Source organism: Lactuca serriola, chromosome 2, assembly GCF_051521515.1.
Source record: "Lactuca serriola cultivar US96UC23 chromosome 2, Lser_US96UC23_V15, whole genome shotgun sequence".
NCBI lineage: Eukaryota > Viridiplantae > Streptophyta > Magnoliopsida > Asterales > Asteraceae > Lactuca > Lactuca serriola.
This window is the reverse complement of record NC_136409.1, coordinates 232,005,319-232,077,407: the sequence shown is the minus strand read 5'-3', so window position 1 is coordinate 232,077,407 and position 72,089 is coordinate 232,005,319. Positions and strand designations below refer to the sequence as shown.

Genomic DNA, 72,089 nt, shown 5'->3' with positions numbered 1-72,089 from the left:
AAGCACTAATTCCATAGTTGCTATAGTCTACTCATCGGGTACTAAATCCATAGCTACCAGTGTTCATCTAATAAGTACTAAGTCCATAGCTACCAATTCCTAACAGGTACTAAATCCATAGCTACCAATTCCTAACAGGTACTAAATCCATAGCTACCGGTGTTTGTCCAATAGGCACTAAGTCTATAGCTGCCAATGTATACTCTCATCATCTTATATCTCTCATCATTCATCTACCCATGTCATACCCAACATATTTGTATATATAAAATACGTATACAGTTTAAATCATTTAAAACATGTATAAAACGTTCAACCAGCATAGACAACAAGTATTCAGATAATATGCACACATAGCACGTAGTTTATATAAAATACTTCATATCTATGTGTAAGATGAAAGGGACTATGCACTCACCTGAAAGGTGATGACTCAGCACTCGGACAGCGCTTCGATACTCTCAAAACGATTTTCCTTCGATAAAACATAGTACCAATACCACTAGGGTTTAGTCTAATGATAACCGCAACAAATTAATTAGTCTGACTATTATTAAGCGTTATTAACACTCAATATAAATCATAATAATAGCCCAAATAATTATTTTAAGGACCTAATAACATTCCTATAATTATTTGAAAGCTATATTAAAAATTGCGTAAGGGCAGCACACTTACAGCGAATTTTATCGAAAACCGGAACTTATTTGGAGCAGCGTTTCGAAACCGAAAGACACTTTTTCTCGGGACTCCGGGAGCCTCGGGGCTTCCCTCGGGTGCTAGGGAGGTTCCCTAGGGTTTAGGAGTGTTTAGAACACTTAGAGAGTGAAGAAAGGTGTGGAAAATGCGGAACCCTCGTCCTCCTTTTATACCCAGCAAGGCCTCGGATTACGCTGGGCGTAGTCTCGGATAGGATTGCCAGCTTCGCACAGCTGGCTCGCACCTTCTTTGGATGGTTAAGACACGAGGGTACGCGGGGCGTACTCACCTCGGACGCGGGGCGTAAAGCGAGGGTGACGCGTCGGTCATCGGATGCGAGACCGTGGGGAGCAAGGGAAGGCTAGGATCGTGCCACGTCATCACCAGCTTCGCAAATTGCACTCTCAACTTCTAAAAATCATAAATTTCACATACGAGCTCCGTTTTCGACGTTCTTTATATCCACGCGAAGGTGGGAACGTACTCTACAACTTTCGTTTAGACTTCGTCGACAAATTTTGAATCGATTTTAAATTTTATATTTTTACAGGCCGGGACAGGATTGGTCCGTTAAATCCTCATAACTTCTTCATCCGACGTCCGTTTTTGCCCATCTTTTTCTCGTTACTCTACTCTTAACGAGATTTTCAATTCTCGTTCAGGTCGTGTCGGCTAAAAACCGCTCGATCTAATATTCGAATTTCGGGCTGTACACTGCTAGTCCGAAACTTCGAAAAATCATAACTTCTTCATACGAAGTTAGATTTGGGCGTTCTTTTTATCGATGTTCTTAGTTTAACATATTCTACGACTTTTGTTTATAACTCTAAGGCTAAATCTCACTCTATCATAAATTCACTATTTACGCTTCCCGGTGCTGTGCCGGTTCCGTCGCGAAACTTCGTCGGGTCATAACTTCTTCGTTATAACTCGGATTTCGGCATTCTTTATATGTATGGAAACCTTGTGACATATACTACAACTTGGTTCAAATTATTTATTCTAAATAATCTTTTGTCGAAAAGTCATTTTCGACCCCTATTGCCTCTAAATTGACTAGCCCGGATCTACGGGCGTTACAGCATCCCAACAATCCTCCCGTCGAACCCAATTCCACTATTGGCCTCCCCTTCAATGATTGTTCATCAAATCCATTCTTTTTTCATACCACCGATACTCTCGGGACATGCTCGCCTAACCTCAGGAAGACTTTTGATACAAGGCTTCAGGATTAACTTCGTTGGATCGGGAATTACACCACTTATGCCGACCACATCATCTGATCTACGACTGTAGATCTAATACCATTTTTTAGGATCGCTACTATCCCAACTATAACGTCCCAAAAATTATGAAGTGAAAATTTCATTTTTAATTCAAACAAACATTAATTAACTTTAAGTCAAACATGCATTATCCTTTCTCTAAATATTCAAAGGTACTTTATGAGAAAATAGTTATGAGAGTATAATCCCAAAATTATCATAATGTGAAAACCTGGGTGGATGCGCTGCGATCACGCCGGGCCCTTCCCTTTTGAATTAGAAGTAACTGAAACCATAACCATAAACACAAAGCTTAGAAAGTTCCCCAAGATACCACATACCACCTAGCCCTCACGTTGGGCCTAGCTTGCATATTGGGCCAAAACCACCATAATGGGCCTAGCCCTGCCAAATCAATGGGCCTAGCCTGATCATACAAATACAAAAGTCATGAAGACAGTTAGCAATTACATAACATACAATAGGCCTATCCCTTCCTAATCCATATGTCTAGCCCAACATACAAATAGGCCTAGCCCAACATACTAATGAGCCCAACCCAACATACTAATGGGCCTATCCCTACAAACCATGCAAAAGTAACATATACAACTAGCATAACATATCCTAGTGGGCCGACATTGGTGCCTTCAACCCACGAGTACAGTGAGGAGACTCACCTCTACTGATGATAACTGAAACAACACTCGATCCGCGACGAATACTGCTACTCACGCTAAACCAAAACCAAAACAAACCCAATTAATAAATAAGGTTTAACCCAAACCCATGGTCTATTCCATTCGTTATTAAGATAAGGGCAAAAGACCATTTTTCCCTTTTTATACAAGCCCAACTAGACTAAGCCCAAGACCCCTAATAGCCCAAGGCCCAAAATTGACCTATTGGGTTCTGTACCGAACGCCTGGCGTGCCTCCTTACGACACCTGGCGTCCAAACGATGTGTATTCACATGATTGCCTGGCGTTTGCTCACTGTTCACCAACTTCCAAACCAATGACTTAATGGCTTAAGATATCAAGTTCAAACTTCAGATCCATAGCTAATAGAACGTCTAAAGCTGTAATGTTGCAAACTTTATGGCCATGCATGGTTACAATGAGCCTAAAATCTAAAACTCCAACTCCTTAACCCATAAGACACCTCAAAAATTGCATGGAGTGAAAAGAAGGTCCAAGATCACACTTTTATCACTTAATCTATGATAAAACGTCCAAAAAGACAACTCCTTTCATCTAATGTAGCTCCTACCCAAAAGACCAAGAAAATGGGGCTAATAAGCACAAACTTCTAACATAAACAAGATCTAGAGATACGATGATCAAGTTTAGAACTTTATACCACAAAATGATGCTCCAAGATGTCAAGAGTCCAGATCCACAAGCTAGAGAGCAACCACAATACTCCAAAGACCTTCCTTCTCTTATCAAGAACACTAAATGATACCAAAAAGATGAACCAATGCTTCAAACTCTCTTACACACTTAGGGTTATCGAAATGAGGATGGTAGCTGGAGTGGTGAAGGGTTTTAAGGCCATAATGTTCTTTAAATAGGGTGGAAACCCTAAAAAGTTAGGGTTTGGTCTATGCATTTGAACGCCTAGCATTCTATGCCAAACGGCTGGCGTTTGGACCAAAGATCCAAAAATTAATACAACAAAGGTCTAAACTGAAAAGTACTTTGAATCGGGTGTTACAACTCTCACCCACTTAAATTAGATTTCGTCCTCGAAATATTCCTTACCATCCCAGGTACGCCAGACAGCTTGAACAAACCAACCACAACCCCGATGTGGACCGAGTAAGCAACCTCGGGCATACAACAATCTTCCAAAAATGCAACCGACCCAGCCTTAGCAGAGCTCCCAAATCCTGACGATGAACGGATCCTTACTCAACTTAAATTAACTCCTGAAGAATAACCATTTCTACTATGCCTGATATCTGAAATCTTAAAACTTGTCTGACTCCTCGATAGATAGCCCAAACTGAACCACTACTAATTCAACTCCATTTTGTATTCCAAGTTGATCATCCAACTTCTGATTACCTTGTTGTTTCCACTGGTAAACAGAATCACCGACCATTTGCTATTGTTGGAAACTTTTCGCTTGATAAACAGGATTAGATAATCCTTTGAGTAAAAGAATCATCCTGAAGTTAACGATTCCATGAGCATAATGAGCAATAAGAGGCAATCTGGGAGTTAAACCTTCTAGCGCTAAACAAGTTACTGATTCCTTAACTGCTGAACCAATACGCTACTGCTATATTTCTGAAACCCCATAAGTTTACATGCCTACACACAGGTAGAACCATTCCAAAGCATAATCAAAAAGGGCCTTTTCTACCATTAGAACCGAAAACATCCTTTTTTACCCTGAACCCTTTAGCTGATACCCTTGACATACAGATTCCTTAATTCATATCTTGTTGAAATAAAGATCTTACACATATATACTAAGGATTCCCAACGCGAGTCTCAACTAAAAGCCAACTCGGTACATAACTCATAACCTGAGATCCAAGGACTGCGCTTGCATTTCCCCCTAAATCTTCTGATTCACGACAACCATTCACTAAACTAGGATATAAAAATCACCAAACCACTGCTGAGACTTCTAGTCTCGCACATGGTCCAACCACCAGGTTCCTGAGAGTCCAACTGATAAGGCTACCCTAGCCTATGCATCACTCTATGCCACTCATTGACCACATAATCATCCCACTAAAACCATGATCCAATACTTTGACCCAAACCGATCTCTACCAGGTCTCACCTGCATCGCCATAATCATACACGCCTCGCCCACGAGTCTTACCCAGTCTATACCAACAAACGAGCCATGCCCACGGGTCTCACCCCATCGAGAGATACACAAGCCTAATATCGCCTCGGACCCCAATGGTCCTCCTCCTATTACAGAGAGACGCTCTCCGACAATACTGCCTGCCTTGCCCAAGGCACGAACCGAACCTCCTTTATACCAACGACCACCTCAATGATGGTCTATCTCAATCTGGCGAATAATACGATCCCATCGCAGACTTACAACAATTCCCACAACTGCCTGATATCTTGGTGAATGATATGGCCACCCCGCAGTCTTATAACACTTCCATACTATCTGCCAACCTAGTGGATGCTACAACCGCCCCGCGGTCTTATGACAAGTATATTCTGCCATGGTCACCACCCATGGTCTTACCACACCTCTACCATACCGGCCAAAATCAACCTGAGTCGAACCCGCATCCAACTATATCCCAACCAGGTGTTCGGGTCATGCTTTGAACCCCCAAAGCCTTCATCAAACAAGAATATGCAGCGAGGCTCTAACATAACCCTCAACCTGGATCCATCCACATGCCTGCTATACATCACAAAGACGACACCAACCAGCTGTTGGAAGTTCCCTGAACTCCCAACTTACAAAACTTCAATCCATACGGCCAATTGAGTCTTCTTCCATCCCGAATGGGTGTGTGACTCACCCTAGTTTCACAATTGATTCAACTCCCGAAATTCTGAACGATTCTCCCTTGCTTGGATTCGTCGAAGCTCTCCCAACCCACAAAATTTGATGAATTCCCAATCCATCTTACCTTTTTATAACTCGAACCGTCGACGACATGAGCTTACCAATAGTAGCCAATATCTATGATCACATAACTCTTGAAATCTAGATAAATACTCTGTGAAATCTCAGCAAGTCTAATAACCCCAATCAATTCCCATGATACATCACAAAATCCATAAGTCCTTTATGTTGGTGACAAAGACTATGACCCTTGCTCTGAGCTAGCGAATCTTCACTTCAATTTCCCATCGTCAGAAGAATCTCCAAATTCTAACCATATTCAACCCTTGCGCTTATAAAATTCCCCTGGCACTTCCATTGACCAACAAACTCATGCGACTGCCATCACCATCTTCTTGCTATCGCTCCTTCACTAGCAATAGTAGTGGTTGGACCCAAAGGTCCTCCCATAGATGACTGCTGATCCTAACCGAACAAAATCTATCACGACTAAACTCTGACTTCATTTGAGAACTAACCAGCTAATCTGACCATATACCTTCCAAATGATTCCCCTGAATTGACCCCATCAAAGATCCAAAACAAACCGAATCCCGCTCAGCGAGATACGATCAACTAATGACTCTTGGCATGCAAAATGACATATAACAATTCTTGATGATATAACTCAAGCAATAATAGAGAACTAAACCAAAGATAATACTTATCCATACCAAAACAAGATTCCAAGGAAATATAAATACTGATAATAATAAAAAAAGCAAAAGATAACATACCCGCCATAGCATCTGATGAAACCCTAGCCTTTCCTGACTGACACTGCAATGCTCGGCTCCTCGCTGCCGAGGCTCCTGCCTTACCCTCACAACCGTCAGCGATCCTCAAAGTAACTGGATCAGGTGCACTCACTGCTCCAACCCTTAACATCGGACAGTCGACCTTCTTGTGGCCCACCTAGTTGCAGTGAAAACACATCGGAGACAATCCACGAGGGCAATCCCTACTAAAATGACCCATCTTACCACAACTGAAACATCCTCGACTTGTCTCCCGATATCCTCCCTCATGGGTCCTCCCACAATTGGCACAACGGTCCCGAATCTGATGGTCTCCCAAACGTGAATCCTGAGTCCCGGGTCTCTTCACCTGGCCCAATGAAATCTGAATTTGTTCTCACTTCCTCTTCCCGAGGTGCTCTAAATCAATCTCACGCTCTCCGGCTCTAGCAATCATATCATTCAGAGTATCACACCATGACAAATGCACAAACTCCCTGATGTCATCCCTCAACATGTCATGATACCTTACCTTCTTCATCTCCTCGTCCGTAACATACTACAGAATTAACAAAGCTCTCTCCTAGAACTTGGCAGTGATCACTTCCACAGTCTCAGTCGTCTGGCGAAGGTCCTGAAACTCCCTCGCCAACCGTTGCACCTCAATAGCTGGTTCAAACTCGACTCTAAATCGGGTCACAAACTCATCCTAAGTCATCGTCTCCAGGGCTTTGCCTCCCAAAGCGAAGTCTACCTCCTCCCACCAGTCTCGGGCTCCGTCCTTCAGAAGACAAGAGGCAAATTTGACCTTCAACCCCTCGAGGCAGAAACTCGTCCTGAAAGTGTTAGCCATATCTGCTAACCATCTCCTACTGGCAATGATGTGCTTCCCCCTAAAGAACTCAGGAGCTCTACATGCATATAACTCACAGACATAAAAAGTGCGAGCTCCAACAATAGCCATAAACTCAGTACGGAATTCGCCCAAACACTCATCCAAATCTCCAACGAGATGAAATCCGGCATCTGCTCATCAATCGGCACAGTACTTGCACCTGAGCCTGAACCCGAACCCGAACCCAAACCTCCTTCCCGAGTGCTCATCACCATACTAAAAAACAATATGCAAATGATCAAAACATACCCAAGACTCTTCATCCCACATGCTTCCTAGATTCTCCGAAGCTCTCCCCGATTCGAGTATGGATCCTGTGCTTTCAGTAGTACGAGCTGAATACTACCTTCCTCGCCTATCCATACTCTCCTCAAGAATGATCCCGAATCCTCTAAGTTACCTTCTTAAATTGATACACAAAGTACTCACTAAGCAGCGTAACTAAACCCACTGAAGCACTTCCTAGGTTTTCCTAGGTTTCTGGCCTCACCCTTCATGAATACAATCACATGCAACAAAGCTTAGATAATCCTTTGATTAATAGGCTCATCCCTACAACGGTTAGACTTAAACAAGATGTGCACAATAGGGTCAAATCCATCACTCTGAGATTATTCAACCTTTGTCACATGTGACTTAATATATTCACTTAATAGCTAACTCACATCACTTAAGAGTTCCACAAAGCACAAAACAAGCAACATTTGTGTAGTAGCACTCCAATCCATAGAATAACCAAAGAACATTCAAACTCACATACTACAACTCATGCTAGGAACTTCCACTCTCACTGTCGGTTGCCTTATGCATGCAAATTATACAAAATACAGGATCAAGTATTTTAACGTCCCAATTTCACAACAAAATTTTTCATTTTAATTAAGGTAAAATTCCCAATTTATCAATCCATTATTTATGAAAACCATTTATTTAATATTACATTTATTAACGTCAGAGTATTATAAGAAATGCAAAATCTTCAAAGTTTTTGATGAGTGTGTACAGTCCCGCCTTTGCCTTCCCGCAATCACTAATGATACCTAAAATAATAAACAATTGGGTAAACATAAAGCTTAGTGAGTTCACCCAAAATACCACCACATAAACATAATAATAAATGACATGTATATAGAGCCTTCAGCCTGACTTGAACGTCGCACCGGTCTACAGACTATTTGGATCGCTCACAGAATCTTGAGCATGACTGGAACGCCTCACGGGGCCTTCAACCTTTCTGGACCGTTCTTTGGTCCTTCGGCCTGACCGGTACGCCTCTTAGGCCTGCAGTCTATCCGGGACGCCCTGGGTCTTTTGGAATTCAGTCTACACTTGTCTACCTCAACTCGAACCGCTCCTCTCGAGTCTCCGTGCTTATGGCTTACAGCAAGTCTGCACCGGGTATCTTGGCCTACCGCACAAAGCATGACCACCTCAACCCAAACCAAACACAATATGTCGACATATAAACAATCAGGATCAAGTAGACACATAATATAGGTAACAACAATCATACAACTCACTACCGCCTACTGGTCCTCTCACAACATACAACCTTGATACCAGCTAACTTCCCTAGAATGCGTAACCATAAGTAACCAGAGGTGAGATAGCCACCCGAACAGATGATCCTACTCTAGAGCCACAACCAAACAATGAACATACAGGAGAGCCTAAACCAAGAGTTCTCAGGCTATCCTACATGACCACAAACAGTCCCTAAGGGCATTCCATAGATGATAACCAGCAAGAACATATACATACAGTCCTATAGATTATTACAGCAAGGCAACATAGTTAATATAACCATCCAATAACCAGATAGATAGATCTAACATATCACTACAACATAGCAGCATAGTCGATACCATAACACATATCTAACATATCACTACAACATAGCATCATACTTGATACCAGAACACATATCTAATAGATCACTAAGGCATCCCTCTACTACCAGATAATCAAAACTAGTGGGCCGACATTGGTGCCTACGACCCATGGGTACAACGAGGCGAAACTCACCTCGATATGCATGCAGATAACCATTGTAGCAACAAAGAACTCTACCAGCTTCAACTCACTTCCAATCACCTACAGGAAGATACTTGGGTCAATACCTGATCACATGTCATAGTGACTTGCAACAGTGACCACCTCACATGAAATGACGATTAGGGTTAAGTAAGAGCACATAACCATTAAGGACTTAATCACTTAAGGATATGATTGATTACAGTTTGACATAGTCATTCTCGTGTGAAATAATAATCCACTCAACAACCCAAATACGTGCCCAATCATTGTCCAAAGAGTGCTCCCCGATTATAGGGTTTTTCACATACATTTATAACTAGGGTTAGTGTTCCACACTTAACCCCTTAAGGACTTAATCCATAAATCCCACTATTGCATTAAGTTAATTGTAGGGGAATTATTAAGTATTATTTAAGTTTAATTAATAGTTTTAATGCGGGTACCAACCAACTCCAAAATTAGGGTTTCATGACATTAGGATTTTCTAAACCCTAATTAGGATTTCCAACCCAAGTACTAGCCAACTAGGTTCCAGGTTAGGCTTTTAGATTAATAAGTGTTTAATAAGCTGGACACCACCCACTACCACCTGGACGGTGGTGGTCAACGGTGGCTCACGGTGGTAGTGGTTATGATTTTGGACCAAACCTATCAAAAGTATCCTAAATATCCTTTCAATCACACACATATGCACATAGCTGCCCAAGGTGGCAGCCACCACCTCACGGTGGTGGTGGGTTATCTTCCATTTTCGACCAAGCAATGCCCATACAACATCATACTCATAAAATATGCTCACACACACTACATTATACACACACGTCCACCTCACACGATGGCTGGTGGTGGCAGAAGGTCATGAACAGGCAGCAACCACCATGGTTGGCTGCCATGGTGGTCCTATATGATTTCCGGCCAACCCAAAAAGCACACACGACACACAAACTTGTAGTACACACACACTCACACGAGCACGAGCACGACAAGCTTCTTCGTGGTGGCAAAAACCGAACCGAAAAAGCCGCAACAAACCTCAATCGAGAAACCAAAACCGATAAAAAAACCGAGAGTGTAGATTTTATTTTAACAAAAATCGAAGCTATTGTTGCGTTGCTGTTTTTATTTGGAAACATGTCCATCAAAACCGAACCGCATCGCTATGTATAAACAATACATATTATTTATAAGACTAATAAGTATTAATATATATTTATATTATTTTTTGAATTTGACATACTTTAGGTTTAACCATCAAGGGATTTCAAAACTTTCAAAAGATGTCACCCAACTCCAGCGACGACGACGAACTTAGGTAGTCAAACTGACGACAATTAGCAGGGATGTTTGTGGCTTTTTGCATTACGTTTGTCATCATGGAATCACCAAGTAGGAATTTTCTATTTAAGCTCCCCGCCGTAAGAAACAAATACAAATAGCCGAATACAATTCTCAAGACCAAACAATCTTATTTAAACATTGTCGTATTTTTAAGTTATGCAAAATAACTTGGATTCTTATTATATATTTTTTATGAGCTTTTTTTTTTATTATTATTACTAGGTGTGAGACCCATGTATTACATGAGTTTATTTAAAAAAAATTAAATATAAAATTTTAACAATTTGAAAACTTTAAATTTATAAGAAAAATAAGAAATTTTTTGAATTATTAAAATTAATGAGACTTTAATGCATTAGATATATTACATATATAAACCATTTTCTAATAAATACCTTACATATATATTACCTTATATATTAAATGTGGATTTTAATTTAATAAAATAAAAAATACAATAAAATGACAAGTGGAAAATAGAAAAATTTAAAATTTCTAGAAAATGCCATGTGTCCAAATGAATGAGAAGAGGACATGTGGCAAAGTCATTTTCATTTATTAAGGTAGATTTTTTTTAATCTTTTATAAGTTTGTCACTTTTGTGTTTGTGTCTTTATGTAACGACTACGTGTGTTGGCTCCACCTTGCAAGCCGGTAAGTGGAACTTGAATAATAAAATGAGTTTGAGATTTTAGATAGCAAATACGTAAGCAAACACAAAATCATGGTTTCTAAAAGTGAGTAAACAACACCACACAATCATACATCATCACATGATCATCACAGTTAAACATAAATCTGTACTAGTAAACAAAAAAAAACCGCAATATATTTTTGATTCGGTTTAAAACCTACACCAAACCAACACCAACCAAAACCAAAACCAGATTCAAAAATCGCAAAACCGAGCCATTGAAAAACTGCACTCAACGGTTTCTAAAATGAAAAAACCGCACCTTGTTGTTTGCGGTTTGGTTTGGCCCTAAAGCCGCACCAAACCGCACTATGCTCACCCCTACCATTATCAGATCCAAGCATTCATCGTATCATTGTAAGAAGTTTGGTTTACATGACTGTCACTAGACCGGATATTGCTCATACATTTCATGTTGTTAGCCAGTTTGTCACTGCTCTTACTACTGTTCATTGGGGAGTTGTTCTTTGTATTTTGAGATATCTACGTGGTATTCAGTTCCACACTCTTGTGTTTCCATCTACATCCTCTCTTGAAATGTGTGCCAATAGTGATGCAAATTGGGATAGTGATATGATCATAAGTCCACTACTGAGTACTGTGTTTTTCTTGGAGATTCATTGATATCATGGAAAAACAAGAAAACAAGATGTTGTCTCTCTATCTTCTACAGAATCTGAGTATCGAGCCATGGTTATCGCTACTTGTGAGATTGTTTGGTTGAGATGGCTTCTTGTAGTTATGGGAGTTCACATCTCTCAGCCTACCCCTTTGTATTGTGACAACGAGAGTGTGATAATGATTGCCATGAATTTAGTGTTTCATGAGCGCACAAAGCACATTGAGATTGATTGTCATTTCACATGACATCATCTCCAAAAGGGCACTATCTATCTTCCTTATGTTTCCTCCACTTTGCAAATTGCTTATATTCTTACGAAGCCATTAACTGCTCCTCAATTTCATTTTCTGTCTGACAAACTCTCAATGCTTATTGTTGTTGCATTGTGAGTTTGAGGGAGGATGTTAGCCTGAGATTTATTTTGTATTGGGTCTTATGTTGCCCCATTAGCTAGAAAACCCTAATTAGCTAGTCTATATATGTTGTCTTTTCCTTTCTTGTGTATTGTACTTCTTATTTGATAATAATATAAAACCTTATCCGTTTTATGTCTTGATAGTCTACATTCATTGCCACATGGTGTGGAAAATAGGAAAACTACTCACTTGAGTATAAGACAAAGTCAAAGACAGAAAAACACTAAAGCATAACATAAGTGGTCACGTGGACGGGCTAACCATGTGCATAAGTGACTACATGAAAGCTGGTGTTGAATGTCAATAAAGGACCCATTGATCCATGAACTTATATGAAACAAACTCTTAAACATATGTAAAATTAGGAGTAGTTTAGGAGTAGATTAGATTTGTCATTTCAATATATATATATATATATATATATATATATATATATATATATATATATATATATATATATATATATATATATATATGAAACAAGCTCTTGGTCCGGTAACTTGTGAGTTAATGTGGATTTTAAAATTGTTCTTTGATTTAGGTGTAAGAAAGTTTAATGAACAAGTAAACTTAATGGGATGATCATATATCATTAACGTTCATATTGCTTTTAAAGGAATCGTGTAATTTTACTTGTAGTTTTTAATATATAGTTCACATATTGACATGTTCGCTTTAATATGAATAATGATGTGTTCCATTTGATCATTATTTTCGACCTGAACACTAATTAAATTTGAGATTAAAGCTTTTATTTTTCAGCTCCAATCTTGATAATTAATTGAATAAATAAGCCTGAATTTGATAGCGTTTTGTGGAATTTAGATAGTAACTTTTTAATATCTTAACCGAAATGAAAGTACATTGCTATAATTGGTAGTTTTTTCAAACTAAAATGCCTTAATAAGAAGACATTCAAAAGTACATGGCTGTAACACAAAGATGCCAAACAAAACAATGAAAGCAGGTGGCATCATTGGCGTCACTTAAAATAGTGATATTTTTGTTGCTTGCAATTAGTGCATTTCCAATCTGTAAGCCATGCTATGAGTACGAAATGAGAGATGGAAATTAAACATGCCCTTAAGGCTATATGGAGGTGTAGCATGGGCTAAAGCATTGCCACATCATATTTTTATGGACACTTAAGTATAGTATGATGATATAGAGAGGTGATGTGTTTAGAAGGTAAACAACTTTTTTTTCTTAAATCAAATAAATGTTTATTTAACTATTTTAATAAAATAAACTTTAAAAGGGTACAAGTTTCTAAGTTGGAGTTACAAGCATTTGAAGCTTAAATAGTCAAATGGTCAAATGGGGACCACCTGTGTTACTCTTCCGCTTCTCTTTCATCTCGTCAAGCAGTTAGCGAGCATAAAAGAAGCGATGGGCTTAGCGCCTGGGTAAGGAACGGTGTCGAGGACATAGCGAGGGAGTTGGCAAGCCACTCCCTGCAACCTAATACAAGACTCTATACAAAAGACACAAATGTTAGCTTTTGATAGAATAACGTTAAATATATGTTTTTGTTTTGTTTTTGTGATAATCACCGAATGTTTTAAGGAGCCCTGAGTCAGCAGTAGCGGATGTAGGCCTTGAGGAGTGGGGCACATGCCCCCAATGTCTAAAATATTTTACATATAAATATTTCAATTATTTCAAATGTTACTTGTAAAACCCTTTATGATTTTGAAAAAAAATCAAAAGTGCCCCCAACAAAAAAAATGCTAGAATTGCCACTATGAGTAAATACCATGGGTTAGGGTTAGTCTGAGTGTTCAAAACAACCTGTTTATTTGTTAACTTTACCCACATTAATATCACATGTTTCATTTCTTTACTTTGAAAAAGTACCTAGTTATAGCGTTGCACTTTTAATTTTTGAGGCATCCGTGTTATGATCGTGTACTATAATTGGGTATTCGAAGGATTTGATTGAATGCTATGTGTTGCAAAACAAGATTTTTCTATTTTTCAATGTCAAACAACAAAATATTCGTCATGGATCTTTAAAAATTGTGATCTATATTTGTAATTCTTTAACTTGGTTTTGGCTTATAGAAATCAAGACAAATCCCAAAAGAACGATATGCATGGAAAGCTTGAACATTTTTTTACTTGAGCACCTAATCATTTTAACATTCATAATTTTTTTAAATGAAACAACATTATACTAAGATAATGAACCTAAACAAACTATATATCAGTGAACAAGAAAGAAAATGTAACGCCCCATTTTCTGGTATGTAATTCAAATAAGTATTTTCATTTCTTAAGGGGTACTCGACGAGTCTGTAGCCCGACTCGTCGAGTAGAGACGGGATGATCACGCAAATTGGGTTGGCTACTCGACGAGTCCATATGTTGGGACTCGGCGAGTCCGCCTGGATGAAACCCTAATTTTAAGGGTTTGCACCCTATTTAAACACATTTATGCGCCCCAACCTCGCCTCCATCACCTTCAGAGCATTTCTTATCAAACCCTATCCTCCTTAAAGAGTGTGTGAGTGATTGTTGCCTTATGAAGGAACTTTTGGTGCATTTTGGAGCAAGTAGAAGAAGGAGAAGGTTGAAGAGTTCAAGGAAGAAGAAGTAGATCCGAAACACACTCCTTTGTGGTCATCTTTTCTGATAATAAAGTCTCCATCTTGATTATTGTCCTTATAGATCTAGTTTGTCCCCAAATGGTTGATATTAAGCTCAAAAACCCCAAATCCTTGGTGATAAAGCCTTATGACCGAGTTATACTTCAGATCTAGACCCTTATTGCATTCTAGAAGTGTAAAGTTTTAGTTGTGGTCGTGATTGAGGTCCCTCTTGAGCTTGGAACCCCATTAAGATCTTAGATTTGGCATTTGAAGCCTTTAAAGCCATGCATGCACGTAAAGTTTGCAACTTTACGTGATAAGCATGCCCTAGAAGCTTGGATCTGTGATTTGGAACCGTTGCATGGCTCAAATTAGGTCTGTATGGAAAAAGGACTGAATGGACTCGGCGATTCTCAAGGTTGACTCGGCGAGTCATATGAAGATAGCCATGGACTCGACGAGTTGGATGAGAAACTCGGCGATTCCGATGAAGATTGCCTTAGACTCGACGGGCTGTTCATACAACTCGGCGAGTCAGATGAGTTTTCCCGATTAAAGTAGAGTTTGAGGGAAATAGCTTCATTCCTTCTTAGTTACGCGTGAAGTTAGAAACTTTACGTGTTCAGATGGTCCCAGGAGCTTAGATCTGCGAGTTAGATGCTCTGGATTATATTAGAATCGATTGTATGGAATCTGCACGTTAGGACTCAGCGAGTTGTTCTTCGGACTCGACAAGTCGAGTCACGAGTCGCCCGTGTTTCTTCGATTTGTGAGTTCAGGGTGAATCAGTGAGTGGGAAAGGGACTCGGTGAGTTAAAGTCATAGTTAGTAATGGAGGGACTCGGCGAGTTCGGTCAACTGGAAGTTGACTTTGACCAGGGGTAGAATAGTCATTTTACCGTGAGGGCATTTATAAGTACCTGATCTAGTGTTTTTGGGATTTGTAACCGGACAGTTCCGAGAGGTCAACCACTTTCGAAGTTAGCATCTCAGTAGCCAGCAGTACGAGGTGAGTTTCCTTCAAGTAGGAACGGGTCTACGGCCACAATGTCGGCCCGTTTAGTTAGCAGTAGTACCGGACTTTGGTCCGATGCAGTAGTTCAGTATGCTTGATGTCTTTGTGATTCAAGCATGTCTTTGTGCTATGTGTTCCGGACTTCGGTCCGATGCAGTATGCAGTATATGTGCTTATGCTAGTCGATATGTTTATGCTATGTTATGCTCAGTCAGTTTCCGGACTTCGGTTCGATGCAGGGGACACGGTCCCGGTCAGTTTCGGATTTCGGTCCGATGCAGTTAGTTCCGGACTTTGGTCGGATGCAGGGGACACGGTCCCAGTTAGTTCCGGACTTCGGTCCGATGCAGAGGGCAAGACCCTGGTTAGTTTCGGACTTCGGTCCGATGCAGTGGGCAAGGCCCAATAGTTGTTTATGTGTTGTTGTATGGTATGTGGTAGTTTTTTTTTTTTTTTGGGGGGGGGGGGGGGGTCACTAAGCTTCGTGCTTACAATTTTCTGTTTTGGTTTCAGGTACTTCCGCTAACAAAGGGAAGAGCTCGGGATGACGACATCGCACACACCACAGCTTCAGTTTTTATCCTGGGAGTTTCTTTCAGATGCTATGACATGTTGATACAATTCTTTTGTCATGACACATCTATTATAACTTTTTTGAGATTTGTGACGTACGGTTTCATTATATATTATGGATGATTGTTAGCTTTTAGTACTATTTAAACAAAAAAATTTGGGTCGTATTTTGGGTCGTTTTAGAAAAGAAGATGGACAATTAAACCAAGACCTCACCATTTTAAATGAAGTGTTTAAATCAAGTGGGACCCTAGGGGACATCTGAATTTTGGGACAAATCTATAATTTTGATGTTGTTATTTTTGTAAAATACATTTTTATGTGTTATCATTAAACAAAATGAGTCATCTATTATTTATGTACACAATGTAACATTTGGTTGCAATCTTGAAATCATTTTAATTATGAAAAAAATCAAAGAAAATCAATAAATCAAACTCTAATCATAAATTCTAAAATTTATCAAAAATTTAACGAAAGTATTTATATCCGAAGAAAAATAAAAATTTGCTTCTAATATAAATTCTAACAAAAGTTTTTATTTTTATAAACCCACTGAAAAATAAAGAACAAACCAAACCCTAACAAACCAAATAACGGTGTCGGTGGATCCCCCATGTTGCTCATCTCTCTTGCCGAAAATTATCGTTTTACTATCTTGAATCTTGATATCTCGATGAGTCATTGGCCATCGCTTCATCCTCCTCGAGTTGACTCATTAACTGACTACTGACTATTGGTTAAGGTTAATATCTCTTATCTCTTTTAATTTCCCAAACGTGCTTGATTGCTTTGGTTAAGGTTAGTATCTCTTATCTCTTTTAATTTCGCAACCGTGCTTGATTGCTTTCTCTAGGAAAACCTAAGTGTATTTAAAGGTAACTTTTGGATATTAATCCTTGGGAATTTTACAGCCCTTGTGTTTCATATTCTCTTATCTTAATATTGATAGGCAAATTCTTGTGAAAAAGAACCGAAGTTCTTTTGGAGTTGTTTAACCTATTTATATATTATTTGTGATATGTTTCAAGAGAGATTAAACGTTTTGGTTTGATTTCGATTGAGAACAAGTATCATGAGAATATTGATTATGAAATTACAATAGATGAATTCGCTACTAAAAATGCTAGAATGTCGATGTTTATAAAATAGTAATGTGCAGACTTTTATTTTTCATTTTTTATTTTTTGAAAAGTTGTTTGTAACGGTTTGAGTTTATTACTGATGAGTGAAAACATGATATTCATATATTTGTGAGCAATTTTAAGTTTTGAATTTAGAGGTAGCAAATTTACTTAATAATATTAATTCATAAGATTTTTTTTTTATGTGGCATCACTTTGATTTTCGGGCCTGTTTAAATCTCAAATGTTAATGGTAAAAAGTTTGAGTTATCTAAAAAGAACAAATTAAGTTGTCCAGCCGATGAAACCTCCCACAAATTTAAACAAAGCAAGTCTCCATCTGTTGTTAAGCGCCAGAATTCCCAAAATTCCCAAAAACCGAGTCGCACAACCGCTTGTAGCACCATAAACCCACATCTCCTCATCGTGGTCTTCATCTTCCTGAGCGTTTCCTGCATTTTCTAGTTGGACTTGATTACTGTTGCAGTTGATCAGCAGTGGCTTACCACAGAGCTCGTTATTGCCTGCATATATGGATGGATCATTGAATGTCTGGAGCTGACTTCCTGTTGGAATTCCCCCTGATAACTTGTTGTGTGACAAATTCAGATGACTAAGAAACGTCAATAATGACATACTCTGTGGGATCATCCCTGAAAGTTGGTTTCCAGAAAGATCAAGAGACATTAACGAATGCATATCACCTATTCTATCTGGAATGTGACCTGTGAGGTGGTTGTTGGACAGGTTAAGTCCCAGCAATCCCGCAAGAAGTACAAAGTTTCCGGGTATTTCCCCAACTAGTTTATTGCTGGAAAGGTCCATGTTGATGACGTATGTCATTGTTGTTGTATACTCGAGGGGAACTCCTTTCATTCCCTGGATCAAACTCTGCTCGAACTCTCTGTAAAAATAAATACTGTAACCACCTGATTTGATCATTCCACTAAAGTTCTGGAAGCAGCCAGGTATCTTTCCTGTTAAGTTATTATGTCCAAGATCCAGAATTTGGAGTGTTGTGCATTTACACAACTCTACAGGAATTTGACCCGAGAAATTGTTCTTATGTAGTCTGAGAATTGACAGAGACGTGATCTTTTCACCAATCCATTTCGGTATGCTTCCAGAGAACCGGTTTTCACCCAAATCCAACACATTTAAACTTGTGCAATTTGCTAGAGTTTCCGGAAGTTCACCATGGAAGCTATTATTGTTTAGATGTAGCCAATACAGAGAAGAACCAAGATTGCTTAGAGAGCTCGGAATGACACCAGATAGCCGGTTGGAACTTAATATTATGACCATCAGTTGCGAAAGGTTTCCCAAGCAATCTGGAATGGACCCGGAAAGTGTATTTCTCGAAAGATCGAGAATAAATAAATCCGTAGCGTTACACACCGAATCCGGAATCGATCCGTTGAAGAGGTTGTTCTTAAGAAGCAACACTCCTAATTGTTCACCTTCATAATTTGCGAACCTTAAATCGAACGGAGCAGGACTTGAGGACTCAGTTGTTTGGTTGAATGGAAGATTTGTCAATGGACCATGGAGAAAGTTGTGGGAGAGATCGAGTATGAGAAAGATCGGGAGCTCGTGAAGCCAATCCGGAAGAGGTCCGAAAATGCTAGTTTTGGAAAGGATGAGAATTCGAATACTCCTTTGAGATTGAATCCACGGTGGAAACTCTGATTCGATTTTGCAAGATCCGAGCATAAGGTTTCTTATTTGGAAAGGAGGCTTCCAATTGGGAGGAATCTTGAAGGTCAACCCGTGGTTTGAGGTTGCAGCGAAATGTTTTAACATCGATGTGTTTGTGAAATGGGCTTCTGTGACAACACCAGATAAAGAATTGTTTGATATATCCAGAAACACGAGTTTAGAAAGTTGTCTGAAGGTATCCGGAAGAGGTCCTTGTAATAAGTTTGAGGATAAATCAAGAGACCGTAGTTCTGAGAGGTTTCCAATCCATGATGGAATCGATAACATCGAATTGGAGTTAAGATACAAAATTTCTAGTCTCGATAACTGTCTCATGGAAAATGGAATCAAACCTGTTAAGTTGTTAGAGGAAAGATCCAATTCCTGCAAACTCTTTAAGTCTCCTAGAGATTTTGGGATCCTTCCTGTCAACTGGTTGTGATCAAGATACAAGCTTGTCAAGGCTGTAAGCCTTTCTAGTGATGTCGGGATTTCACCACTACACTTGTTCCTGCTTAGATATAGTTTTTCCAGAGCAAATTGGGAGCATTCGGTTGATGGCCCTATAAGTTCCCCTTCCATATAATTGTCTGAGAGATCCAACACTTTTATCCTGCAGAGTCTCCACATCCCAGTATCTTGTATACGTTGAAATCTATTGCCCCCAAGATAGAGTTCGAGAATGCCATTCATGACAGGAATTGAAGCATTGAGGAGGTTGTATGAAAGATCAAGGACCCGTAAAGAGGTCAAGTTTTGTAAAAACAGAGGGAACTCGCCTTCGAACAAATTTGCACTAAGATCAAGTGTTTGAATGGTGGAGAGCGTGATATTTGAATTGAGATGGGTGTGACTGAAATGGGAATTAGAGAGTTGGCATCCCGACAAGCGTAAAGATTGTAAAGAAAGAACCATATGCAGCAGTACCTTGTCTAAATTTGGAGCTTCATCAATGCTCAGTCTGCTGAGATCAAGATGCTCGAGTGCCAAAAGACTCCAAAACCATGTGAAATCATCAATGACCAAGCCCCTTTCACTGAGACCAAGTTCGCGCAAATTCCACAGATTTCCGATCCAATGAGGAACGATGCCAGAAAAGCCCGTGTCAGAAAGATTCAGATATCTGAGTTGTGTCATGGATCCGATGAACTCAGGAATCGGGCTGCTACGAAATTTGATCCCACTCAAGTCCAAATAACTCAAATGAGTCAACTCAGCCAAAGACGAATCCAACTCGTTTCCCTCATCTTGCCACTGGTTGCTGCGAAAATCGATTCGGAGATCAACCCTGGTGATATGCCCGGTTGCATTGTCGCAGCCCACGTGTTCCCAGTGGCAACAATTGTTTCCATCCCATGATGATACTCGACCAGAATCCAAAGGGTCCAATGCAAGGCTGTGTTTGAATCGGAGAAGAGCTCGCCTTTCGTTTTCCAAGCAACTATTGGCTCCGGAAAAGAGGGTTGTGGTAGCACAAACGAAAAAGAGAGAAATCCCACCAACCCATAGCTTCCCCATGATTATGCTCATTCTGATTCTAATCTATTCAAGAAGACTCCATCGATGATAACCTCAAGAATTACATGGAATCCATGAAAGTCAAAATCTTCTTAGTTAGAAACTTAGAATCATCTTAGGAAAACCCTCTTTAAGTGTGTCACTCACATAGGTCCAAAATTCCAAATAACATAACGACTACAACGTGATTGAAAAAGTGCTTCGTAATTTGAAATGCAAGTTTTTCTAAATTTTTTATTTTGATTATTTTACCAACCCCAAATATTTTAAGTTATCACCTTTCGTTTTATATTTTTATTATAGAGAGCACTTTTTGTAACTTTGTCTTATATTTTTGTTTTACATATGGATTATTTTTGTGATTTTATTTGATTATATTTGAATATTTTTATACGCTGTCAATTTCTGTATTTTTTTTTTCAAACACTAGCCGTTTACCCGCGCTAAGCGACGGGCACAAATAGTTTTTTCAGAAATCAGTTTCTAGAGGCGATTAGCTCTTTTGTGCAAATAGTTTACTACATAAAACAATTATCAATAAAATTTATTACAAATACGAAATGAGTAGGAAAAAAATGAATTGCTAGGATTGTTTACAAATGTGTACAAACATATGATTAATGAATGTTTTTCTTATGAGTAGTGTCCTTTGCTGATTAGTTGCATAGTTGCCATGTTTTTTTTTATTTTAATTTTTTTTATCTTAGAACAATCTACACATGTATACATTACTTTAATCCTAAAGTCACATCTTTTTACTTGAACCCCTCTCAACTATATGTCAACTTCTAATATCGTTAGGCCAAATGCACTTTAAAGGGGGTACCGTCGCGGCAAGCTTAGTTTCATTTCAATCAACTTTCGTATTTCTAAGAACAATAATGTATTAATAAATATTTACCATTTAAATAAAAATATACAACCATTAAGTTCAAAAAGAAATACACAAATTTCAGTTATGGTCTTGCAAGTTGTTTTATTATTTTTGGATCAATAGTTTTTGAAAAGGTAAGTTGTTAGATTGGATCAATGCTATAAAAAAAATATATATCAACATTATTTGTTTTATTTATATGGTTATTTATTTATAATCTATTAATAAGTATCATATGTATCAAATTAAAATTTTGAAACCAAACAACTTATAATTGATGATTGCAATTGTGAGCCCGTGTTTCAAAAGTTAATTAATTTCCATATTAATCTAAAAAGAAATGTAATAAATAACATAACGAAATTATTAATAATATAGGTATATTTGAAACTTTTGGTACTTTTGAAAAACTTTTATCAGTTTAAATGAAACTAAAAAAATTATTTTATCCAAAAATCACTCAAACAATTAAATTTGAAACTCACAAAACGTTGGTAATATAGATGTAGAGAGTTATAGAGCGAAAAATTCATTTGAAAACATTAGCAAGCAGATACACAATAGAATCAAATGATTATGTCTAGTTATATATATTTTTTTTTTGAACTATGACAAACTATAATAAAACAAATAAAAGCCAACTTCCAACAAGTTACAAAGAGTATCAAACAAAAAGCTTTACAAGAGAAAAAAAAAACAACACTTAAGGTCAATTATGACATCACCATGCGAAATTACCAACATCAAATGAAACTCATAGCATCAGTAAGCATCATGAGAGAAAAAACACCAATATAGCAGCGAACTTTATTCTTTCCATCAAGCAAAGTTCCTCCATGTCTACAAAAAAGAACCATAGGTAGCACCGGAAAAAAAAAAATTCAAGGTTACAACTGGTTAATTCAATCAGCAATCAAGATTAAAAAAAACTTTTAAACTCCACTTTACTCCATGTGGCTGATGATTTTTTTTTTGGTTTAGGTAAAAAAGTATATATTTTTTTTTCATTTTAGTCCATATTTTAAGATTTCATTTCGGTTTAGGAAATATACGAATTAGGACTCCAAGCTTTGCAAGATGCTGATGGCGTCAAATAGCAACCAACTTTTATACCTTTGTGAATCATAGATCCATTATTTGTCTTCAACCTGAAAAACCGCTAATGGCTATATGAAGATGCAATCAACATTATGTACACACAATACAAATGCATGACCAACTCAATCGACTTGTATGACCACCTAGCGGATACAAATAACATACATACACACAGTAACAACCCCCCCCCCCCCCACACACACACACAATTATAGTTGATATATTTTTACCATTTGTCAGATTTTTATTACCTAAATACCAAAATTTGCAATCCTATTCCAAAAAAATCAAAATATCGTACACCGAAAAATTACCTGAATACATTTCAAATTATGAAATTTAACTTAATTTGCTGATGGCATTGGCTATCAAAGAGTGATTAATGGCAAGAAAAGATAGTGTTCTACCTGATCAACTGATTTATCTTGTCTAATGTTTCCAATTGCTTTTTATCAACAACAAACTTTTCTTTTTGTGGAAACTATTGGTTGCAATGCTTGGCAAATGGTTTAGCTTCCTTTCAAAGTCTAGCAAAATCAATATTATTTTGCATTTATTAAACAAAATCAAGTGGGGTTGTGGGTTAAATACAAACATCTTAAGAAAAATGAATAATAATCACATCTTCATCAATCTAGTTATGAAGGAGGGAAAACTCATTTTCTAACCTTTAGCTTCAGGAGGAGGGAAAAGTTTTTGAATATGTATAAGAAATCACCAGAAACTGTTCTTACAACTGTTAGTCAACCACAGAGTTACCATTCTTGCAGAAAACAATCATATGAAGTGTTGGCCCTAATTAAACAAACGTATGTATTATAGTAGATTAAAAACCAAATAAACAAAAGGAAAAAGATACATGATAAAAGTTTCATGTAGCAAATGAAAGACAATACCATCATCTATTTCCAATGGTGACGTCCATGTTTGTGCATGGTTGGTTGAAGGCAGCACCACTATCTTTTCTTCAAAGACCCAAAAAGAAAAAGATGGGTGAGATCTACAGGGTCAGATGAGGGATGGATAATGAGAACTTAAAATAAGATTAGGAGAAGAAAAGCTGAGATCTTACAATGAGATAGGGGTCTTCCTCTAAATCTGAAAAAAAAAAAAAAAAAAAAAAAAAAAAAAAAAAAAAAAAAAAAAATGCACCTTTAGTCAAGATCATGTTTATGTGACATTTAGATCAAAGGGGACAAAATTTAAGAATTCTCTATAGCAAAAAGTCATTAATATTATGGTTCATTAGCAATAGCTTCTTATAAGAACAACAGAATTAACCTAATAACTAAAAACAAACAAAAGCTTACAAAAAGTCGAGGCTTATCATCTTCATCTCTTATGGTCCATTTCCATCGTTGGCCTGCAATTATAATTCCATTATCAATAACATAATTTAAAAAATTAGTCAAGAATATCTATCTAACAACTAAACGGCAATTTTGATATATTATGACATAAAAAGAATAGGAAATTAGAACAAAATGCTGATAAAATACCATGTTCTCATCAAATATGAACTATCTGCTATCAAGATTATTACTGTAGCGAACATAACTTTAAAATTCAAGATCATACCCAAATACTCTCTTATCATTTAATTTATCCACAATCTGCATCCAAAGATCAAACTTTCAAAATTAAAATCAGGATTTTCTTAAACATAAAACATAGTATTTAATTATAATCCCATTGTATCTATTGATGGACCCCTGAAATATGCATTTACATAGATTAAGAGTCGAGATAAGAGAAATGAGATCTATGTATATATGTAACAAATGTGGAGACTTGTCTGATTAAGTTTATGAAGTTAAAAAAACATCACCTGAGGAGAAAAGAACAACATACTTGAGGTTAAAGTGACAATGTGAGTTGTATAGCCTGATGGTCATAAAGAGATCACTTTGCTTGTTTTGTTCAGACACTTATTATATACCTGGCATACAAATAACATACAAATTTAAAATTAGAGGAATATAAATACAAAACACCACCAGTAGAAACTTTTTTTTTTGCCATATTTAAAGCTAATGGGACCTGAATTGCATCACAATATAGGCATACAATCAAGTTGCAAGTCTGCAACCATTACACAATATATTCTTGTTAACTTAGAAACAAAACTGAACAAAAACAGATGCAAATAGAATTAATAAGATTCAATCACGATACATTACCGTTAAAAATTCAGACTTTCCTAGGATTCCAGCTCAAAAATTAGATTTAATCAAGTTTCTGTTGCAACATATACAAAACAAAATGAGCATATGTTGAGACAGGAGAGAGATACACAAAAAACTTGAAGCCCTTCTGTTTGATGTACCGTATCTAACAGCTCCATCTTAGATATCAGGGCTTTATTTGATTTTGTAGTTAACGAAGAACATGTGAAAGAAAGTAGAAGAAGAAATCAAGAAATAATCGAATCTGATAACCTCATATTTTGAGTGACGAATGCAGTCAAACAAAAAAAATGAACACCAAAACCTAACAAATCGACCTTCGTTAACCATAACCCAACAAAGAAACAGACAAAAAAAATTGGAAAAACCACTGACCGAAACCAAACTAAGACGAATTGCAGAAGAAATCGATGTAGGTTTCTGCCTAGGATTGAGAAAACGATTACTATCCATGGTGTAGAGTCAGTGACCGTTGTGGTGACGCTCGCTTCTCGGTGAAGATGACGGCGGACGAAATATGCGATGTGTTGTACCTTATGAAAGCAGGAAGAACAGATAGGTAGAAGATGTAATGGTGGTTGGGTGCGTTTAGGAAGAATTGATTTAGGATTTTAGTGAGTAATTGGATCAGCTCTTCGGTGGGAGAAGTTGGTGGAGACGATGAGAATCGGTTTGATGGCGGCTGTGTTTAGGAGATTAGGGTAACGTAGTGTAGTGTAATTCGTATTCGTGTAATGTAATACGTTGTTATATGTTTAATATTATTGTACTTGATGTAACACATGTTGTACCTCTTAATTTTTAAAAGATGAGCAATATGTTTAATAATATAGTAAAGATAAACAACACTAGATAATTTTACAAATATTATTTTATAATTTTGAAAAGATCATTTCTATAATTTTCTCCTAGGAAGTAATAACCATTAGACAATTTTAGTAGGTAAAAGTGAAAACCACACGTTTTTATTAGATAAAATTTCATACCAATAGGGCTATTTCTGTAGAAAAATTTAATATAAGGATTATTTTATATTTCTTATCAAGGTTGCAGAAAACGCTAGACGTTAGCTAGGCGGTGGACTGGGGTCTAAAGATTAATCGGTTAGACGGGGATTAATCGGGGGATTAATCGGGAACCATTAATTATTAAAAAAAATAATTCAAAAATTTATAAATCTAACTTTAATACTAAGAATATAAGTAAATAAACATAAAAGTCTAATAATAACTTAATAAGTTTAACAATCACAACCATTTATCATCCAAAATATGCATAAAAGTTTAATAATAAGTTTAACAATGACACAAAATCATTTTAAAGTTTAAAAATGAATATGACAAATCCTGTCAAGAAAATAAATGTAACTTCAACTTGTAAAATGTCAAAGTGTTGAAGTGAAGTTTTCCATGGAAGCAATGCATTAATTGAAGTTACAACATGGCTTTTCAGTCAAAGAGTCCATGTGCATATTTATACATTAATCAATGAAGCTCAATCCATGCGAATTCAAGGAGTGCAGGATCCTGCAACAAATTACTTAATATCCATAAGCTCAATCCATGCGTATATCATAGTCGTTGTATACTTGTATCAAATTCAACAAATTACTTAAAACCTATGTCTGTATGGATTCCCTAATGAGCAATGGGAAGTGAATTTGCCTGCTGAAGAGGTCCCACCAGAGCTTCCGGAACCTGTACTTGGGATTAACTTTGCTAGAACCAAACGATGGTTCTTGATAACTTCACACCATAAAGAACCGAAAACTAGAACCAAACCACCTACATCTTCAATCCATGGTTCTTGATAACTTCACGAATGATCAAAGGACCAGAATTTTAGTCAAGAAATTACCAGAATCCAAATACCCTTCACTCAAGCGATTGATCGAACACTTGGTGGGCATATGGTTTCATACACAAAACAATTAAAGATTTTGGTCAAGAAATTACCTGAATCAAATATCCTTCTGCCCTACCTGTTACAACCAAGACACAAATCCAACCAATAATTAAAAAAGATGAAGAAACGACAACCGATTTTAGAAAGATGAAGAAAGAACAAACATTTATAAAAAAATCATTGCTTACCTGTTGTTGCAGAAAGAACAAAGGATTTTAGAAAGAACATACGATTTTAGAGGTTGTTCCAGTCGTCATTGCTTACCTGATGTTGATTACCTGATGTTCCAGAAAGAACAAAGGATATTTGAACAAATTGATATATTGAAGGAGAGATCGGAAGCTACTGACGAACACCGAACAAATTGATAACAAACAATGAAAAGAATAATTGAACGAATCGACTAACCTTTGCAGAAGATGTCGACGAACCAGAAGCTGTCACCGTCGATTTAAGGAGAGACTGGAAGTTGTCGACGAACCGGAAGCAGTCGACGTGATGATCGGAAGAGAAGCTAAGGTCGACGAAAGTTGTCTCCGTTTCACTTCATTTGTTGAGTTGAGAGAGAGAATGCGATGTTTCTTTGACTGCACATAAGATTGAATGAGAAATTGGAACGAACCCTAGCAACAATTGTTATATTTTGACCATTTTGCCCTCAAAATGTTTTTAAATTTCGTTGACCTGAGTTGACCGATTTGAGCGTCTAGCTCCGCCTAGGTCCGATTATCTCCGAATTTGACCGACTTTGACCCATCCGATTACACAAGCCGATTACCTCTAAACCTGTTCAGTCGAGGTCCGCCTAGCGCCTAGGCGCCGATTAATCGGCCGCCTAGGCCGATTTTTACAACATTGTTTCTTATAAAGAAATTGAGAATATAAATTTAATATACCAATAAATATAAAGATAAATAGACTTATCTTAAAGGAAACATTTACCCTAGAGGCTCACATGCGTAGAAATAACATAGATATATCCGTATACTAGGTGAATGCCCGCGCGTTGCGCAGAAACACCTATATAGTTGAAGTCTTTACAAATATATGATTTTTTAAATATAAACGTTGTTGTTAAATTTGATATAATAATTTGTATATACTAAATTGATATAATATATTGATTATTTTGAATTATTTGATAATATATACATTTATTATAACTTCATAATCTTAATCGTTTGAATGACTTCTACCCGTGAGTTACACATGAATAAAATTAAATATAATATATGATTTGATGTTATTTATAGTTGTTTTTATTGTTAATTAATTTTTTAAAACTTATTTGCTTAATGTTTTAATTTCTATCATTATAATTATTTAAAACATCAAACATTGTTTTTTTTTTTATTTTAAAGCTAACAATATAATCATTTATATAGAGTTGTTTTTAACTATTGTTATTGTAAGTTATTTTAAGCTACTTATTTGGAAAATTTTAACGATTATAAAAATATATTTAATAAATATTTTAATTAAATTGAAATTACAAGTTTTTGCTTTTATGACTACAATTTATCACTTTTAACTATTTACAAAATATTCTTTAGTTTTTTTAAATGGAACTGAAATTTATATTTGAGTTGACATTGTAATGCGCAGAAACACCTATATAGTTGAAGTCTTTACAAATATATATTTTTTAAAATATAACACTAACGTTGTTGTTAAATTTGATATAATAATTCGTATATTAATTTGATATAATATATTGATTATTTTGAATTATATGATAATATATAAATCTGTTATAACGTCATAATCTCAATCGTTTGAATGACTTCTACTCGCGAGTTACACATCAATAAAATTAAATATTATATATGGTTTAATAGTATTTATAGTTGTTATTTTTAACTAATTTTTTAAAATTTATTTGGTTAATGTTTTAATTTCTATTATTATAATTATTTAAAACATCAAACATTATTTTTTGATTTTAAAGGTAACAATATAATCATTTATATAGAGTTATTTTTTAACTATTGTTATTATAAGTTATTTTAAGCTACTTATTTGAAAATTTTTAACGATTATATAAATATATTTAGGAAATATTTTAGTTAAACTAATATTACAATTTAGTTTTTGCATTTATCACTATATTTTATCACTTTTAACTATTTACAAAATATTATTTGGTTTTTTTAGTGGAACTGAAATTTATATTTAAATTGACACTGTAATGTTATATTTAAATTAACAATTTAAGTATTTTGTCCAATCTGTTCAAAAATTGTAGCTTTAAACTGATAATGGTTTACATGCAACAACATTTTAAATCTAATAAATTAAGTATAATATGTTAAAATTTAAAGACATAACTTTATAAATAGAAGTAAAGATATTATTTTAAAATTGAAATTTAGTCTATTTATGATTACACTTTAGGTTTGATATTTATTTAACCTTATTAACCAACTTACAATAATTATTAGAAAGACACTACAATTTATCACTTTTAACTATTTATAAAATAATCTTTGGGTTGTTTAAGTTAAATAAAATTTATATTTAAGTTGAGTCTATAATGTTATATTTTAATTAATAATTTAAGTATTTAATACAAATTGTTCAAAAATTATACCTTTAAAATGATAATGGTTTACATCCAACAATATATTAAAACTAATAAATTAAGTATAATATGTTAAAAGTTAAAAAGCATAATTTTATAAGTAGAATTAAAGATATTATTTTAATATTGCAATTTAGTTTATATATGAATACACTTTAGATTTGATATTTATTTAACCTAATTACCAACTTATGATTATTATTATAAAGAAATTGAAACGTCATGGGAGTTTCAAATGAATGTGGTGAAAGGAAAAAAGAATGGTGGTTTCAAATGCATGAGATTCAAGAAAAAATGCTAGCTTTATAAGTATGTACTAGACGAATTCTCGCGCGTTGCGCGGCGCAAGTTAAAAATATATTGTTAGAATATTCAAAAATATGTGTTTATAATGATTATGTTATTGACATTAATTTTGACATAATATTTTTACATTAATATATATATATATATATATACATATATATATATATATATATATATATATATATATATATATATATATATATATATATATAGTCTCAACTATTCTGAACAATAATATTTAGTGACATCAACCCACCTTCCTCGTTAACAGAATTAAATATAAATATCTATTTAGTATTATTTTTAACAATTGTTATGATTGATTAATTTAAATTTTTACTTATGCAATTATTTTTTTAATTTCAATAATGTTGTTAATTTAAAATACAATTTATTTGTAGCTAACGTTTTGTAATTTATAATTTGATGTTATTATCATTTAAAATTATTGTTCATTAATTTTAAACCACTTATTATTATTAATAAGTTAAAGAAGACTTTTAAGAAACACTTAATATTATTATTTAAATATGAAACATATACTAAATACTTATTGTCCATGATTTTTATAATTTGATTTTATTATTTATAACCATTGTTTGTTAATTTTAAAACCACTTATTATTATTATTAATAAGTGAAAGAATACTTTTAAAAAGCACTTATTATTATACTTAAAATATTAAATATATACTAAAATATAAAGTGATACGATAGACAATTTGCATTTTAAAAGAAACTTACATGAATAATATGGATATTATGACATATCCATGATTTTTAATTAATTATTTTTTGAAGCAACACAAACATACAAACATATATACAATATTTAATTAAATATTATATATATCACATTCTATAACATATGATCGATAACATTAATCTAATCTAATTTACATTAAAATTCCAACCACAACATATAATGATTGCCTTAAAATAATACTTAAACCAAGAAAAAAAAATTAGTATATAACAAACTTACAAATCAAAACTTTAACATAATAACATGACTTGAAAAATGGTCCAAAGCCCTCAAACCAACACAAAAACCTTTAGACTTGTTTTCTTTGTGAATTTTATATGTGATTGGTATTTGTGTGTCTACACAAAGAGATTAGCCTTTTATAGTAGACTACCCATTAATTGCTTATTAAACATATTATATAAGTTATAAAACCTTTGAATGGTAAATCATTATTAAGAGACTTTTGAGTGGTATTCATTCATTAAAATAAGAGGTTTCAAATGAATATGGTTTAAGTAAAATACATGGGAGTTTCAAATAAATACGGTGAAAGGAAAATTGCTTCCTTTATAAGTATATAAAGATGATATGTCTACCCATTTTAAGAAAAAAATAATAAATATTATATGGCATACGTATTCTTTTATGTAACAAGCTTTTTATAAGAATGTAAGTTGTTTTTTTAAAACATGTAATTATACTAAACTATTTCAATCGTCATCTTATTTTGTATCATCTTACGTTCATTGTTTTTTCTTTAATATCATTCTAATGTTATCATACTGCATGATAAGTCTAAACAGAAGATAAAATTAAATAATTTATATCCGGATAATAGAAAAAACATTAATTTGTCTACAACATCGATTATTCAAAATCCATCGACTACAAATGTTAGTAACCTAATTTCTAAATATTTGAATAGTCATACACGATTTAGATTATGAAATGCATTTTTCATTATAGATTATGATTTAAAAACAACTATGCTTTTAAATTTCTTATTACCGATCAATCATTACCTTATGATTTATTTATAATTTTTTTTTTCTTTTTCATCCGTGGTGTCCACGGGTTATAACCTAGTATCCGTATATATGTCTACCCATTTTATATATGTAAATTTTAAATTATACCTCTTGTTTTTCTTATATCTTTATTATTTTAATATATGATATAATATATTAGAAAGATATGACAAAAAAACACATATTATCTTTGACCATTAGTCATTATTATTGTAGTATTATTATACTACTATGCTCTTATGCTAATTTAGGTGGCGTTTGTTTTAGAAAAAATAAAATATGTTTGGTTTTTCTTTTTAATCTTTTTGGAATACAATATAAGATAAAAGTGTTTTTTACGTCTTTAGTTTTTATGGATTTTTTTTTTTTGCTTTTTAAAGTTTGGGATAATAACATAAAAACCTGAAGTTTGAAGAAATGTATGAAATTATTATTTTGTAGATTTTAGATTCACTAATGTTGGATACTTGCAAGTTTTTTATTTTACTCTTTTGCAGATTTACTTGGAAAATCGAATATTTCTATCGAATTTAAAGACTTTAATGGACCAGGAATCAAACTTAAGAGCTTTTATGAACTAGAAAAAAAGTAAAACAAACATTTATGTCAAATGTAAGAACTTTAATAATCCAGAAATACACAAAAAAAGTAAAATAAAAAAAAATGTGCAAGCATCTGGTATTAATGAACCTAAAATATCAATAAATAAATAAATTGTTCTAATATAAAGAAGCTCACATGCCAAAGACTCCCATTTTCTGTTCGCCAGTTTATCAATGGACTAATAATCAACTAGTTTATCGTTAAACCGTATGATTTTTTAGTTATATTTCAATCGGCTTTTTAAAATTTTTAATCGGTGGCGTCTGATCGGTTTTAACCGATTGAATTGGTTAGTGCAGTTTTTTTGATGGGATACGACCCCCACAAGTGTTGTTGATTTTTTTATTGGTTTCACTTAATTTGGAAACAATGTTATTTTTTGTTTTAGACTCACCGTTAATTTACGTGACAATTTTCTTCCAACAGGCTCACCTTGTTGTTTTTTACAAAATGGTGTTTTAAAATAGGGATAATGACTTAGAAGGGTAACATATTATTGGTTTTGTACACATTTAGTCCTTGAATTTTTTTTGTCCACATTTTACCCTTGAACTTGTTGTTTTGTTTAAATTAAATCATTATTACCGGTTGCTTCCAGTTAAGCCGGTCATTTTGTGTTTTACTGGTTTACGTGGCAATTACATGGCACTTACCCTCTTCCATCCTCATTTATCAAGAAACCTCATTTACGAACGAAGATCAATTAGGGTTATATTGTCTTTATTCTCATAATTTGTTCTTGATCGGTTCCACATTACTCACACTTCTCTTCTCTCAAAACACCATTCTGATTCAATGGAGGGAAATCAATCTTTTCCAAAAGTCGATGTACACTATAATGGTACTTTTGTGCCTAATCCGTTAGTGTATTTTGCTCCACAAGTACTACGTCTTAATGAAGATGCAAACATGTTTGGTTTCTCCGATTTCACCAAATATGTTGAGAAGCTTCTCGATTTTCAGTGCAAGCATGTGTATTACTGTATACCTGAAGCGAGATTGAGTGGGGGGCTCCAAACACTACAAAATGAATGTGACTACTCTGAGTTTCTTGAGGTTGCAAATGCTAACAGACATGTGGATGTGTATATTGACCATGATAATGAACCTTTATTTGAGTGGATTCAGAAAGAAGAACCAGACGATGAAGACCTTGTGTATTCAGAAGAAGATGTCGACTATGTTTTGGCAGATGATGAGAACTGTGAACATGAAGAGGATGAATCTGTTACATCAAGCAAAAGAATCTTCAAAAGAACCTATAATGATAAGTTTTTGAACAAGTTATGTCCAGTGGTTGTTGAAGATGAAGATGCGAAAAGGCAATGAACTTCCAGCTGTCTACCCTAGGCATGATGCTACTCAGGAATGGAGGAAGATGAAGCCTGAACTAGGTATGAGATTCTCTTCTCCTACTGAACTTAAGTCATCTCTCAGTAACTATGCAATTTCACATGTATATGACTTGTATTATGAGAAGAATGACAAGGATAAGTTGCTTGTAAAGTGTTGTAAAGGAAAAATACCACAATGCCCTTTTAGACTGTGGGCTTCCTGGATGAAAGATGAACAAACATTTCAAATAAAGTCCCTTAGAGAAGACCATAGTTGTTCAAGGGAATTCAAACTTGGGTCAATTGTTACCTATAAGTGGATAGGGAAACAATTGAGTAAATTACTGAAATCATCCCTATGGTTCGGTCAAAATTACACGTTTGGTCCCTAACATTTTTTTTGCACTCGGATCGTCCCTGCGGTTTGATTTTGTTGCGTTTTTCGTCCCTTATATACATAAAGTTAGGGACCAAACGTGCAATTTCAAGCAAACCATAAGGACGAAAAACGCAACAAAATCAAACCACAGGGACGATCCGAGTGCAAAAAAAATGTTAGGGACCAAACGTATAATTTTGACCAAACCGTAGGGACGATTTCAGTAATTTACTCGAAACAATTTGTCACTGATATTATGGAGTCCCCTAAAATGAGTCTAAGGAAGATGAAAGCTATGGTATCCAAGTTATTCAACATAAATGTTAGTGTTGGACAATGCAGGAATGCAAAAAGATTTGCATTGTGCGAAATTGAGGGTGATTTGAAGGATCATTATTCCAAGCTGTGGGATTATGGAGCTGAAATTAAAAGGGCCAACCCAGGATCTCATGTAGAAGTGTATGTGCAGCCCCAAAATAATTCTACTGTGGTGTTTGAAAGGTTTTATGTGAGTTTTAAAGGAGTGGTTGATGGATGGCTAGATGGGTGTAGGAAGGTAATTGGGATAGATGAATGTTTTCTGAAGGGCATCTGTAAAGGGGAGCTCTTCTCAGCAGTAGGCAGGGATGGAAATAGTAACATTTACCCAATAGCTTGTGCAGTAGTAAATGTTGAGAACAAGAATACTTGGAAGTGGTTCTTGGAAAATCTAATGGAAGACATAGATGAAGGGAGAAATGGTAATGGAATCACATTGATGTCAGATGGACACAAGGTACATATATACACTAATTTTCTTTTACAAAAATTACCTTTTACATAAACTAACATTCCAAATCAATGCAGGGTATAATGGAGGATGTGAAAGAAAGATGTCCAGAAGTTGAGCATAGGTTGTGTGCTAGGCACATCCTTGCTAACTTCCCTAAAAAGTTTAAGGGTGAGTGCTACATTAAACCTTTTTGGAGGGCTATAAAGGCAGCTACAATTCCAAATTTTGAACTTGCAATGGAAGAAATCAAGAGCTTTGATGTAGGGGTATATGGTTATCTTATTAAAAGGGATCCCAACTGTTGGTCAAGGGATTTTTTTAAGGTTGGAATGGGATGTGATGCAATGGAAAATGGTGTGTCTGAGAGCTTCAATGCTGCTATTGAAGAAGCTAGAAAGAAGCCATTGATCACTATGTTGGAGGACATAAGGGTATTTGCGATGGAGAGATTGTACATGCAGAAAGGGAAAGGATTGGGTAGGGATTTGGCAATTTTTCCAACTATAAGAAGTAAACTTGGTAAACTAAAGAAGTTGAGAAGGTTAGTTGTTACAAACACTTTTACTTACTTTTTGTAGAAGCTAGTGGCTGACTAATTTTTTGAATTGACAGATTTTGGGCATCATATGTTAGTGGATACAAGCAGTTTGAAGTTGTACAATGTAATGAAAGGTATGGGGTTGACTTGGAGAAGAGAGAATGTGGATGCAGAGGTTGGTAATTGACAGGAATTCCTTGTGTACATGCCATATGTGCCATATCTTCCTTGAATCTTGATCCAGAGGAATTTGTTGCAGAGTGGTTTACTAAATCTGCATTTCTTAGGGCCTATGAGTACACCATACATCCCCTGAATGATAGTACCTTGTGGCCCCACATGCTTGATTTTCACCAGATACTACCTCATATTAGGAGGAGGTTACCCGGTAGGCCATGTGTGAAAAGAAAAAGAGACCAAGCAGAAAATGAACTCAGTGGGAACACAAGGCATGCTATAAGCAGGGCAGGTGTTCAACACAGATGTACAATTTGTAATGAAACTGGACACAACAAAGCTACATGTACAATGAGGGGTCCTTCTGAAGCAGGTCCAAGTAAAGCAAGAAATAAGAGTAATGCAAGAAGTTGTCCATCACAAGCAGGTCCAAGCACTCCAGCTCCAAGTGCTCCAACACATGTCAATCAAGATCCTTTGACTTAAGACCATGTCCCTGTGAATGAAGATCCTGTGAATCAGGAGAATGTGAATGAAGTTCCTATCAACCAAGATCATGTGAATGAAGTTCATGTGCATGAAGATCCTGTTAATGAAGTACCTATTAACCAAGATCCTGTAATTCAAGTACCTATTAACCAAGATCCTGTGATTCCAGTACCTGTTAACCAAGTGCCTGTGAATCTTGGTGTTAGGGTGCCTAGGAGACTTGGTGTTAGAGCAAGGAAGCCTTCAGAGAGAATCAACAAGATACAAATCAGGAAGCAGGTTTTCCGAAAGGATGGCAAAGGATTGACCGAGGACAACCCAATTACTTTAGATTTAGATTGATTAGGGTTACTTGTTTTCTTTTGCTTTGAAAGTATGTAATAGTACACTATGTATGGTGACTTTCTTTTGTTAATTGGGCCAAATTTTGATGTAATTGACAGTACTACCCTTGCTTGTAGCCTAGCAACTTTTTATGGTCTTTAAGTAAATGGAATCGGATATGGTATCCTATGTCAATTGTGTTTTGTCTTTTTCAATCTTTATTGGTATTAATGCATTAGTTTATTAAGAAGGTCATAATGGGAATCACCTGTCAGTTGTGTACTGGGAATCATATTCCCTATTTGTTTCTATCAATGTCCTTTGTTTTTGGTTGTTGAAATTGCAGACAAATTCAATTATCATCGTCCTTGTCTTTTGGCTGTTGAAATTGCAGCCAAATTCAATGTAAATTACAATTAAATGCTCACAATGTAACACTTCATTCAGTATGCAAACTCCATTCAATACATTTAATATAAACTATTCAGTACATTCCATATAAACCATTCAATCCCTACATTCAAAATACCACAATTCAATACATCATACAAAACTCTATGCAAACTGTTTTCATATAATATTACAACTGATTTCAACCCTATAACTATGTGCTTTATTCTTCAAATCTTGAACTTCTTTCTTCAAACATGCAACATCCTCTTTAACTGCTTCAAGTTCTTGTTTTAAATTCGGATTCCCAGTCACAGGTTCATCAATCCATTCCCAATACTTACACTTCTTACCCGGTTTCTTTGAAATCAAATATAAAAATTGTAAGAACCTCAAAATCTTTATTTATTAGAAGGAAAATCAAAAGTACAGAGGGAAATCAAGATCGACATACTAGAGAATTAGGGCAAACTTTTAACTTTTTGTTAGGGCTGTCTTTAGTCTTGGATGTGCATATTCGAACTGGGAGTTGACAATCACATAGCTCCTCTTTCTTTGCGATGGAACCAGATGAACTGGGAGTCGACATCTTCTTCTTCGATTTTGGGTATGGGTTCGAATGTTTTTTGACTGAAGTTAGGGCTAGGCATCGTATTATAATCAACAGAACTAAGAGATGATCCACGTAGGAGTGTTTTCTTTTAATGAGTGTCCACATAGGTAGCCATGTCAGCAAATATGGAAGCAACCGATAATAATGATTTAATTTAAACACAACAACAAGTTCAAGGGTAAAATATGGAAAAAAAAATTCAGAGACTAAATGTGTATAAATTCAATAATATATTACCTTTTTAAGTCATTATCCCTTTAAAATACCGAAAATAGACGTCATTCTCTTTAGATGAAAATAAAAAATTTTAGTGACCTTTTAGAACAAATGGGTTGGGCACTTGGGCTACATCACATTTACCCATTTGTAAACTCTAACTTAATGCTGCCGAGTTGTCGCCCGCTGTGAGCTGCTACAACCGCTCAGTCGCCCACTCGTTTCTCACTTCGCTTCTCTTTCTTGGCTAACTGCTCGCCGGACTGAAGCCGGCTGCTCTCATTTTTCTGCTGTTGCTTAAATTTTGTTGTTTACGAAAGAGGTATTTTCAATTTTGTTGCTGGCTTGATGCTCACCACTTGTACATTAATCTGTGTTTTATTTTCTATTTTGTTGTTGCCTTCTAGTTTGTGTTTTCTTAATTGATTTAAGTGTTAGTTGTTATTTGTTAGGGTTTATAACAATTTGACTTAGTTGTTGCATATCACTTATACATTAATCAACATTCTTGCTAATTGTTAATAGATTTCATATTTAGGGTTTTGTATATTGTTGCTGCTTTGTATTTTTTAATTTGTTAAAAGATTTTATTATGATTTGTTAGCGTAATCTTTTGCCTTCACCAAATCAAGTAGTCTCTCTTTTCATTCACCAAAATAAACTCAATCAAGATGTGTTTCATTTGAAGATCCATTTAGCCGTTCATACTTGTTATTGTTAGATTAGCTCGTTTAGGCTTGCTAGTTCTAACTACTCATGGTGATTTTTTTTTTTTTTTTTTTTTTTTTTTTTTTTTTTTTGCATAACAACCTCTAATGTCCCCCAATTCAAGTTAAGTCCCCTGTTAGATGTCTACACTTACCAATGCTGTGTTAAAGCCATAAAAAGGTTAGTATCATAGATGATACATGCAAAATGCTTTTGGTTAATATCTAGTTTCCACATATTGTAGATAATGGAACACATGAAAGACAAATTCATACACAAGATAAAACGGTCAATGTAACCCAAAATCAAACTACAAACTCCAGAACAACAAAAAGTTAAGGAGGAGAAAACATCTATACAAAATCATATCATAAACAAAATTTGAAATTTCTGCATTTGCTAAGGTCCCATCGCCCCATGCGCTTTCCGTTGTTGAAAACATGAAGCAAACTCTGCAAGTTTGATCAATCATTGTCATTTGTTTCTTAGTTTCATAGTTTCTTTCCGATGTAGCCTCCCACAAAATTGAAGAAAGCATGTCTCCATCTATTCTTAAGCACCAAAATTCCCAAAATACCCATAAACCCCGTTGTGAAACCGCTCGTTACACCGTAAATCCACATCATTTCAAAACCATCATCATCTTCATCTTCCTCGGTGTTTCTTCCAACTTCCAGGACTTGATCATGTTTGCAACTGGTAGGTAGCGGACTTCCACAAAGTTGGTTATTGGCTGCGTATATGGATGGATCAATGAGTGTCTGGAGCTGACTTCCTGTTGGAATTTGCCCTGATAACTTGTTGTGTGACAAATTCAGCTGGCTAAGAGATGTCAATGCAGACATACTCTGTGGGATCATCCCTGAAAGACTGTTGACAGAAAGATCAAGAGAGAATAATGATTTCATATCACCAATTCTATCTGGAATGCGACCCGTGAGGTGATTGTTTGAGAGGTTAAGACCAACCAATCCTGCAAGAAGTACCAATTCCTTGGGTATTTCCCCTACCAGTTTATTGCTTGAAAGGTCCATGTTCACGATGTATTTTATCTTCGTTGTATACTCGAGTGCAACTCCTTTCATTACCTGAGTCAAACTCTGCTCGAATCTGCCTAAAAAATCCATATCGGAGTAGCCTCCGGTCATTCCACTCAACTTCTGGAAACAGAGAGGGATTTTTCCTGTTAAGTTGTTGTCTCCAAGATCCATGATTTGAAGTTCGCTGCTTTCACACAGCTCTACAGGAATTGGACCTGTGAAGTTGTTTTTATGTAGCCTGAGAACTCTCATAAACATGACCTTTTCACCCAACCATTTTGGAATGCTTCCAGAGAATTGGTTTTCACCCAAATCCAACAGATCCAAATCTGTGCAGTTTGCTAGAGTTTCTGGAAGTTCGCCATGGAAGCTATTGTTGTTTAGTTGTAACCAATTTAGTGAAGATCCAAGATTGCCTAAAGAGCTTGGAATGACACCCGATAGCCGGTTGGAGCTTAATACAATACAATTCAGTTCAGGGAGATCTCCGATACAATCAGGAAGGGTCCCGGATAGCATATTTTTAGAAAGATCTAGAACATAGATCTTTGTAGCATAACACAATGAATCTGGAATCGATCCGTTGAAGAGGTTGTTCCTAAGAACCAACAATGCGGATCCTCTCCCATAACCTACTAAGCGTTCGGTAAAGGGAAAAGTTGTAAAGGACTCGGTTGTTCGGTTGGATGGAAGGTTTGTCAACGGACCATTGAGAAAGTTGTGGGAGAGATCAAGGATCATGATGATAGGGAGGTCGCGAAGCCAAACTGGAAGAGCTCCAAAAATGCTAGTATTAGAAAGGTTTAGAATCACAAGACTCCGTTGCATTCGAATCCATGGTGGAAATTCTGATTCGATTTTGGAAGATTCGAGTAGAATGTTTCTTATTTGGAAAGGAGGGTTCCAATCAGGTGAAATCGTGAAGCTCAACATGTGGTTCCACCTTGCATCCAAGTGTTTTAACATTGATGTGTTGGCGAAATGGGCTTCAGTGATTACACCCGATAAAGAAGTGTTGGATATATCAAGAAATTGAAGTTTAGAAAGCTGTCCGATGGTATCCGGAAGAGGGATTTGTAATAAGTTTTTTGATAAATCAAGAAACTGGAGTTGTGAGAGGTTTCCTATCGATAAAGGAATCTCAGACAATGAATTGGAGTTGAGATACAAGATTTCTAGATTCGAAAGTCGTCCAAGGGAGAATGGAATCGGACCGTTTAACAGGTTCAGAGATAAATCTAGTTTCCGAAGCATCACCAGGTTTCCAAAAGACGTTGGAATCGAACCTGTCAATTGGTTTCCAGAAAGATCTAATTCCCGCAAACCCGACAGATTTCCAATTCCATGAGGAATAATGCCAGAAAATCCCGCGAAATAAAGATACAGAAATCTGAGTTGTGTCATCGACCCGATGAAGTCCGGAATCGGGATGCTGCGAAAAAGGATCCCACTCAAGTCCATGTAACTCAAATGAGTCAACTCGACCAAATACGGATCCAACTCGTTTCCCTCTAATTGTGTGTAAGTACCTGAAATATTGCTTCCGAGATCAAGCATGGTAACATGTCCGGTTGCATTATCGCATCCGATGCCTTGCCACTCACAACACTTGTTTCCTTTCCATGATGATAGTCTACCAGAAGGTTTGGGTGCAAGGCTATGTTTGAATTGGAGAAGAGCTTGCCTCTCTTCTTCCAAACAACCAAAACACAAGTTTGTGGTTGCAAAAATTAAGAAGAGAAATAATAACCATAGCTTCCCCATGACTATGACTGTAGTTTCTTCAAGAACAGCTACCTCAATGACGAGGTCAAGAATTATATATATAAATACTCTTTTTTTTCAATACACCGAATATATAATATTTAAAATTTGCTTTTGTCTAAAGTATCCACTATCCACCAAACATTACCGCGTAAAAAAAACATCTTTTTAAGAAATAAATATATATATATATATACTTTACATGCCTATAAGGCATGCACAACATGTTTGTTTTTTTTTAAATATATACTTATATTAAATTTCGGTTTATGCTACGTCATTTTAACACCAATATTTTTATACTAATTAATTAGATTTACCTATTAATTAAATTCAACTAAACAATATTATTTTACTAGATTTAAAGACAAATTATGCTTTATACCTTCTAGAAAGTTTATATTTGGGAGACGAATTATGCTTTATACCTTCTAGAAAGTTAATATTTGGGTTTTAGTTAAGGTGGTTGTTATTAGCCGAAATATACCTGCCATATATTTCAGATTTCTATTTGTATTCTATGTAATTATTGTGCATGGTCTGTACCATATTTAGCTCTAGTTTGTTAGGCTTCCCCCTTTCTCTCTATAATTCTCAGAATATATTAAGTGGAATATCAATGAGATGGGCATTCGAATCTCAAACAATTACATGGTATTAGAGCCAAGGGCTCATTACCGATTTTATTCTCCTTCCACAGCCATGGCCATGCCATTTTCTTGTCCATTTCTTTTTTAGTCTTGTCCGCCATCTCCTAATATTCCAAGATGTCCGAATAACCCAACCCCATCAAATCAATCCACCCAGCTTACACTGTAACAAACATACAGAACAAGGTATGGATTCTAGATGGCACTAAGGTCACGTACTCTTCATGGGTAAGACTGTTCACACTTCACACTAAAGGTTACAAAGTCCTCTCCCACATCGATGGTACAAATCCTCCAGCTAAGACATATCCAGCCTGATCAGAAATCGATGCTATCATCCTTCGGTGGATCTATGGGACAATTTCTGATGACCTTCTTGCTCGAATGCTTGAACCAGACTCCACTGCATACGAAACTTGGTCCAAAGTTTAAAACATCTTCCTCAACAATAAGGGCTCTCGGGCTGCAACCCTAGAGCACGAGTTCAACAACATGACACTCTGAGCCATGACATCCCTTGAAGCATATTGCCAACACCTCAAAGACCTATCTAGTCAGCTTAACGATGTGGAATGCCTAGTCAACGAGAATCGTCTCGTTGTACAACTGGGTCGTGGTCTAACCTTCGAATTCGACACCGTGGCTGCCTACATCAACCAACCTTACTTACATGGGATACCGCCTGCTTCATGCTACAACTTGAGAACCAGCGCCAAAGTGCCCAGGACAACCACTCGCCTATGGAGGTTGCTGCCATCGTTATCATGAACCACCGTCCAACTCTATGCCATGACGTGATTCTGTTAACAAGAGTCGCCAATCTCATCCACGTAACACTAGTCGACGATTTTCTCCATCTGGTTCTCAAAACAGGCAGAAATCAACCCACTCATCGCGGTCCTTCGTCTGATCAAAAATCGACAGCTCCCTCGTATTTGAACAATCGGTGCACTCATCTGGTCAAAATTGACCCCCATGGTCCAATTTCCCATCACCCTTTTCGGCTGCTCCTTGGTGGGCTTCCCCACCACCTTGCCCATATCCTACTTAACGAGGATGGGCCACACCTTGGGCAACTTTCTGCCGTGAATCTTGACCCCAACGACAACCAGTGGTACATGGACTATATGGACTGAGGAGCTACCACTCACCTTATCGCGGACGCAAGTAAAATTTCTACTCCCTGTATGTCTTCTATTAAGTCTGTGTTTATTGGAAATGGTAATCAAGTATCAGGTCACACCCTATTACCTCACCCATCCAAACCTATACACCTAAAAGACAATACTCCACACTCCAAATGTTCTCAAAAACCTTGTATCCGTATGTAAGTTTTGTCGAGATAATATTGTATCCGTTGAATTTGATCTATATGGTTTTTCTGTAAAGGATTACAAGATTGGGAAGCATTTGACGAGGCATAATAGCTCCAGTGACCTCTACCACTTCACTAATCAAAGAAAGTAAGAAAAAAAAACATAATTTTCGAAAAAAAAAAAGAAACAGATTTTCCAGCAATATAAACAAATTCCAGCAAAAAAAAAAAATTTCTGAAGAAAAAAACTGGTTTCTCTTTAAAACACAAATTTTCTGTAAAAAACTGATTTATTTGTAAAACATAGAAAACATGTAAAAAAAAGACTTACATGTTGAAAAACACTTTAATTTCTTTCACAACTTATAGCACTACAAGTGAGACTAAGAACCTTTATAGCAAATTTTTTTAGATTAGGAGTTGATGATCCATATGCTCCCACCAATCAACTATAAAAAAAACATAAAGTCAAAGACTATAAATTAGAATTTAGAAGAAAAAAAATTAAGTAGGAATTTACATGGTCATTTTGTTTCCCGATGTCTATCAGCCATAGGATTACCAAATAGTCTTTGTGCATTCTGATATTTATCCAATTCCTTTGAAATCTTGTCTTGATCTCGTTGCTCGGGAACAAGCCTCATAATGCAATCATACAAACCTTTTTCTACTTCTTCACAAGCTACCCCACTTACATCTTTATAAAAAGTTGTCTTGTAGTCATCCGGTTTCGAAAAGCTATCATGAATGGCCTCCTTAGCCATATCCATGGCCTCATAAATGCAGCCCATGGCCGGATATTTTTCTTCATCAACAATCCTAAGAACCTTAATTAGTGGACTCGTCAACTTAACAGCATAATGTACATTTCTCCAAAATGTTTATTGCATAAAGTAGCCTTTAACTTTTATCCCCTTCCCGTCTGAAGACCACCTAGATGTTTCCTACTCTTTAGAAATCACCATATTACTCAAATTGGTTCTCTGTTTGTGGATTAGTGCAAGAGTGATGAATGATGTTGCAAATCTTGTGATAGCCGACCTATGTAAGTTTCTTTGGTTTGTGAACTTCTTTAATGCACTTTTCACTCTTGGAACTTGTTTGCCAATATCTGCCAACATCAAATCTAGGCAATGTGCAGCACATGGTGTCCAATAAAGATTTGGTCTTTCAGCTTCCAACAACTTCCCTACAAAGTTTATAGATAAAAAGTAGATGCCATTAGACAAGATATTAACATTCATAAAAGATAAAAGACTAAGGTTAAAAGTTAAAAATCTTACTCGCCTTCTCATAAGCTGATGCATTCATTATCGGTCACCACTTGTACCACATTTTTTTCACCAACTTCCTCTACCATTTTATCAAGAATACGGAACAACAAATCTACATCTTTTGAAACATCGAAAAATCAAGTGACCTCTTGAATACCGAACCCTTTTGGGAGCTCAAATGAAGTTGATGATGTCTTTTTGCACCATGGATCCATCTGATAACATTGAACATCTTTTACTTTGTTATTTAGTATAGGCACTCTACTTTATCTCTAAGGTCCTCTCGACAAACTTCGTTGATGATTTGTTTCCTATCCTTCTTACCTTTCATTGCATCTTGCAGGTTAGGAGGATAATACATGTTTTTTATCTTGGTTTTTTGGGAGGGGGCATGTTGCTACTATCGCCTACCTCAATATCTTCCTCTTTATTTTCAATGCCCTTGTATCCATAAGCTTGTTGCATCCGAAAACTTGCTTCCATTTGTTGTTGTGCCTTTAATGATTGCTTCTTTTCTATGAATGCCCTACATTCTTCTCGTACATGCTTGGGACAATTTGGGCATTTCTTTTCGTCTTTATGACCACCAACCAAGTGTTGTTTGAGGAGATATACTCCTCCTTTCAGAACTTGTCAACAAAAAGAGCAAGAAAAGTTGTTTTTATTACTTGGATCTTGTTTACCATATCTCCTACCTGGTCATCTGAAGTTGAACCCATTTTATAAACAGTAACAAAACCGATGTTAATTAACAATTTGACACTTTAACAACATTACAACATAAGTTCATAATAGTTAGAGATAAAGTATAACATAACTGTTCAACAACACAAATTACAACATAACATAACTACAATACTCCGTAAGTGTAACAACATGAATCAATGAACAACTGAACATTCAAACAAGTGATTAAGTGAATAATAGTAAAAAAAAAAAAGAGTATAGTAGATTGATAGTATACTAGTAAATAGTAATCTAGTATTAAATATTAATACATTACAGGGGAAATTACAGAATACAGATTACAATACACAGAGTACATATATGAATATATGATATTATGAATTTATGATTTAACTATAAGAATATAAGTTATAAATTATAACAAAGTTTAAACTTTAAACATCATATCAATATAAGATTAGTCCAAGATTTAATTGGAAATCTACATTAAAAAGTGAGTTATATACCTATATTGACTTCCATACGTGATCACATGAATGCATGATGAAACTTGAGTTGAGAGTAGAATTGGGGTAGAATGGAAGTAGGAAACATAGTGGAAGACTGGAACTCTTGATGTTTAGTGGAAGATTGGAACTCTGGAAGCACCGTTGAGTTGAAGAAGGTAGAAAGCAATTTGGAATTCTTGGAGAAACGGTTGGAGAAGATGATGAAAAAAATGTTTTTTTTTTATGTTTTGCCGCATCTGAATCTTTGTCATGCGATGTGCGACTCTTGGTTTCCAAGAGTTTTTTTTATTAATTTATTTAAACCTAACGGCCCACCATCTAATTAAAAGCACGTAACTCATCAAGGCACGCTTAAGCGCCGCTTACCGTGTCACTGAAAAACGCCAAAAGCGGTCCGAGTCGAGTGAGTTAAGGAACACATCACATTATAGGGTCTCAAGCTCTTAGGCTAATCGCATTGGCCCCTAACACTTAAAGCACGCTTTTCTAAACCAAGTGTGGGATACACAAGTTTGATTTTTTTTTTTTGAGAAAAATGAACGGCTTGTGTGTCGGGTCCTGATTCTCTCAGGCAAAAAAAAGGCCATGTGTTTTGATGTACCACCGTGCCATTTGGTCTTGCGATTATTAAACACGATATCGACACTCACATAACCCTCGTGATGATTCCTAAACCCTAATAATAAACTTTCGATTTTCTTTCAATCTCTTCAATCAATCCGAGATTAAAGCACCATGGTATGCAATTTTTTCATCCTAACCTCACCTCCTTCATCATCTAGGTCGAATTCTTCCCATGAAGGTGTAAAAATTGGATCTTGCATAAAACCCTAGTTTTTGATTTGTAAATTTTTATTTGATTTTTGTATTATATTTCAAAATTCTTATGTAGGGAGCAAGCCTGGGGAGGTGTTTTGGAAGAAAGATTGAAAGCTTTCATCTGTAATTGTGCATTCCACCATTGATGAGTTCAAACTCTTCTTGAGGTTGAAGATGAAGTGAAAAAGTCAAGAACACATCACCAATTCAAGCATTTGACTGGTACATTCCTTCCATATCTCAAGTTTAATGCATGAATTTTAAGATAGTTTGATTAGAATTGTTGAAAATTCGTTCGCGTGCTTCATATAGTTATACATTCCTATCTCAATAGTTATGCTTTTGCTTTTGGTCATACTTTGCCTAGTTGTGCTTTAGCTTTTGATCATACTTTGTCTGTCATATACATTTGGCTTGTTAGCACCATGACAAAACACAAGAATCCAAAGCCAAAGGAGGAATGGGAATCCAAGTATGGTGTCACCACCATTGTGCACCGTTCTCTGGAGGAGCGTGACCGTTACTGTCACCTAAAGGGTCGTGAATACTCTCAACAACGGTTTGTACACATTCCCACTCTCCAAGAAATAGGAGTTTATGATGGGGTCTTTCGGCTATTTAGCAATATCGGGTGGGAGAGTATCCTAACTTTAACACCTATGGATTCGTTCAAAAACACAACTCTTGAATTCTTACAATCTTTGCATTTCAATGATGATTCCAAAAGACTCTCATTCCACCTCATGCAATTGCAATTTTTTCCAAGGCTAGACGATCTTAGTGGGTTTGTAGGGATCTCTACGGACAATACTTATGGTCCTCATTTAGGATTTAAGCGAGAAAAAAAATACCCTCTTCAAAGCTAAGGACTTTTGGATGGAAATCATAGGGTTGGATTCTTACGAGGCTCGATCCGCCAAAGCTTCTCAAATCATTCATCCGGTCTTAAGGGTGGCCCTCCAAATTATCTCTAATGTTGTCTTCCCCCAAGAAGATACAAGCAAAACTAGTAAAATGGAGCTAGAAATTCTTTAGTGCATGGTCACTGGCCTTAAAAGACCACATTTTGGCGCCTTTCTTGCCTCCAAACTTGTCAAGATTTCCACTAGTGATTCCGGCCCCATTCATTGTGGTGGGATAGTCACTTATCTTGCCACTCGCCTTGCTTGTGCCGAACTTTTTGAGGAGAAACGCCCTGATCTCGAGAAAATCACACAAGGCTCCAATGCCCTCACGTCTAATGTCCTTGAAACCTCATCTTTCTTCCGCAAAGAGAGTGAAGGTAGTCTTACATGGTGGGTGCAGAAAAAACCTCATTTCCGAGTTCCTGCTGGGGATTTCAGTTCCCTCCAACTCCAACAGGACATCACTCAGACACGGTGGTTATTGCTAAATAACATTTCTGCTAAGCCCATCCCGCGATCTCCTAAGTGGATAATCGTCGACCACGAAGACGAAACCAGTGCTACTCCTTTTGTCCCCCTCGCTCACTTTACTCCTCCCACTGCAGGAGGATCAACTTCTGTTGTCCCGGTAGAGACCACCCATTACATCTACACCAACCGGGCGACTCAGTACCACGACACATACATGAGGCGTTTTGATCTCCTTGATCAAGTTGTTGCAGACATTCAAGCTGATTTATCTGCAACCAATGCATCCATTCAGCAATTGGCACAAACAGTACAAAATATTCATTCTGAGTTTATGCGGTGTTGGACCCCTCGCGGTCAACCTCCGCCTCATCCTCCCACCACTCGGTAGGCCTCTCTGAGCATTGATGACAATGCTTAATCTTAAGCTTTGGGAAGGTCTTTGTATATTAGGTTCTAGTTTCCTCATGCATTTCATCAAAAACATTTCAATAACCCAAAAAGATTTTGCTTTTCTTATTTTCATTTTTTAAGTGTATTCATTTCAAAGCATACAAACAAAATTACAAAAATATTTTCATTTTTTATTTTATTTTATTTCTTTGCATTTTGCATTTTTAATCACCAAAAATTACAAAAAAAATTTAATTTCAACTTATTCTTAGTTTGCATTTCAAATATATATATACATCAAATCATAAAGGGTGCGAGTAGTTGACCACCTTGAAGTCCAAAAAAAAAAATAGAAATTAAATAACTCCTCACTTTGAATGTGTCGCACAAACAAAGAATGCTAGACCTGACGGTGTCATCTTCGTCGTGGGTTTGGTAACTCAAAAATAGAGGGTAGATGATTTTCTGTGTTGAGTTATGGAGTAAAGGAGGGTAAAACAGCTTTTGAAAATACCGCGCTCTTTAAAACTCGATATTTCACGCCAACTCTTGTTTGAAATGACCGGACAACCATCTTTAGAATCACTTTTGAGTAGACCTCTTGAAGGGAGATTTTGTTGCATCCACCTGTTCACACATCGTCTGAAGTATTGAAGACTTGGTTGGCCATTACACCTAATCGGGCTAAAATCTATACAAGCAAATGATTCAAGAACCAATAAAGCTACAATAGAAGAAAGAATCCACAAGCCAAGTCTTACACCAAAGAGATTCAGAAGCAAAGCAAGTCAAATAAAAAGAAATCAACCTCAAATAAAAAAAAAAAAGCAACTTGAAGAAGCGAAAGACAAAGTTTATCAAAGCAAGTCAAAGAAGTCAAGTTGAAGGTTAAAGACACGAACAACACAAGATCTCGAAAGGATGCAATGATTGATACCTTTGGCAGGAAGCCTGAGATGAACAGTGAGCATTGGGATGGATTGAAAGGTTGAGTCAACCGGGAGTACATTGAGAGAGTTTTAGAGGAGCGGTCCCTTTTTAGATATATGGTACCTTCCCAAATAAAGTAATTTGGCACCAGGGTTGTCTACATTTTCAAAACTACTGAATCGGTGACTTTCGTGTAAAGTCTCACGACCCTCTGACTTTGAACTCCGAACCCATGTTTGACTATGTTGACACTTACTTAAAGTGAGAACAATAAATGGATAACATTTTGTGTTTGGATAATTGGTAATTGACTTTCGTACCCCTGGTGATCGAACAAGTAGAATTATGAAATTCGAAAAAAAAATCCTTTTATTTTTTTGAAACTTTCTTAAGCTTATTTTCTTAGTTTCTTTTGTAAATATGTTATTTTCATTGTTTTTGTTCATGCATTCATTCTTAGCTCATTTAGGGTCTTTTTGTCCCTTTTGCTTTATGTTTCTTTTTGCCATCTAGAAATTTTGTTTTGCCCGATTCTCGTTCTTTCTTGAGGACAAGAAAGGTCTAAGCTTGAAGAGGTTTGTTAGGTGCATTTTGTGCACCTATTTTAGACGTCTATTCCTATCTTTTCATTGTGTTTTACTTCCTAATTCTTGTATTTAATTAACTATTTGGGCACTTACATATTTTATTTAGAATGTTTGGTACTTTACTATCTTTTGATTTATTTTGCAGGCTTATAGAGCGCAGAGCATTGGAGTTATGGAGGCTAGAATGGAGCTTAGATGATAGAGCTTGGAGCATGAAGAGAAGATGGATTGGTTGTGTTACGAAAGAGAACTTGAAGACATAACCCGAGTCGTTGCATTTCATCATGGCAAAAGACCACTTTTGATGCATGATCTATGTCACACTGACACGAGTCATGTTTGTCATTTTTATCTTAGCAACATGACTCGGGGTGAAGTTAGATCGAAGATAGATTTGAAGACTTATTTGAGTTTTAGCAAAAAACACGTCCATGCTGAAAACACATGGCCATACTGAAAACATATTGTCATGCTAAAAAAGCATTGTCTTATGGCAAGCACGCGAACAGTTATTTGTGGGGCTAAATAGTACGAAATCGTCATTTTGATAGGAGGAAACGGTTTTGAGAACAACTGGAGGCAATTTTTGGAGAATTTTGGAGCTTTTGAAGATACCAAATCATTGCAAACATTTTTTTATTTCCATTTGTAAGCATTAAACAATTCCAATTTCATCTTTTTTGTTGGTTGATTTGTTCTTAACCATGTGTGGCTAAGAAACATTAATTTATAGTTCTTGTTCAAAACATGTTGATTGCTTGACTTGAAGCATATGACTTAATATTTGATTTATGATTATATTCTAGTGATTATGTTCTTGTTTTAACTAAAATCATTGAATTTGATTTATGTTTGATTGACCACTCATATGAATTGAATTCTTGTGTAGTTAATTAACTTTTAGGACACCTAATCGTTATATTAAGTTAATGATTGGTAACAAACAATAGGTTTTCTTATTGTAGAACATATATAACATGTTTTCACACTTACGAGTGTATGAGAAGAAATGAACATTGTTAGGAAGCTTGTATAAAATTTAATGCTATTTTTCAATATAATCTTAGAGCATGTTTAGGTTGAATTTGTAAAGCTAGGTCTAGTCAAAGCGTGTTTTGGTTAGATAATTTGGCAAACGAGAGGTATCAGAGCGTATTAATATCTTACAGTACCAACTTATTATAAAAATCATGAATAACATCAAGTTATAATTAAGTTAAATGACGACATTGATAACTAGAACTAGAACAATAGGTTTTCTTATTGTAGAACATATATCACATGTTTTCACAATTACGAGTGTATGAGAAGAAATGAACATTGTTAGGAAGCTTGTATAAAATTTAATGTTATTTTTCAATATAATCTAAGAGTATGTTTAGATTGAATTTGTAAAGCTAGGTCTAGTCAAAGCGTGTTTTGGTTAGATAATTTGGCAAACGAGAGGTATCAGAACGTATTAATATCTTACAGTACCAACTTATAATAAAAATCATGAATTACATCAAGTCATAATCAAGTTAAATGACAACATTAGTAACTAGAACTAGAACAATAGGTTTTCTTATTGTAAAACATATGTCACATGTTTTCACACTTACGAGCGTATGAGAAGAAATGAACATTGTTAGGAAGCTTGTACAAAATTTAATGCTATTTTTCAATACAAATTTAATGCTATTTTTCAATATAATCTAAGAGTGTGTTTAGGTTGAATTTGTAAAGCTAGGTCTAGTCAAAGTGTGTTTTGGCTAGATAATTTGGCAAACGAGAGGTATCAAAGCGTATTAATATCTTACAGTACCAACTTATAATAAAAATTATGAATTACATCAAGTCATAATCAAGTTAAATGACAACATTAATAACTAGAACTAGAACCATTTCAACTTGTTTACAAATTTATAGACTTTTGTCCCGTATCTTTAAGGATCTACCTTGCTTGTCTTGTACTACATTTTTGTGCATTGACATAGTATAAATGGAGTCTATAGTACCTATATTATTTGTGGGGTTTGACACCCTAACAAAAAATATACAAAAATTAAAAGAAACGATACATGCTTACCAAGGCGTTGGCTATCCGTACAAACATATTTTTTTTTTCGCAAACGAAACATTCTTTTGAAATCACTTGGCTGGTAGACACAATTTTCTGCAAATAAATCGTGAGCTAAACGCTTGTGTCCTTCACGATTTTTGTTTAACATTGCACGTCTTGTTAGTAGAGAAGTTGGATTTGGTTGTAGTAACACGTCCATACAATACTCGTACATCGTACTGACGAAGATATCATCATCATCATCATTGGACATTGGACAGGTCGAACATATCCTTTTTTTTTTTTGTAGAAGTATTGAAATTTTATAAAATATAGAGAAAGAAAAGGATGGTGTGAATGAATTTTATATAAATGGTATGTATTTATAGGTAAATACAATTAATTATTTTTTTAATTAAAATGGCCGTTAATTGGTCAAACCCGTTCAAAAGCGTTCAAATTCAATGTGTTGCATGGCGTTACCATGGCAACGCTGGACACCATATCGTCACCCTGGGCGGTGTTCCGAGCGTTACCACGCCGTTGAAGGCCCTCCACGTAGACAATAACGGCGCAAAACGGCCCATACCCCATACTCTAAAAGTAAAGTAAGTTGCTGAAATTGTGAGTATGAGACCTAAATGATCTTTGCCATTTACGAATCATTGTGATATGATGTATATAGTATTACCATGATATTAAACTATGTATAAGGCAACTAGTTAAAGCTTAATGTGAAAAATTAAGTAAGTTGGCTGGATAGTATTATGTTATTATAAAAGGGTTATGGAAATGATATAAAATTAATACAAAACCATTTAATAATCACAAATGTAATTGTCGATTGTTAACAGGAATGCTGCAACATTGGATTACAAGGAAAGTGGATTAGAGACATGATGCTAACTAATCTCCCCATGTGAGCACATATGAATTTTTCCTATATTATGGAACATTACAATGACACATGATATTATAGCATAAAAGACTTTGTGAAAATAATACTTTTTTTGATTTCCAAGCGTGCTTAAAGTATTTGATTAAAGATTACTCGTTGGACTTTCAAGCATGCTAAGTGTTTTGGGAAGTGGTTGCTTGTTGCTAGTCAATTTGTAGGTGAGTTTCGATTGCCACAAGAAGCAAAGAAATCGAGGATCGAGGCACGTTCTGGCCAATTTTTGACATGATACCATATAGCAGTATAGAAAATAATTGAATGAGAGAATTATATTGATGATTTACAAGTATACGAAGGTTTCATTTTTTCTATAAATACAAAATAATCTCTAGCAAACTAATAAATCAATTAGAATGAATTGATGGAATCAGTCAACATGTATCACTTGATATGTAAAGTGAAACTGATTTGTTGTAGCACGTGTACCTAACAATCTGATATACAAAACTGAAACATAATTCATAAAGTTCAAGACATGAAGCAAATTTTGCAAGATTGACCATTCGAAGTACTAAGTTTCACAGTTTCATGCCGATGCAACCTCCAAGAAAATTAAATAAAGCAACTCTCCACCTGTCCTTAAGCGCCAGAATCCCCAAAATTCCCAGAAACCCTGTCGTGAAACCGCTAGTTGCAGAGTAAATCCATATCTTCTCAGAATCATCACCGCCTTCATCTTCCTGAGCATTTCCACCATTTTCTGGGACTTGATCACGATTGCAGTTGACCAATAGTGGACTGCCACAAAGCTCGCTATTGCCAGCATAAATGGATGGATCAATGAGCGTCTGGAGCTGACTTCCTGTTGGAATTCTCCCTGATAAGATGTTGTGTGACAAATTCAGATGACTAAGAAACGTCAATGATGATATACTCTGTGGGATTGTACCCGAAAGATTGTTTCCAGAAAGATCGAGAGAGAATATCGAATTCATATCACCGATTCTATCAGGAATCCGACCCGTGAGATGATTGTTTGACAAGTTAAGACCCAACAATCCAGAAAGAAGTAACAAGTTTTCAGGTATTTCCCCAACCAGATTATTGCTCGAAAGGTCCATGTTGATAACGTATACCATTATGGTTGTGTAATCGACTTGGACCCCTCTCATTACCTGAACCAAACTCTGCTCGAACCCACCTGCAAAATAAAGATTGGAGTTGCCTCCCATCATTCCTTTCAAGTTCTGAAAGCATTGAGGGATGGGTCCCGTTAACTTATTATCTCCAACATCCATGATTTGGAGGTCGGTGCATTCACACAACTCTACAGGAATTTGACCCGAGAAGTTGTTCTTATGTAGCCTGAGAACCACCAGATTCTTGAGCTTTTCACCAATCCATTTCGGTATGCTTCCAGAGAATCGGTTTTCGCCCAAATCCAACACATCCAAACTTGTGAAATTTGCTAGAGTTTCCGGAAGTTCGCCATGGAAGCTATTGTTGTTTAGATGTAGCCATCGTAGTGAAGAACCAAGATTGCCTAGAGAGCTTGGAATGACACCCGATAGCCGGTTGGAACTTAATATCATATTACTCAGTTCTTGGAGGTTTCCGAAGCAATCCGGAATGGTCCCCGATAATATATTTCTAGAAAGATCGAGGATAATTAAATCCGTAACATTGCACACTGAATCCGGAATCGATCCGTTGAATAGATTGTTCTTAAGAAGCAAAAATCTTCCCAGTGTTTTGTAATCAGCGAACCGTTCGATAAATGGAAAGGAACTCGAGGAATCCGTTGTAAGGTTGGATGGAAGATTTGCCAATGGACCTTCAAGAAAATTGTGGGAAAGATCGAGGATCGAGATGATCGGGAGCTCGCGTAGCCACTCTGGAAGATGTCCTGACATGCTAGTATTTGAAAGGTCCAGAATCACGAGACTCCTTTGAGTTTGAATCCATTGTGGAAATCCCGATTCAATTTTGCACGATCTAAGGAAAACGTTTCGTATTTGGAATGGAGGGTTCCAATCGGGTGAAATCTTGAAACTCAAATGGTGGTTTGAGGTTGCTGCCAAGTGTTTTAACATGGATGTGTTTGTGAAATGGGCTTCGGTGACTACACCGGAGAAAGAGTTGTTAGATATATCAAGAAACTCAAGTTTAGAAAGCTGTCCAATGGTATCCGGAAGTGAGCCTTGCAATAAGTTTGCTGATAAATCAAGAAACCGGAGTTGCGATAGGTTTAGGTTTCCTGGTGATAACTGAATTGAAGACAAAGAATTAGAGTTGAGATACAAGATTTCTAAATTTGATAATCGTCCCAGGGAGAATGGAATTGTCCCGTTTAACAGATTCCAAGATAAGTCTAGTCTACCTAACCCCATCAGGTTACCTAAAGACGTAGGAATGGAACCTGTTAATTGGTTCCCGGAAAGAACTAATTCCTGCAAACTCGTTAACTTTCCTAGAGATTCTGGGATACTCCCCGTCAACTCGTTATAATCCAGATACAATCCTCTCAAAGCTGTAAGCCTTTCTAGTGAACTCGGGATTTCACCACTAAACTTGTTGTCGTTTAGAATCAGTGTCTCCAGAGCAAACTGGGCGCATGCCGATACATTACTTGATGGCCCAACGAGTCTCCCTCGGATAGAACTAAAGGCAAGATCCAGCCTTTTTAATCGGCAAAGTCTCCAGACCCCGGTTACTTGAATACCCGGAAATCTATTTCCGGCAAGGTCCAGTTCTGTAATTCCGTTCATGACAGGAATCGAAGAATTAAGACTGTTGTATGAGATATCAAGAACTCGTAAAGAGGTCAGGTTTTGTACAAACAGAGGGAAGTTTCCTTGGAATGAATTTCTACTAAGATCAAGTGTTTGAATGGTGGAAAGCGTAATATTGGAATCGAGATGTGTGCGATTGAAATGGGAATTGGAAAGGTCACATCCTGACAAACGTAAAGATCGTAAAGAAGGAACCATATACAACAGTACCTTGTCAAAATTTCCAACTTCACCAACACTCAATCCGCTGAGATCAAGATGTTCGAGTGCCAAAAGACTCGACAACCATGTGACATCATCAACGACTAAATCCATGTCGCTGAGATCAAGCACGCGCAAACTCGACAGATTTCCGATTTCGTGAGGAATGTCACCAGAAAAGCCCGCGGAAGAAAGATTCAGAAACCGGAGTTGGGTCATCGACCCGACGAACTTGGGAATCGGGCTGCTACGGAAATAGAGCCCACTCAAGTCCAAGTAAGTCAAGCGAGTCAACTTGGCTAAAGACGAGTTCAACTCGTTTCCCTCTAGAGAACCTAAAAGATCACTTCCGAGATCAATCCTGGTGACATATCTGGTTGCATTATCGCAGCTCACGCCTTTCCACTGGCAACACTTGTTTCCGGTCCAAGATGGTAGTCGTCGAGCAGTAGAGTCTGATGATGCAAGGCTGCTTTTGAATTGAAGAAGAGCTCGCCGGTCGTGTTCTAAGCAACCGGAACAGAGGTTTGTGGTTGCAAAAATGAAGAAGAGAAAGATCCCACCAACCCATAGCTTCCCCATTATCGATCATGGATTCAAGCTCAATCTGACTTTAATTTATTCAAGACACCGTTGATGAAGTCAAAGAATTATAGTTATCAACTCTTCCATTTCCATAAACGGAATACATTAAAAGTCCAATTTTGGTGTCCGCTAAATTTTACTTTGTAAAAGACGCGTGTTTTCTAAATATATTGAGGCTGGCCTAGACTAAGTCACTTGACTATATCTGTATGTCATATGTCTAGACTGAACATTTTCTTATTAATTAGTTATATTTTGTTCTTCAATACTAGAAGAATTATATTGTTGTGACGTGTCATTTTGTAATCCATTTTCTAAACCTTTTCCAATAAGAATTATCATTTTTACCGTTACTCCTTTAAACTCCCAACGAAATCCGAATTGTTTGATACTCATGATCTTGTTCCTGATTTTTGCCATCATGCTTCAACGAATCTTCAATCTAATAGGCAATCGCAATAAATCAGGACGAAATCTTATTCAAAATTGAATTGCATGACATATTCAAAATTGCATTGAACAATTTATATTTACAACATTGAACCTTAAAACAAAACCCACCCTCTTCATTTTCTCTATACTGCTCCCCCACTATGCTTCTCTACTACATTCATGTCCGATGACAATCGATAGTCTCACCTATCCAATGGTTCTCCGCTTCTCAAATGATATCTATCAATTTACTATGGGTCAAGTATTACCGTTACATTTCTGTTATTATTTCTGTTATTTCTCCTAATCATAGTTGTTAATCTGTTAGGTGTATGTTAGCTAGATGCGCGTATAATAAGCTGTAATATAAAAAGTTTTTGAATATGTAAGAAAGTCAACAGAATGAATACAAAAAGATTCTTTCTTCATTTCTTTCTCTGTTAATATGGTATTAGAGAATTTTTTTTGCTTCCGCATCCCTGATTTCAATCTTTATTCTTGATTGTTCCTTTTTCATGATCTTTGATTGATTCCTTCCCTTTGATTGTTTTTTGTTTGATTGATTCAATCAATCCGTTCTTTTTGTGTTCTTCATTAAGATCGTTCTTTTGATTTTCTCGATCTTTTGTTTCTGTCAAAATGTCTGGAGAAAGTTCTCAAAACTCAAATGTTTCTTCAGATGATCCGTATTTTTTACATCACTCGGATAATCCCGGCACTCTTCTTGTCAATCAACAACTTACTGGAGAAAATTATGCGTCCTGGTCTCGGTCTATGACAATTGCCCTTTCAGTCAAGAACAAACTTGATTTTGTTACTGGAGATCTTCCTCAACCTCCGGCCACTGATGTAATCCGTTTCAAGGCCTGGAATCGCAACAACAATATTGTAATTTCCTGGATCCTAAATTCTATATCTAAAGAAATTTCTTCTTCAGTGATTTACCTAAAAACTGCTTCTGCAATTTGGAATGAACTTAAAGAAAGGTTTCAACAAAGCAATGGACCTCGTATATTTCAACTTAAGTGTGATTTGATGAATACAGTTCAAGGACAAGATTCTGTGAGTACGTATTTTACTAGGCTCAAAGTTCTTTGGGAGGAATTATCCAATTTTGATACTCATTGTACATGTGGTTTATGTACATGTGGAGGGGCAAAAGAAATTGAACACACTATGATGTTTCTTATGGGTCTAAATGATTCATATGCCCAAATTCGAGGGAAAATACTTCTCATGGATCCTATACCTGCAGTTAATCGCATTTTTTCCTTGGTTATTCAAGAAGAAAGACAACGTGAAATTGGAAATAATCAATCTATGAAAACTCCAATGGCTTGTAATGTTCAGAGTTTCAATAACAATTTGAACAATTCAAGAAATCGAGTTTCCAACAATAATTTCAACAAAGGTTCTAACAAGAACTCATCAATGTGTTCTCATTGCAAGCGTTCAGGACACACTGTTGATAAGTGTTACAATCTGCATGGATTTCCACCGGGATATCGTTTCAATCAGAACTCAAATTCAAATAATTCACGTGTGAATGCTGTTTCTGCTGCTGCTACAGAGGGTCAGTCTTCCTGTAATGATACAAGTTCTCCTGTTACAAATCTTACCAATGAACAATGCCAACAACTTATTGCTATACTTACTGGTCAATTGGCTTCAGTGAATTCTGTTTCACATGATCATATTACCGCTTCAGGTAATCACTATGTTCTGACTCTCTCTTCTAGCCATTACAATTCCAATATATGGATACTGGATACTGGAGCAACTAGGCATATTTGCAATGATAAAAATATGTTTCATGATCTGGTAGATATCTCACATACTCGTGTTCGTTTACCAAACCAAATGGTTATTCAAGTTGAATGCATGGGAAAAGTTAACATAAATGAACATATCATTCTCACTGATGTTCTTTATGTGCCACAGTTTGAGTTAAATTTAGTATCAATTTCTCAATTGGCTAAATTCAAAACTGTTAAGGCAAAATTTTATCATGATTTTGCTATTTTGAAGCAGATACACACCAAGAGAATGATTGGCAATGCTAGAGTACATGCCGGACTTTATGTGCTTGAAGATATGCGTATAAGAGCACAAGCACAAGTGAATGTGAATGCAGTTTCAGCTGATTGTTGGCATCAACGGTTTGGACATCCTTCAAATGAGAAGTTGCAATCTATTAGTAGTATCAATGTTTCAAATAAATATTTGAATAAAAGTGTATGCTCTATTTGTCCTTTAGCCAAACAGAAACGTTTACCTTTTCAGTCTTTCAACAATATTGCAAATGAACCTTTTGAGTTGATACAATGTGATGTATGGGGGCCTTATCATGTAAAGGATTATAAGGGATATCAATATTTTGCAACTATTGTTGATGATTGCACTAGATTTACATGGGTATACATGATGAAGCACAAATCTGATGTTCAAAGTATCATTCCACGTTTCTTTGCTATGATTGAAACACAATTTAACACCAAAATTAAGGGTTTTCGGTCTGATAATGCAAAGGAATTGGCTTTTACTGAGTTTTTCAATCAAAAAGGAGTATTGCATCAATTCTCTTGTGTTCAACGTCCAGAACAAAATTCAGTGGTTAAACGAAAGCACCAACATCTATTAAATGTTGCTAGGGCATTATTTTTTCAATCAAATATTCCCACAACATATTGGTCTGAATGTATTTTATGTGCTACATTCCTTATCAACCGTACTCCTTCACATGCTCTTGATAATTTGTCCCCTTTTCAGAAACTTTATGAGTATCCACCAGATTATTCACGACTTCGGAGTTTTGGATGTTTAGCTTTTGCTTCAACACTTCTCAGTCACAGGGACAAAATTACTGCATGTGCCAGATGTTGTATTTTTATTGGTTATCCAATTGAAATGAAGGCATATAAAATGATGGATGTTGAGACAAAAGAAATATTCATATCTCGTGATGTTGTGTTTCATGAACATATTTTTCCTTTTAAACATTCCATATATAACCATCAGCCAGACCCTTTTCATTCAATGGTCATACCTTGCTCACAAGATGATACTTTTATTTCTGACCCTTTACCTGATTCATTTGTTACAGTTGCCAATACAGATCCCATTCCCATTGTCAATGAAGATCATTTAGTTGGAAATCAAAGACCTCAAAGAAATAGAACCCGTCCAACTTATTTACAAGATTATCATTGTGGTCTAGTAAACAATGTGACCATTAATACTAATGCAAAATACCCTTTATCTTCTGTACTTTCTTATTCCAACCTTTCACCTAAATACCAAGCATTCACTCTTGCTATTTCAGCTTAGTCTGAACCACAATCCTATTCTGAAGCATCTAAATCTAAAGAGTGGCAATTAGCTATGCAAGAAGAATTGAAGGCTCTCGAAGCAAATAACACTTGGACGATAATACCCTTACCTCCTGATAGAAAGGCTTTGGGTTCTAAATGGGTGTATAAAATCAAAAGACGTTATGATGGTACTGTTGAGAGATACAAGGAACGCCTTGTTGCCAAGGGTTTCAATCAACAAGAAGGTATCGATTTTCTGGATACTTTTTCCCCTGTCGCTAAACTTGTTACTGTCAAATTACTGCTTGCTTTAGCTGCTCAATGTTCTTGGCCTCTTATTCAATTGGACGTGAATAATGCTTTCTTGAATGGGTCTTTGGATGAAGAGGTTTACATGAAATTACCCCAAGGATATAGTTGTCATTCTGTCTCTTCAAATGGTAAACCATTTGTCTACAAACTGGAGAAATCTTTATATGGCTTGAGGCAGGCACCTCGTCAATGGTATGCCACCTTTTCTTCATTTTTACTTTCTCAAGGATTCATACAATCAAAAGCTGATTGCTCATTGTTTTATAAGGGAAAAGGATCGTCATATGTAGCTCTGTTAGTATACGTGGATGATATTGTGTTAACATGTGCTTCTCTTCATGAAATTGATTCTATTAAACAATCTTTAAGCAACAAGTTTAAGCTTAAGGATTTGGGAAAGTTACAACATTTCTTGGGTCTTGAAATTGCCAGATCAACAGATGGCATTTATATTTCTCAACGACAATATGTTCTCAATCTCCTAGAAGAAACTGGCATGTTAGCTGCCAAACCAGTCCATTATCCAATGGATCTTGCATGTAAAGCATCAAATTTCAATGGGGCACCCTTATTGGATCCTTCTCAATATAGACGTTTAATTGGATGGTTAATGTATTTAACCATAACACGACCAGACATTACCTATGCAGTAAATAGGTTAAGTCAATTTGTTACAGATCCAAGATTACCTCATCTTCAAGCTGCTAATCATTTGCTCAAGTTCCTCAAACTCAATCCTGGTCAAGGATTGTTTTTGTCTTCCAAACCTTCTTTAAAGATTACAGCTTTTCTGATTCTGATTGGGCAGGATGTTTGGATACCAGAAGATCTATTTCTGGTTTTTGTGTTTTTCTAGGAGACTCCATGATTTCTTGGAAATCAAAGAAACAATCCATTGTTTCTAGATCATCCACCGAAGCTGAGTACCGAGCCATTGCTGTTGCTACAACTGAGATTATTTGGCTTCATCATTTGCTGAGCAATTTTGACATTCACACTCATGAGCCTACTTTGATTTTTTGTGATAATGAATCAGCAATCAAGCTTGCATCCAATCCAACCTTTCATGAACGCACGAAGCATATCGAAATCGACTGTCACTTCATTCGAGATAAGATTTTAGATAATACAATCAAGCTCATGCCCATACGCATAACACACCAATTAGATGACATTTTTACTAAATCATTACCTCGACATAAGATGATTCCTATAATGGCCAAGATGGCTTTGAAAAACATTTTCCAAAGTCCATCTTGAGGGGGGTATTACCGTTACATTTCTGTTATTATTTCTGTTATTTCTCCTAATCATAGTTGTTAATCTGTTAGGTGTATGTTAGCTAGATGTGTGTATAATAAGCTGTAATATAAAAAGTTTTTGAATATGTAAGAAAGTCAACAGAATGAATACAAAAAGATTCTTTCTTCATTTCTTTCTCTGTTAATATCAAGTGTTGATTATTAATTTAATCTGTCATTCACATACACATCGACCTCCATTATATCAAATTATTTTGCTTTTATTTTTTCTATTGATGTATGTTCTGAGAACCCCTAATTTTAAATGTGACATTCGAAAAGGTTAGCCACATACATGTGTGGTTTTGCTTGGTATCCAATAACGACATCGACAACCCCTGCTTTTCTGTACGCAATGCAAATTTTTCGAATTTTTTGTTTTGTTTTTTCTACTATTGTGCAACCCATGACCTGCCAACTGACAACACCTACTACGAAATCTTGTATCCACCTCTAACAACATAGTTATAGGAGTTGTACTCATGGCGGACCCAGTGCATTATAGGGGTATGCAATTGCATACCCTTAATTTTTTCGTACATACATAACTTTTTGTTTATAAAAATATTAGGAATGCATACCCTTGAACCAAATCTTGTATGCCTCGACCCACACCGATGTAAACGTCCTTACATGTGTACCTTTAATTGCATAAATTTATAAATTTTAGAAATATTTTAAAAACCCTCCAAGTCAAATACAAATACAAGTTTAATATATATCAAAAAAACGAAACCCTTTTTTAAAGGGATACCACATTGCGTCCTTCAGCTTCTCAAATTCACTTCCATGAATCATGTATCCGCTCTCCCATAGCTGACTCATTGACGACTTTAAGTGCTCTAGGCTATGTGCCTCCTCCAGTTAGCTAATAGGTCCAACATAGTGATCGTTAGTTATGTCTTGATGGTCGTAGGTTACCTCAACGGATCTACCTCTTGCCATTCGATCAATAAATCAGTAAAGTGGCTCTGCCTCCTCTCACCGTGTGCATAGTTGGTAATGAAAGAAAGATAAATAATTGCTCATTGGAACAAGAAGGAGTGATTAATGCTTTCCATTTTTTAGTACTTTTCTAATAATATCATGATTCTTAAAAAATGTTGATAATTTATGTATTAATTAGTTTTATATGTTGTTTTTTGAATAAACATATTTTTTGGTTTATGTTTACTACAACGAAAAATCAATTTCTTTGTTTTTATTTGTTAATATAGATTGATATAGTCTCTTTTTCGATCGCTAGTCCGCCGTAGGTGCTAATTTTTATAATGTAACGCTCGTTTTCTAGGTGGTTCGATTTAGGGTTTTAAGGAGTTAAAAGGTCGAATTTTGGAAGAAATGGATCCTCACGATGTGAGATGGGTTATTAAGGAGATTTTGTTTGGGAATGGCCTCATGACGTGAGACATAGAGGCTCACAACATGAGAACTGATGCAACTCAATCCCACGATCATTTAGGGTTTCATTCGTATCTAAGTCCCTCTAAACCCATTTTAGGGTTCATTATCAGCCTCCAAACCCTAGCCTTCACCCATTGCTTGATTCTTGTCCATTTTGGGAGCATTTCTTGGTTTTAAGAAGAGAAGAAGAAGAAGAAGAAGAAGAGGAAGAAGCAGGTGAACTTTTGAAGAGGCTTGCAAGGAATCATCATCACATCACCTCACATTGTTTTTGGACCCTTGTAAGTGTCAAGCTTCCACCTTTATTGTTGTTTGTGTCTAGATCCAAGTTTTATCCCACTTTTCTCCTTGGATGAGCAAGTTTTAATGAATAGAAACCATAAATTTGGCAACTTTATGGGTCATAAGGGTCTTTAGAGTGTCATGAAGTTCAGATCTAGTGAATGATTGAGTTTTGAACCTTTGCATGAAAGTTGGATTATCTTTTCTTCAATTTTGGTCCCAAATGAGATCTAGACATGTATTTGAGATACATGCCCATAAAGCATCGGCTTTTAAGTGTATTATGGAGTAATAAGACCTTCTGGAATGTTAGAGTAAAAGGCTTAATGCATTAAATGGTTGGATTTTGACTTCAGACTATGCTCACGACATGAGAGAGGGTCTCACAACGTGAGGGTTGAATGACCATGTTTTCTATTGAGCTCCTTGGAGCTCATGACGTGAGAGAAGGTTGCTCACGTCGTGAGGACAACTCAGGTGATTTTCTTTAACTAAGTTGGCTAGGTTGGGTCGAGATGAGTTGGAATCGGACCGAGTAGACTCTCACAAAGTGACCAAGGTCTGGTCACGACAAGAGGTTGGATAATTGAAATTAAGAGTTGTTAACTTTTGACTTTGACCAGGATTAGACCATGTTTGATCTAAGGGTATTTTGGGTGGTAATTGAGTTTGGTCCCTGTTTGATGTATAGGTGACTGGTAGAGATGATATTCGGAGCAGTATCCTATTCAGCTATCTATTCAGACTGAGAGGTGAGTCTTCCTCACTGTATTTGTGGGTCAAAGGTGTAACATCCATCAAATTTGTAAAAATTTAAACTTTTCAAACATTCCAAAACCATCCTTTGTTTACAATTTTTTTTCAAAATAGTTTAACATCAGAGAAATCCCAGAAATCATAACATAAAATATGAGGAGGAGCATGATCAAGCCTTCGTGTTCCCGCATCATCCGAAAACAAAATCCACAACTGTAATCCCAACGCTTAGTGAGTCTTCACCAAAATACCACCACATAAACATAACTGATAACAAGATGCATAATGAGCCTTCAGCCTGAATGGACCGCCTTGCAGGGCCTTTAGTCTATCAAGACCACCCCCGAGCCTTCGGCATGACTCGACTGCCTCATGGGGCCTACAGCCTATCCGGACCGCTTGCCGGGCCTTTGGCTTGACTGGACCGCCTCACAGGGCCTATAGTCTATCCGAACTGCCCAGGGTATCTTGGCCTTCAGCACAAAGCATGACCGCCTCAACCCCATCACACACAAACCATATCGACATTGTAATGCCTATTTACTGGTATGCATTTAATTATAACTTATTTACTTTTGTAGAGCTACTCAATGAGATGGGAGCCCCAGACTCGTCGAGTAGAAACAAGATTGGACGCATGGTTTTAAGCAATCTACTCGACGAGTTGAGAGCCCTCAACTCGGCGAGTAGATCTCCTTAGTTCCATTTTATAAGGCTTTTGGTTCAAGAATCTTGATATTTGGGACATGGACGTCCCAAGTGGCTTACCTTTCAGATCTAGGATCTAGAAGGGGTTTCATGGCATAAAGGTGTAAACTTTATGACCATGGAAGCCCCATTCAAGCTTATAGATGTATTATGGCCTTTTAAGCCCCAAAAGGCCATGCATGGAAGTAAAGTCTTGACTTTACGTGTTCATTTGGTGTCTAGGACTTAGATCTCGGTTTTCATGCTTTGGGGTTGGAGTAATAAGGCTTTTGGACAAAGATCTATGTCCTAAGTGTAACGACCCAAAATTCAAGCCCGAAAATTTCATTTTTGAATTAATATGTTTAATAACATTTTACCAAAACATTGTCGATAAAAACAACACCTTAAAAAAATGATAATGTTGTGTCTCAAACCATGACATCAAAGTAATGGAAATCAGAGTACAATCCCAGAAACTTAATGCGGAAACCATGTGTGTGTGATGCGCTGCTACATCGCCGACTCCTTCCGCTTCGACGAAGAGGTACTTGAAACCAAAACTAAAACTGTAAGCATGAAGCTTAGTGAGTTCCCCCAATCATACCACATACCATACAATATTGTCGGTATCTTTCAACCGGTAACCTTCGTCGGTATCTTTCAACCGGTAACCTTCATCGGTATATTTCAACCGGTAACCGTCATCGGTATCTTTCAACTGGTAACTGGGGACTATTTCACCCCTACCACTAGCATACAACAACAAATATAATCATACTGTTAAATCTCATGACCAAAACACATAACCAGACCAAGATAATTATCACAAAGACAATCATCTTCTAACCCCTTTTAGGTGGGCCGACATTGTGGCCTTAGACCCACCCCTACTGGAAGGTAACTCACCTCGTACGAGTAGCTGTTGATAATCTGCACGGGAAACCTCTGTCTGCTGCTTCTCCGAAAATCCTCTGGCTATAATCCCCACAAAAAAACTCAGTCAGAATCTGATATCTACTCTTAGGGTAAAATGACTATTTTACCCCCAACCAAGTCCAAGTCAAAGTCAACTTGCAGTTGAACCGACTCGCCGAGTTGGGCCGTCAACTCGTCGAGTCCCTACCCCTTTACCCGTCTTTATCCATGACTCGACTCGTCGAGTTTGGCAACAACTCAACGAGTTCCCCGCCTTTACGAAAATCAATGAACCTTCATCCGACTCGCCGAGTTGTATGAACAACTCGTTGAGTTCACCTTCATCTGATGAACAAGTCCTGACCTTGACTCGCCGAGTCGTAAGAACAGCTCGTCGAGTTCATCTTCAAACATAAGAAGATTGCCTTGGACTCGCCGAGTCTGTTCTAGCACTCGTCGAGTCCCATGAACTCCAGGTCCAAAACTAAGTCCAATGCATTGGGTCACTCTTTCTGTCCTGCTACAACCCTTCTAACACCCAACTGAGTTCTTTTGACCCTCACATATATGGGACTCAAAGCCTTGGACTCGTCGAGTCCCAAGAACGGACTCGCCGAGTTGGTCACGTCCACACCCTAAATCCTCAACTTCTGATGTACAACTCATGACCAAAGGATAGATCTAGGCTCCTACAATCGTTCTAGCATGTAAAGTTACAAACTTTACATGCATGCATGGGACTTTGAGTCCAAAAGGTCCTAAAACAAGCTCTTGGGTTGCGTGGAGTCTTCCTTGGGTGGAAAGCACCCACTTTCTGCCTTGTGACCCCTCAAAGGACCTAGATTCGAAGCCTTGTCCCCAACCATGCTTGCATTCATGGTTGGCTACCTAAAATGGCTTATAAAATCCCTAAATCTCCACAAAATGGGATCTAGCAATTGAATAAGCAAGTTAGCAACTTTATACCTTCTGAGGACTGAAAATGAAGCACAAACTCGAACCCCTCTGGTCTCCTCTTGTTTCCTCAAGCTCTTCTCCTTCCTTCTTAAGACCACCAATACCAAAATCCACCAAAATGACTTATATTGCTTCAACAACGGCTAGGGATTTCTATAGAGGGTTTCTGGGTGCATAAGGGACGATGGAGGTTGTATAAGGTTGCTTAAATAGGGTGCAAACCCTCAGATTAGGGTTTTTGTCCAGCCATGGCTTACTCGTAGAGTCCATCATTTAAGTCCTGCGTTTCGTCCCGCTTCTACTCGGCGAGTTGGTCCTTCAACTCGCCGAGTCCAAGGCCAAAAATGCAAAACACTTCGATATAAAAAAATAAAAGGAATACGTACCAAGAACCAGGTGCTACACTAAGGAACTAGGGTTTTAGCTAAACCTACTAAGAAGGATTATTAGCGTGTAAAGTTGGAAACTTTACTCTTAAGAGGGCATTTCCAGTATGTAGATGAAGTATTGACTTTGGATCTGGAGAGTAGATGCTTAATCTGTGAAGATGGACCAAACAGACAGAGGAACTCATCGAGTCCATAATGGGACTCGACGAGTTGAGTCGTGTTATCCCGTTTTAGCTTAAGGTAGAACTCGACGCATCTGTGAAGGAACTCGACGACTTGATTTGCCAAATCATGACTATGAGTAGCCATGGAAATCAGCGAGTTAGGGGGTGACTCGACGAGTTAGATCGTGATTTTAGGGTTCTAGGACTCGGCAAGTTGATGGAGAAACTCGGTGAGTTGGGTCAACCCAGAATGTTGACCTTGACCACGGGCAAAATGATCATTTTACCCTTAGAAGGATTCTTAATTTTTGACTATGTGATTATTGTGATAATGATAGCCGGGGAGTTGTTGGAGCAACCATCAGAGATTCCTCACTCGAGATTTCAGCAGCTAGCTTAAGATGTGAGTTTTCCTATAGTAGGAACGGGTCTAAGGCACCAATGCCGGCCCATTTAGGTATGTTAGCATAAGCCGGACTTAGGTCCGATGCCGGGGCTAGCCTGATGAAGATTATATGATTCTGGACTTCAGTCCGATGCCGGGGCAAGCCCGAGGAACGTTTACATGCTTGATGTCTCATTGATTCTTGCATGTGTTTGTTTATATGTTCCGGACTTCGGTCTGATGTCGGGGCAAGCCCGAGGAATTTTTAGTTATATGATACGTGATATATGTTCCGGACTTCGGTCCGATGTCAGGGCAAGCCCGGGGAAGGATTTAGCTTATACGTTTATGTTATGTGTTTATGTTATATGCTTGTTCATATGTATAACGGCCCGATGTAGTGGGCAAGGCCCAATGTATGGTATTACGTGATTATGTGTATGGTATGTGGTAGTTTGGGGAGACTCACTAAGCTTCGTGCTTACAGTTTTCAATTTTTGTTTCAGGTGCTTCCGCTAGTAAGGGGAAGAGCTCGGGATAACTACATGACACACACCACAACTTTTAGCATGGGATGTTTAGACTATGATATTTTGACACGTGATTGATATTGTATTTTTGATATGATATTTTGAGATACATGAATTGTGATTTTATTATTATGATGTTTGATGAAATATGGTTTCCTTAAATGATTTAAAACGAAAATTTTGGATCGTATTTTTTGGGACATTTCAAGTTGGTATCAGAGCCTTGGTTTGAGGGATTCGGGCACACTTTCGGTGGTGTCTGAACTCAAACTAAGGACTTGGTATGAAAATTTTCAAAGGAAAATAATTTTTATATAAAGGACTTTGAGAAAAAGAAAACAATTTTGGACAAGAAAAAAAAAGAAGTTTGAAAAAGAGAAAAGGGTGTGGTGCATGCAATCAGCTGAGCTCAAGCAAGTACTCCCAAATTACCCATACAAGTTTATGTTATGATATGCTTATGAGAACTGCATTCTAGATTAGGGCTAAGGATCTAGGAAGGATGCCTTATGTGCCTGCTATATGTGTATCAACTTTGTGAACTGCATGCTAGTACAGATTAGTCAGTGAAATGATGGCCTGATTAGGATATACTTGATTATGTTTACTTAATGCTCGAATTTTGCTTGCTTTGTGATTTTAGGAGTCTTAGTTATCTTTTACTAACTAGTAAACGAATATGTTAAGTTACATATTAAAAGGACTAAATAATTCCAGAAGGTTAGGTCTAGCTCAATTCCGCAGCTCGTGTTTGAGTCCAACCGTTGTAGGGTAGGATCTCTCATTCGAAGAATTATCTAGTCTTAGTGATATGTAATGGTACTTGCGAGCTAGTTAGGGGGAGATAGCAAGGACTTCTTATGCAGCTGATAGCGGAGAGTGGGATGGTGATTGCCCTAGGGCAAGACTAGGATGAGAGTAGCGCGTGAAGTAGTAGTAGAAGAAGGGACTTGGTGAAGTCAAGGCAGTTCTTGAGGAAAGTACAGATAGATGTGGAAGGTACTATAGGCCCGTACTACTGAAAGCATATGATCTTTACTTGAATCAAGGAAGGCTGAGATGAATCCAAGGAGACTGTAGTATATGTGATCCCTCGAGATATGATTAGTATTTTGATGTTTTTATGATGTGTTTTTCAGAATGGTGGTATTATGCACTAGACCAGTAGGCAATTCAGGCGCCGGTGAGGGATTAGGCTCGGGATCTGGAGTCGGGCAGCTAAACGGCCAGACTAGGGAGTTCATCTCCTCTGAGATCACGTGCAGTATTCTGGATCAGATTCATGTGATCTTCAGCACGATCAAGGAGGGTATTTTAAAGCTTTTGGATGAGAGATTGAGTTCCTTCCGCACCAAGGTCGCGGCCATGATAGGGTCGCGCACACTGACATTTAGGGAGTTCAGTGCTTGTGGAGCTCCCAATTACCATGGGGCTTGGGACCCCATTGCGAGTATCAGATGGTTGGTGGATGTCACCAATGCATTCCTCACCAGAAGATTTCCTGAGGGGGGCATGGTTGGATTTGCGTCCTGTCTTCTGAAGAACAGGACACGTGACTGATGGGAAGAGGTCGAACATGCCATCGGTGATGATCCAACTCTTGATGCTATGACTTGGAGTGACTTTTTGGCCAGGTTCAGGGCCGAGTTTGCACCTGTGATAGAGGTGCAATAGCTTTCTAGGGAGTTCCAGGATCACCAGCAGACGATTGAGACGGTGACAGAGATCACCACTATGTTCAGGAAGAGGGCCCTTCTCGTTCCGCAATATGTGGTGGACGAGGAGATGAAAAAGGCCTGATATCATGAGATGTTGCAGAGTGATATCCGCCAATTTGTGAGCCGATCTAGCTAGAAGACGCTGAAGGATATGATTGCTAGGGCGAGAGAGAGAGAGAGAGAGAGAGAGAGAGAGAGAGAGAGAGAAAGAGAGAGAGTTGGATTTGGAGATGGAGAGGAAGAGCAAACCCGAGGGGATTCAGATGGGGAGTGCGGGCAAGAAGCCCAAGGTGTCAGATCACAGACCTAAGAGCCAGTAGGGCCACAACCGTTGTGGCAATGCAGAAAGTTGCACGAGGGGACGTGCAAGGTAGGGAGTTTAGGCTGCTTTAAGTGCAGCCGAATTAGGCATATGAACAGAGATTGTATAGCTACTACCACCACCACGACAATATCATACCTGATTTGCTTTCAGTGAAATCAGAAGGGATACAAGCGGTCCCAGTACCCGAGCTTAGAAGCAGCAGGGCAGGTGGCATCACCCACCCCTGCTACGTTGAGGATTACAGACGGCCGTCAGATCCGGGGTGAGGCACCTGTGGCGAGGAGTAGGGCATTTCAATTAATAGTAGAAGAGGCACAAGCAGCTCCCGACATGGTGACGGGTACGTATCTTCTCCTTATCTCTTTATTTATACTAATTATTGCTTATGTTTTTGTGTTTTTTATAGGATTGTTCTTAGTGAACGGTATATCAGCTTTGGTACTGTTTGATTCGGGTGCCACCCAATCTTTTGTGTCGCTCTCACTTAGCAAGTGATTTACAGGGGCTCCTGGGGAGTTGGATTGCCCACTTCATGTAGAGATAGTAGGCGATAGGACCTTCAAGGTTGCGAGAGTTCACCGAGGATGTACATTGCAGTTATTTGATGAGCAGTTTTATGTGGATCCAGTCCCTATTCCCCTACGAGGGAATAAGGTTATAGTTGGCATGGATTAGTTTTGCCCCAATGGAGAAGTGATCGACTGCCAGCAGCAGCTAGTAAGGGTTCGGATTCCTATGGGGACTCCTAGTTGAACCCCAATAGGGAGGGTTAGTGATTCAGGGCGAGATTCCGCATGGTGGATTGAATATATGCTTAGCAGCGAGAGCGAGGCGCTGCCTTCAGCAGAGTTGCGCGAGTTATGTCGCCTATGTCACGGATACCCGGGGTAAGGGTAAGACGACAGTTGATGACTTACCGATAGTGCGAGAGTACTCGGATGTATTCCCGGAGGATTTACCTAGGGTACCTCCGGAGAGACAGGTTGAGTTTAGGATTGACCTAATCCCTAGTGCGGCTCTGATAGCCAAGGCACCATATCGGTTGGCTCCTCCCGAGACGCAGGAGTTATCTATGCAGCTGCATGAGCTACTAGACAAGGGATTTATCAGACCGAGTAGTTTGCCATGAGGAGCCCCAATCCTGTTTGTGAAGAAGAAGGACGGGTCACATCTCATGTGCATAGACTACCGGGAGCTGAATAAGGTAACGTTGAATAATCATTATCCCCTCCCTAGGATTGATGATTTGTTTGATCAACTATAAGGCACATCTTGGTTCTCCAAGATTGATCTGTGGTCGGGTTATCACCAGTGCGAATCAGAGATGAGGATGTGCAAAAGACAGCTTTTAGGTAGACCTGACAATTCCAGGCACGAATACACGAATTTGTGAGAGACACAACACGACACGAATACACAACACAAATACATCTTAAAAATTGAGATAAAGCTTATTTCTCATCGTCTAATGGTATCGTGTCAAATTCGTAGCTGACATGTTTTCATGACACGAATACATGAATTGCCAGGTCTACTTTTAGGATTCGCTATGGTCACTATGAGTTTGTGGTGATGCCGTTTGGGCTCACGAATGCTCCAGCCGCATTCATGGACCTCATGAACCGCGTGTGCAGACCGATGTTGGACCGGATTGTGATAGTCTTCATCGATGATATCTTGGTCTATTCCAAGACTCAGGAGCAACATGAGGAGCACCTGAGGAAGGTGCTGGAGATACTGAGGAGGGAGAGACTTTTCACAAAGTTCTCCAGGTGTGAGTTCTGGTTGCGCGAGGTGCAATTTCTTGGGCGCCTTGTCAATCAGAAGGGTATTCTCTTCGATCCGGCCAAGATAGAGGCCATGATCTAGTGGGAGATTTCGAGGTCTCCAACTGAGATTCAGAGTTTCCTGGGTCTAGCTGGTTATTACCAGAGATTTATTCAGGACTTCTCCAAGATCGTTGTTCCTTTGACCCGACTGACCAAGAAGTATGTGACATTTTGCTGGGGGCCTGAGCAGCAGGCATCCTTCGAGACTCTCAAACAACGGTTATGTGAGGCACCGATCCTGAATTTGCCGGAGGGAGTCGACGACTTTGTGGTTTACTGTGATGCTTCGATTACGAGTAGGGGTGCGGTATTGATGCAGCGGGGTCACGTGATAGCTTACGCTTCGAGGCAGTTGAAACCTCACGAGGCTAACTATCCGACGCATGATTTGGAACCGGGGGTTGTGGTTTTCGCCCTCTAGATTTGGCGGCATTACC

The 72,089-nt window shown here is 37.0% G+C and overlaps 3 protein-coding genes and 1 long non-coding RNA gene across 22 annotated transcripts; 1 reads left to right on the top strand and 3 right to left on the bottom strand.

The window, feature by feature from the left end:
- Positions 1-22,321: 22,321 nt before the first annotated feature.
- On the bottom strand, positions 22,322-25,682 carry LOC145088862 (uncharacterized). 19 transcript variants are annotated; one of them, XR_013701259.1, is made up of 6 exons: positions 25,359-25,682; positions 24,978-25,035; positions 24,838-24,879; positions 24,108-24,736; positions 23,870-23,895; positions 22,322-23,762 (listed from the first exon to the last, which is right to left on the bottom strand). It is a non-coding gene; the product is annotated as an uncharacterized LOC145088862 (long non-coding RNA). The 19 variants fall into 19 exon arrangements; XR_013701268.1 differs by having other exon boundaries at positions 24,108-24,160; positions 24,297-24,410; positions 24,626-25,682; XR_013701266.1 differs by having other exon boundaries at positions 24,108-24,160; positions 24,376-24,410; positions 24,626-25,682.
- An 8,480-nt stretch (positions 25,683-34,162) lies between these two features.
- Positions 34,163-36,587, top strand: LOC145090172 (uncharacterized). The gene is made up of 7 exons (XM_079028501.1): positions 34,163-34,642; positions 34,714-35,180; positions 35,252-35,352; positions 35,437-35,781; positions 35,863-36,122; positions 36,407-36,437; positions 36,514-36,587. Exons 1-7 carry the CDS (start codon positions 34,163-34,165, stop codon positions 36,585-36,587), a joined length of 1,758 nt encoding a protein of 585 aa, XP_078884627.1.
- Positions 36,588-38,490: 1,903 nt separating this feature from the next.
- Positions 38,491-40,921, bottom strand: LOC145086310 (uncharacterized). Its single transcript, XM_079024062.1, has one exon. It carries the CDS (start codon positions 40,896-40,898, stop codon positions 38,586-38,588), a length of 2,313 nt encoding a protein of 770 aa, XP_078880188.1. The 5' UTR covers positions 40,899-40,921; the 3' UTR covers positions 38,491-38,585.
- Positions 40,922-52,952: 12,031 nt separating this feature from the next.
- Positions 52,953-55,949, bottom strand: LOC145090171 (uncharacterized). Its single transcript, XM_079028499.1, has one exon. It carries the CDS (start codon positions 55,947-55,949, stop codon positions 52,953-52,955), a length of 2,997 nt encoding a protein of 998 aa, XP_078884625.1.
- Between the last annotated feature and the right edge of the window lie 16,140 nt (positions 55,950-72,089).

Excerpts from the sequence above, each read along its gene's own strand:
- LOC145090171 (XM_079028499.1), bottom strand. The coding sequence starts at position 55,949 with ATGGGGAAGCTATGGGTTGGTGGGATCTTTCTCTTCTTCATTTTTGCA.
- LOC145086310 (XM_079024062.1), bottom strand. The coding sequence starts at position 40,898 with ATGGGGAAGCTATGGTTATTATTTCTCTTCTTAATTTTTGCAACCACA.
- LOC145090172 (XM_079028501.1), top strand. The coding sequence starts at position 34,163 with ATGGTATCCAAGTTATTCAACATAAATGTTAGTGTTGGACAATGCAGG. Across the intron at positions 35,353-35,436 it reads GAGAGAATGTGGATGCAGAG|AGTGGTTTACTAAATCTGCA; the intron begins GTTGGTAATTGA and ends AATTTGTTGCAG. Across the intron at positions 36,123-36,406 it reads AGATACAAATCAGGAAGCAG|TTTATTAAGAAGGTCATAAT; the intron begins GTTTTCCGAAAG and ends TTAATGCATTAG.